Source organism: Episyrphus balteatus, chromosome 3 (assembly GCF_945859705.1).
Source record: "Episyrphus balteatus chromosome 3, idEpiBalt1.1, whole genome shotgun sequence".
Lineage (NCBI taxonomy): Eukaryota > Metazoa > Arthropoda > Insecta > Diptera > Syrphidae > Episyrphus > Episyrphus balteatus.
The window spans coordinates 64,352,388-64,424,476 of record NC_079136.1 but is presented as its reverse complement, the minus strand read 5'-3'; the positions used below and the strand labels follow the sequence as shown (position 1 = coordinate 64,424,476).

At 30.9% G+C, this 72,089-nt stretch overlaps 3 protein-coding genes across 5 annotated transcripts; 2 read left to right on the top strand and 1 right to left on the bottom strand.

The window, feature by feature from the left end:
• Positions 1–28,550: 28,550 nt before the first annotated feature.
• Positions 28,551–32,531, bottom strand: LOC129916086 (ATPase H(+)-transporting accessory protein 2). Its single transcript, XM_055995868.1, has 3 exons — positions 32,406–32,531; positions 31,510–32,228; positions 28,551–28,934 (listed from the first exon to the last, which is right to left on the bottom strand). Exons 1-3 carry the CDS (start codon positions 32,446–32,448, stop codon positions 28,746–28,748), a joined length of 951 nt encoding a protein of 316 aa, XP_055851843.1. The 5' UTR covers positions 32,449–32,531; the 3' UTR covers positions 28,551–28,745.
• Positions 32,532–37,040: 4,509 nt separating this feature from the next.
• On the top strand, positions 37,041–61,730 carry LOC129913642 (transcription initiation factor TFIID subunit 1). Of its 3 annotated transcripts, XM_055992410.1 has the most exons (18): positions 37,041–37,187; positions 37,253–37,434; positions 37,505–37,830; positions 41,587–41,798; positions 41,851–42,443; positions 44,527–44,904; positions 44,967–45,684; positions 47,484–47,756; positions 47,814–47,923; positions 47,979–48,090; positions 48,163–49,581; positions 49,641–50,079; positions 50,141–50,283; positions 50,342–50,654; positions 53,479–53,577; positions 53,948–54,103; positions 60,676–60,762; positions 61,186–61,730. In XM_055992410.1, exons 2-18 carry the CDS (start codon positions 37,274–37,276, stop codon positions 61,647–61,649), a joined length of 6,003 nt encoding a protein of 2,000 aa, XP_055848385.1. In that variant the 5' UTR covers positions 37,041–37,187; positions 37,253–37,273; the 3' UTR covers positions 61,650–61,730. The 3 variants fall into 3 exon arrangements, with proteins under 3 accessions (XP_055848385.1, XP_055848387.1, XP_055848386.1); XM_055992412.1 differs by lacking the exon at positions 53,479–53,577; XM_055992411.1 differs by lacking the exon at positions 60,676–60,762.
• A 5,201-nt stretch (positions 61,731–66,931) lies between these two features.
• On the top strand, positions 66,932–71,864 carry LOC129916379 (uncharacterized). The gene is made up of 6 exons (XM_055996272.1): positions 66,932–67,191; positions 67,300–67,359; positions 67,437–67,613; positions 71,144–71,293; positions 71,350–71,510; positions 71,576–71,864. Exons 1-6 carry the CDS (start codon positions 67,111–67,113, stop codon positions 71,679–71,681), a joined length of 735 nt encoding a protein of 244 aa, XP_055852247.1. The 5' UTR covers positions 66,932–67,110; the 3' UTR covers positions 71,682–71,864.
• Positions 71,865–72,089: the final 225 nt, after the last annotated feature.

Genomic DNA, 72,089 nt, shown 5'->3' with positions numbered 1-72,089 from the left:
TAAAAAAAAAAAGTTAAAGTTTTAAGTATACTTTTTATCAAAATTTTGAAAAAAAACATCCGAGTTCACCTTAAAATTCTCTACAACTCAGCTACACTTAAAGATATTTAAATTTATACGATCTTAAAAACAAAATTAAGTGTATATGGGATGTTAGTGCAATTATATATTCTGATTGGGAAGTAACTTTAGTAATTTCAAAAAATGAATGCAATTTACAAATGTACTGAACTAAATTATACTAGAACTAAATATTTGATAATGTTTTCAATGTTTTCTAATCAAGCTTAACTCAAATTATCCTTAAGTAAGTCCCAATCATGTCTTTAATTTAAAGTATTTTACTCTAAAACCATGTTCAAATATTTATGTTATCAATTTCCTAATTGATTCGAGAAGCACTAGGAAAAAAAAAGCAACCTTAACAAATCTAAACCTTTATTTTATTTATATAAAATTAAACTTAAGAGCCCTATAGGATACATGTATCATTAACCTGTTCAAAACCTGTCAAGTGTTCAAGGTTCATTGGCCAATTGTTAGCCAGATGATCCTTAATTTTAAAATAATTTACCTGAGTAAAGAAAAATATTTTATTTACAAGATTGATTGGTCCAAGCAAACAAAAAACAAGCTGGTTTAAAAGCTGGGCCGGACATTGTGTTGAAAGCTTCAAGAACCAAGGACGAATTTCCTTTTAAAAAGGACACTATACCCAGGACCATCGCAGCCACACTTAAAATAACTTTTATTGAATAGAAAGCAAGACATATACCATTAGAAGGCAATTTCCATTGTGTGCTCTGTAAATACACCAATGTTACATAGGTAGAGGTCGTATATACCTAAAGAAACTGTTTCTTCTGTAGACATATGCGTCCTTCCTCTACCGTCTATCTCAGCATCAGTATTTGAATTGGTCCTTTTGGTTGATTGATGGTTCATTTTGGCGGCGCTTTTTTTTTTGTCTGTGTGTGAGTATGCGTGTACATGTACATACACTTTGCTCACTTCCTCATGGATGTCAATTGCAAACGATTTTTTAAGTGGATATTTTAAGCTTGGAGTGGTTTAAAAAAAAAATACTTTTGTAAAGGAGATTTCCATTTGTACAATGGGATGTTAGGCATGCGGGAGCAGCCAAGCATCCCGGCCGATTAGAGCCATTTACTGATTTAAATGTTGTCTTGTGATCATGGGGCAGAACATTGCCAGGGAAGCGAGACGCTATAGCATATTTTCTTTGGCGGTATGATGGATTGAGGTATTGTGAATAATTTTTGAAAAAATATCAAAAAAATAAACACTACAGTTTTACACAGATTTATTTTGTCTGTTAATAAATTAAGTTTTTTTTGGCGGTGGTTCTGTTTTCTTTATTATTTAAAACGTTGAAATACTTTAACCCATTTAAAATATTTCAACGTTTTAAATTTTATATGAACCCACCTATATAATGTTAAAAGTTGAGACCAATCTGTTTGGTAAGACAATCTTGTTAATATTGGTTTTGGATATTTTTTTTAGCACAATGTCAAAACCCCAGATAAAAACTTTTTTTTTTTTTTTTGACATTTTTTGAGGATATCTCGGAAAACTGACGTGATGGGGAAACATTAACTTTGAATCTGGATTCAGCGGCCCAAAAACTTTATGATTAACATATTCACACATCCAGATCAGAGAAAAAAAATTTTTTTGTTCGTGACATTTTTTGATGTTGTCTCGAAAACCTGAAGTGATGGGGCAAAACGGACTTCGGATTCGGTCAGAACTATTTTTTTGGGAAACCGACGAAGTTACGAATACCAGAGTTACGGGCGACAGAGTTACGAGCGTCAAAGTTACGCGAAATCGAAGTTACGAAAAACTAGAGTTAAGAATTCTAAAGTTATGTTAAGCTATGACATGTGATTTTTGGGTTGGCAACAATTGCGAGGAACAATATGGAATTATGGAAATACAAACAAGAGATTAACATTTTTCTCATTGGTCAGAACTAAATCAGTAAAGCGAAAATGGGTGTTATTTAATCTTGTAAAATTTTGATTGGATAGGTATAGATTTATATATATGGTTTTGTTTTTGTGAGAAGATCGCAAATACGTTGAAATAGAAAAAAAAACATAGGTATACCTACTTATGTAAGTTTGGGGGACATAATTGAATTTAACTTCTTATTTGTCCAACTAATATTGCAAATACGTATTTTTTTTTCTATTAATTAATATAATTATTCATAGCGTATTTTGTAATACCCACTTTGTTATTATTTATATTAAAATAATAACCAAACCACCCCTTTTTTTACAGACCTTATTTTGGTGTGGTGGGGTGGGATTTTTGTTTGATTTTTAACTTATCCTGTGTCAAATAAATAAACAAGGAATGGGGTTGTTTTTTGCATAAAAAGATTAAACCAAACCCATTTTCGTTAAATAGTCCATTGAAATGTTACATTAACCTTGCATTTTGGGTAGGACAAGATTTTTTTGTTTTGATCTGTAGGGGAGGTTAATGTGAGTATACAATCCAGTTTTCGGGGTTGAAAGCCCCCCCATTTGGCCCCCATCTTGGAAAAAGGGGTGTTTACTGTTTTTTATCGATATCTTGCGAACCGTAAGTCCCGCAAAAAAATGTCTAAAGGAATTTTGTAGATAATTTATTTCTCTACAATTTTGATTAAGGTACTTTTTTCTGTAAAATTGAAAATAAGAAAGTTATACTTGAAAATAGATGTACATTTTCAAGAAAAAATTCTTTGAAAGGCCATAGCTTTTTTTCTACAACTTTTAGTGAAAAAATACTCATGACAGTTTTTAAAGATCATTTAATTTCCAACAATTTTATGTGCTCATTTTGCAGATTTCGTTTATATAAAGCTGCTGCAATGGTTTTACAAAAAAAAGGTAACAAATTATTTTCGTACTTTTATATGTTTATTTTATTTTTTTACTTCAATACAGACTGATTCAAAAAGATATGTAGGTTGGGTTGAAACAAGAAAAAAATCAAAGTACGGGGGGTCCATTCCGTACCGTTTAGTGAGGAGGGCAATTTAAAAAAAAATGTCTTACTTTTGAAAAAAATTTACTAAAAATTAACGGTTACACCCATTTTAACGTGTTATATTTTTTTGTAAAGCCGAAAACCTTTTCTTTTATATTATTTTAAATTAAACCTGTTTTATGGAATAGCTTTTCAAAAAAATAATTTTCAAAATAAAAACTTTGAAACAAAATACGAAAAAAATATTTTGAACTAATTTTTTTCAAAATTTTATATAACTAAGCACTAATTAAGTTTTCAAAATTCATTGCTGTAATGTGTTTTCAAACAAAAACAGAAAACCGGATGCAAAAAAGTCTTGTCGTTTTCGAGAAATTAAAAAGAAAACCTGTTTTATGGAATAGTATTTTGCGAAGGAAAAATAAAAATAAATACAAACTATACAAAATTTATTGAATAATTACATACTTTTTTAAAGTAAAAACAAACAATAATGGGGTTATTAGAAAAAAGTAGTTATGTTTTCTTTTTAATTTCTCGAAAACGACAAGACTTTTTTGCATCCGGTTTTCTGTTTTTGTTTGAAAACACATTACAGCAATGAATTTTGAAAACTTAATTAGTGCTTAATTATATAAAATTTTGAAAAAAATTAGTTCAAAATATTTTTTTCGTATTTTTTTTCAAAGTTTTTATTTTGAAAATTATTTTTTTGAAAAGCTATTCCATAAAACAGGTTTAATTTAAAATAATATAAAAGAAAAGGTTTTCGGCTTTACAAAAAAATATAACACGTTAAAATGGGTGTAACCGTTGATTTTTAGTAAATTTTTTTCAAAAGTAAGACATTTTTTTTTTAAATTGCCCTCCTCACTAATCGGTACGGAATGGACCCCCCGTACTTTGATTTTTTTCTTGTTTCAACCCAACCTACATATCTTTTTGAATCAGTCTGTATTGAAGTAAAAAAATAAAATAAACATATAAAAGTACGAAAATAATTTGTTACCTTTTTTTTGTAAAACCATTGCCGCAGCTTTATATAAACGAAATCTGCAAAATGAGCACATAAAATTGTTGGAAATTAAATGATCTTTAAAAACTGTCATGAGTATTTTTTCACTAAAAGTTGTAGAAAAAAAGCTATGGCCTTTCAAAGAATTTTTTCTTGAAAATGTACATCTATTTTCAAGTATAACTTTCTTATTTTCAATTTTACAGAAAAAAGTACCTTAATCAAAATTGTAGAGAAATAAATTATCTACAAAATTCCTTCAGACATTTTTTTGTGGGACTCACGGTTCGCAAGATATCGATAAAAAACAGTTAACACCCTTTTTTCCAAGATGGCGGCCAAATGGGGGGGGCTTTCAACCCCGAAAACTGGATTGTATACTCACATTGACCTCCCCTATAGATCAAAACAAAAAAATCTTGTCCTACCCAAAATGCAAGGTTCGGTCAAATTTTTGTAACATTTCAATGGACTAAAAATCTATTAAAATAACCAATGAGAATCGATATTCTCTTATTTATGTTTCCATAATTCCATATCGTTCCTCGCAATTGTTGCCAACCCAAAAATCACATGTCATAGCTTAACATAACTTTAGAATTCGTAACTCTAGTTTTTCGTTTTTTGCATGTGGTATTGGTTGATTTTGAAAAAGCATTCGATCGACAACCACGAGATCTGATATGGGTGGCCCTCAGACAACGAGGAGTTCCGGAAACCTATGTGCGGATAATTATGGACATGTATGATGGAGCAGTTACTAAAGTAAGATGTGCAGCTGGAGTCACCGAAGAATTCGAAATCACAGTAGGTGTACACCAGGGAAGCGTCTTGAGTCCTCTGCTCTTTATTACCGTTCTTGATTACCTGCTTGAAGGCAAAGTGACGGACCCAAAAGTGCATCAGTTATTCTTTGCTGACGATGGAGCCATCATAAGTGAAGACCCGATATCCCTGCAACGAGCACTTGGTGTATGGGTGGATGTTCTAGAAGGTAGTGGGTACCGCATAAGCGCGAAAAAGACAGAATACCTATGCTGCCCATTTTCTGATCCACACAGGCCTATTCCTGACATTTATTTGAATGGTGTAGTGCTTCCCAAGTGTGAAAAGTTTAAATATCTGGGGTCTATGATAAATAACGAAGGTACTTGTGATGACGATATCAATCATCGCGTAAGCGTAGGGTGGATGAAGTGGCGGGAAAATTCTGCTATCTTCTGTGATCGAAAAATGCCCCCTAAGCTGAAAGGAAGGCTCTACACCGCAGTTGTGCGTCCAGCACTCACATACGGTTCACAATGTTGGACAATGTACAAAAAGTATGAGAGTAAGTTAACGGCAGCTGAGATGAAGATGCTTCGCATGACAGCAGGAGTAACAAAGCTTGATAGAATTAGAAGTACGAAGATCCGAGGAAGCCTTCATGTTAAAAATACCATCTCCCAAAAAATTGAACACGACCGACTCAGTTGGTATTGCCATGTTCAAAGGAGAGATCCTGAGAACCCCGTCAAAAAAGCAATATCATATAACGTTCCAACACGAAATAAAAAGAAAGGTAGGCCTAAAAACTCCTGGTACAAGCAAATGCAAAAACACCAGCATTCAGTTGGCCTCAGAAACGGAACAATACAAAACCGGGAGGCTTGCCGCCGATTTCTGAGGTCAACCCGGCGAACCCCACAGGCGGATCACTAGTGTGAAGCAGTAACGTGGGAAGGTTATGATCCCCTCGACATCGAGATCATAACAGCGCCGAGAAAAAAGGAAGAAGAAGAAGAACTCTAGTTTTTCGTAACTTCGGTTTCGCGTAACTTTGACGGCCGTTTCTCTATCGCGCGTAACTCTGTTATTCGTATCTCCGTTACCATTTCTATTTTTTTATGTAGCAGTGGTGTAATCATTCTGAGACTGAGGAAGATAGCAGTGTTGAAGAAAGACAGCGATGATTTTGTTATAAATTAATGAAAAATCAATTTGTTAAGTGTTTTTAATTGTATTAAAATTTGTTTTACGTCGGTTGTTACTGAAAAAAAAAACTATGTTTACTAGTTTTTTTTTTTAAGAAGACATAAGATAGAAGGATATAATTGTTGGTATGACCAATTAGACAACCCCAAAATTTGATACAATGAAAAAAGTCGATATATTAATTTCTCAATTTTTTTGTAAAGTACAAAAAAGTGGGCGTTTTGGTGAGCGTGGTCAATGTTTGGATTAGATATATCAATTCAATACATTGATCGCATATAAACATTTCCAGAAATTTTCAGGTTCCTAGCTCTATGGACTGATTTATTGCCACCAATAGGGTTGTTCTGTCCCAGTGTGCATGGATTCGTTTGTGTTTCTATCTGTGAATTGAGGTAGATATTAAACGAATGGTCGAATTTTGTTGAAATTTGGAACAGATGTTTTTTTTAATATCCCAATAAAAATAATAATCATAAAAATAATAATGGTCATATTATTATCTCTTTTATTTTTTTTTCACAAACTATGTCAAGTAAAATCTTATTTCCGATCAAGTAATTCATAAATTTTCTTCGAAAAAACACAAAGCGTCTTGAAAATAGTGCAAATTCAAATTTTTTATCAGAAAAAGCTTACCGAATGCATTTTTCTGAACCCAAATTGTTTTATATAGGTACTTTTTCAGGTAGCGATAACCCTAAATCCAGACACAAAAAAATGTATTTTTTTTAAATGGCTTCCATTTTCGTTTAAGGCTTGACCACAATCAATACTTTTTACTAGAGATACCCAAAAGAGATGAGAAACTTCTGACGTCATACGGGTTTGCCTACAAGCTCCGGCAGACATTTTTGGGTAAGTATGCGTGAAAAATCGGATATTTTTGGCTAAGTATGCGTAAAAACACTGTGATTACACTGTGTGAGTTTTTCACATTTATTCACGAATACAAAAGAAATTACAACAACACGAAATAAACAAATGGGTTTTGGGGGGGTAAAACGTACGAAAGTTTCCCATCTCCTTTGTGTATCTCTGCTTTTTACATTTCATTTTTTGTACATATTTGAAACTAATACATTTTAATTTTTTGTACATATTTGAAATTAATAAAACAATTATTAAAAAAATAAAATCGCAATATTAAAAACTAATAATTTTTGTTTTGAAAAAGGCCTAATTTCTAAGGTTGTATTTAAAACTGCGACAGAATTTTTAACCGTGTCGTATAACTATAATTAATGGTTGAAGTTGTGAGTTTTTATCATCTGAATAAACTCGACAATTTTGTATGATACGTCTGTCAAATTCAAATAAATAAATTTTAAATAAACTCTCTAATGAAAATGTTTCGTTATAACTCGGTCCAGATTTAGGATAGCTCAATTTAATTTTAGGTACTCGAATTTAACTCAAATTTAAAAATAATAAATTAAATATCTTTTTAACTAAATTCTTTTATTTCACACCTGAATAAAGTTTCCGTAAAAAAATATTCATGTTTATATTCATATGGGCGTTATGTTGGATGTTTTCTTGGTAATTTATAGGTATTTACTGAACTTCATAATTAAATAAGTTTTTATGTATAATAGCACTATAGTCGCAACTTCTCGAAACGATCACGATAAACTTTATGCTGTTTTTTTTTTCTTCCTGTATGAATGAATAGTTAATAAAAGATATACTCGTACTTATCAGTGATTCAGAAAACAAAAAACAGCAAAAAGTGAACAATGTGTTTTTTTTTTTTGGAAGAAAATATGAACGACATTAACTTCAATTTAATCCACAGTAAGATATAAAACAAAAAACTGGAAGCAATGCAACATGTTCTGGATTCGTATAAACAAATACATATGTCCTCGTATATGATGGCAGTGGCAGGATATAGCAAAAATAATATACTCATATAGGTCCCAGATGCCAGATGAAAGCGTATCCTTACAATCCGCTTTTGAGCCCTTAAGCTCATCGAAAAATAAATCAAAACCAATGCCAATGGCTTTTAAAATGGTATCCTTAGCGAGCCAGAGTATAATCGATGTAAAAAAAAACCTTGTTGAAGGTCTTTCTCTCTGGTCTCTGCATATGAATTTACTACTCGAAGGCAAATTGGGAAATATGGACGAAATAACTCACTGCTTGCTCATATTTAATATGAATGTTAATGGATAATTGACAAGGAAGTGAATTATATTAAAATGTTCGGTGAAGAAAATTTAATTGAACATCGTAATTTTATTTCGCATTTTGTGGTGGTTTTAAAAGAGAACCCATCATAGAGAAGACCAATATTACATTCGGAACTTTCTCCATATCTATAGAAATGTATGCACATTATATTCTTTATTTTTATGGAAAGTAATAATTAAAAAAAAATATAATTTCAGATAAATTAAATGGTGAAATTTTATGGAAGACTGCGATTTTTCACAGCTTTGACTACTCACTTTTAATATCCTTTACGAATTCAGAAACAAAAATAAATCCAGAAGCTCTTTTTTTTAAATATTTTGCAATTGAGTAAAAATATAGTAGAAATAAAATTGAATTGGGCATTTAAGTTGAAAATAAAGGATCCTATCTGTGCTAGGCATATACATAATTCATATTGAAAGTCAATTTTAAGTTAATCATATTATCATTAAAAATAAGAATAATTACGTTGATCGTTAATAATAATTTAAAATAAATTTAAAAAAATTATTTTAAATTTAAATTTACACAAAAATCAATTTATACAAATTTCTTAAATTTAAAAAAATTCCAGTAATTTTCAAAAAAGTAATTTAAAAAAATATCAAATAACAATGTATGAGTTTTAGTTTAATTTGATTTTAATTTGATAAATATCTCTCCTTTATTTGGTGAAATCAAGGAGCACGGCATGTTCTTTTGCAAATTTTACACTCCACTCTTATTTACATGAATCAACTTAGACCATTTTCTCTTTAACTTAACTTTAGGTATAAGTTCGAAACGTCGCACAGTGTGGTAATTCGCCAATCTGACTGGACAAAATAGAAAAAAAAAAGTTTAGCCACATTATTTTAAATCATGAGTTGAGCTTCTCAATACAATGGGTAACTGTAATTCATGTTTGGTTTTTTTGGTTTTCATCTCGGATTAGCGTAAGCTAAGCTTGAAAGTTGGTTCTTGTCAACAGTTGGATGGAGATAATACAAAGTATTCTATTTTTCGCTCGAGTTTGGTTGACGATTAAAAACGCTGTGGTAGTTTTTTTGTTGTAATTGTTTTTTTTTAATTGTTAATCTACATTTGGAGGTAAAGTATTATAATTTTTATTTATTAATTACCATTGCAACTATTAAAAAAAAAAAAAAATTCTGTAAGAAGGCTAGGAAGTGCAAAAAAAAAAATATCTTTGTTTTTCAATTAGAGGTAAAGTTAATTTTTCCGCATTTTTCCGGTCTGAAATTAATTAATTAATGTATTGTGGAGTGTTGTCATTTAGATTAGCTATTTACATGTCTGGCATTTTCTCGACCGCCATACAACTTTTTTCACTTTTCAAAATGAAGTCAAGATTTTCAAAAAAACAAATTTTCGAAAAATGTGTCAAAACTGTCATATAAGATCGAAAAGACAGTTTTTTTGTACTTTTAATGAGCAGGTATCATCTTTCGAACATTTTTGACAATAAATAAAAATTAAAAACATATATAAAAGTTTTGTTCTTCAAGTTAAGCGAAAAAAAAACAAAAAAGGTGGAAGACACTTTGGACCGCTCTTTAAACTGAATTTCAATTTGCTTGACCAATATTATGTGGTAACTAAATAAACAAAAACAGTAGATAGTGAAACAAAGAAGAAAAGAATTTTTAAAAATTAAAAAAACGGGAAAAATATAACAAACGGAAGGTTAAAAGTGCACCTATCCATTAGAAATAGTTTAAATCAGTAGAATCGCTCGCCGCAAAATTGAAAAAGCATATTCTAATAAAACCGTAAAGGATTTAACGAAATTTTCTTTGAGTGAAGGATCAAAATGTATAAAAGATTAAGTTCTGATCCTCTGGAACCACTAAACCACTGGAATTTTCAACTAATGAGGCATTATCATTGATGAATGATGCTTTTCTGTCGGAACACCTAAAACAAGTTAAATGCAAAAAGCAAGCAAGTTTAAAAGGCCAGAAATAGGGTCACGAAGAAATTTAGAGAATTATTATATAAACACAGCTGTTTTTAATAGGCCCTTAAGTTACAAGTTTGCATCGCACGAAAAGGAGTTACTTTTTTAAATTATCTGCAGATATTTTTAAAGGTGATGCCATTTTTTATGATTGGGAAACATATTTAATTAAAATCATTGCTAAAATTTTAATTTAAAGCATGATATTGAGAAAATAAATCATATATGTCACCTGTAAAAACGTGTGTAAAAGTTCTATTTCTTAATAAAAACTAATTATTCTGCCTCTCTTTTTTCGTGAATAGCAATAGAGTTTTTATTTATTGAGATTTTTCAATTGTTTTTTTAAATAATTAAGTATATCCAATCATAGAATATGTTTACGGAAATTATATATTTAATTATATAATTTATAGAATTTTATCTATTCACATTCATTTGTTTAAAACTGTTTAGAAAAAAAGTCGATTTAACGCGAGTTATTAATTTTGTCCAGCTAGATTCGTGATTGGCCACACTGTGCGTCGCCCTCTTCGAAAAAATAATAATTTTCGAACTTAGACCTAGAACCAACGAAGAAGATAACTTATTTATTAAAGAAAAGGTCACGAAAACAGGAATAATTTAAAAAGCCGAAAATTCAAAACTCGAACTATTACACGGTGTTACAAAAATGAGGTTTTAAAATATACGCGGGCGGAGACCTATCAGGTTTTGTAGAGCTAGTTGCACTGAATACGAAATGGTATTTGAAAATCCCCTAACACCCCCAAAATCTGGAGTTACGGGCAAAAAACGGTTTTTTGGACCTTCACCCATTGAAAAAATTCTAGCTTCCACAATTTTTTACCCATTTTCGATTTTTTTACAGTTTCTGATAGAAGATAAATATACCTTTTTAACAATGTATAAAACATGTAACTCGGTTAAACCACTTAGAATTTATAAGATGTCAAAGTTCAAGAATTCAATTTTTTTTGTCATTTGCTCAACTTCGGCATCAATTTAAAGTATATGTTTTCAAAACAACATGCTATTTAAAAATTATATTCTAAAATTATATCTATTTCCCAATTGATCGATGTATTTTTTATGAAAATCACTTCAAAATTGGCTTAGAAAAAAAAATTTTTCGATTTCAACCCAGATACAGAAATTCGAACTTTTAGGTATAGAACAAAAATGTTGTTTCGGCACGTAGTAGGATAAGTTGGACGCCAGGATTTGATGAAGGGTTTTTGTAGAGGAGCTCAATATAAACATTTTTTTTCTTTGGGAGGGGGGTCTATCTCCCCCCGTTTAGGTGGGAGGGGCATTTTTCTAAAAAAAAATTATCAAAATAAAAAAAAAATATTAAAAAACAACGGCAACACTTACAGTAATAAATGATACCATTTACAAAAGGCAAAATTGTGCATTTGATTCTAATTTTTAAATCAATATAATATTACCAATAGTTTTTGAAATAATCGATTTCAAAATTAAAAATAGGGGAAACAAATTTTTTGAAAACTCATTTTATACTATTTTTGTCCAGACTGTGAATTTTAGTAAAGTAAAGTGGTTTAACCGAGTTACATGTTTTATACATTGTTAAAAAGGTATATTTATCTTCTATCAGAAACTGTAAAAAAATCGAAAATGGGTAAAAAATTGTCGAAGCTAGAATTTTTTCAATGGGTGAAGGTCCAAAAAACCGTTTTTTTCCCGTAACTCCAGATTTTGGGGGTGTTAGGGGATTTTCAAATACCGTTTCGTATTCAGTGCGACTAGCTCTACAAAACCTGATAGGTCTCTGCCCGCGTATATTTTGAGTGTTACACCGTGTTATTTATTGAACTATAGTCAAAAACAAGCAACACAGCGGTATTGCAACATCTTAGCGAAAATAGTTTCTAAGATATAGGGCTTCAAAAATCACAAAAGCTATAACTGATTGACTTGCCAGGCTCTAACAATTTCAATTATAATTTGGTTCATATTTATGCAATGGCTAATTTTTTTTTGAGGAGCACAAAGGATTATATTCCTACGTTTTTATTCCTTAAATTGACATCATTTAAAATAAAATGCACGACTGGGGTCGCACGTACTTGCTCTTGCAGCTCAAAGCACTTTTATGTTAGTCTACTTGTAGATTTTAAAAGCTGGATCTAAATTTAAAAAAAATTGATATTGGGGAAGAGCCGACATTTAGGGCAAAATTATGTTAAATGAAAAAAATTTGTTTTTGTTATTTGACTTTTTTGAGAAAAAAAAATGCAGTTTTATTGCCACTGCTTTAAATATTACGTATACAAAGTTTAATCAAAATCGTTAGAGCCGTTTTCGAGAAATTCGTAATATCGTATTTTTTTGTATGGGAGGTATACGTTCTAAATGAGATATAAAAAAACAAAAAAAAACCAACTTTCAGAATTCCATAAAAATCATCTGTACCAAATTTGAAGAAAATCCATCCACCCGTTTAGGCTGTGGAAATGTGTACAGATGGACGCACAACCGCACAGACGCACAGACGTACAGACGCACGGACGGAATTGCGAGACCCACTTTTTTGGAATTCTCCATCATCGTAATGTTGGTTTTGATTAAAACCTCAATTTTTTTTTTCGACACGAAACCAATACTTGCCCTATAGAGCAAGTAAAAATGTTATGTTAATATTTTGCCTAACCGTTAATTTATTTCTAACTAAAACAACGAATTATTTTTCTTACTCGGAACCCAAAATATTCCAACAACTCTGGGAAATATTTCAGTTAAAATAAAAGTTCTCCACTCTAACATAAATAGAATGTCTTGGGACATTTGAGTAACACTGAATGAAGAGAAGTTTATTTTTTGTTTTCGTTATAAAATGCTATGAATTTTTATGTTGTCATTACTATGTAATGGAAGCATAAGGAAAACTGGAATTGTTTCCCACTAGATTACAAGTAAATTATCATGGGAAGTCATTTTCAAACACTTTAAATGGTAGTTACATTTTTTTTTAAGGAGAGAAATAATATTATTTTTATTTTGAGAAAAAGTAAATGATTAAGGATTATAATTTGTGAAAGTTTTTGTCCTTTGAGCTTACTCTCTACCTACACTACTGGTGATTGAATTTTATTTCAGCTAACGATGGTTTGCATTTAAAAAACTTCTTACTAGAATCTTTGAAGAAATTTAAAAATTTACTTGTATTTGATTTGGTGTGCAACGAAATCTAAACAAAAAATATTACGTATACACCTCAGTGTAAATTTTTTGTCTAATTGGTTTTATTAAACCTTGAATCAGATGTAAAATTCATTGCAAGTCAAAATTATGCCAGACAAAATTAAATTCATGAAAGTAAAAAGGCACTAAATTTTGTAACTACGAAGAATACAACTGGATCAAAGTATTTCTACCAAAAAAAAAAAAAAAGTCAAAGTAAATTAAAATTACTCGATACATTTGCGATGCCAAAGAATCAAAAAACTATATCTACCATCCCAATTAATCTTAATTGATGTTAAAAATAGTCCCTTGATTATGCTCAAATTAGTTAAATTAGAAAGACACCAGAACACCCCATTTTCTGTTGTCATTTTCGGTTGCTAGTGATGATTTTAAATTGGATTCATTCAAGTGTATCAACGGTGTGTTGTCAAAGCAAATAATCGCCAATAAATTCAAATTTAGCTTTTCTCTACACAACATTTTCATTTTTGGCATCACAACACAACACGCACCGAATGTTGCGTCAATGAGTTTTGTACAATATACATATAAATAAGCAAGCTATGGTAAACCCTACAAAAGCCTACAACCAAAAATTGTTTTTGATGATGGTTGTAGGGGATTTAAATTAGTTTTGTGCCAAATCAAGTTCAGTCAAATCAATTATATCAAAAAAAGGGGAGAAAACCTCAAAAGCCAGCTATTCTTGATGAGTTTTGTTTTTGGCTTTGTTGTTGTTGAGGTTTTAAAGTCGCATCAACAGTCGTTATTTAGATAAAAAATCATACATTTGAATAAATGTATTGAAATTTAAATGCATTTCAAATACATAACATAAGTCAAAAACAGTTAAATTACAGATCATTTTTAATTTGATTTCAATTTGGGGTTATGTTTTGGGTTATAATTTTGATTCCTAGCCAGTAAAATCATGAAAAAAAAACTTAAAATAAATCAGTACTTAAAGTTTGTTACCAACAGAAAAGAATTTTAAATTCAAAATATTCAAGAGTATCAACAAAAATCTATGTATGTATCAACATTTTTTATTTAAATCGACTTTTTGTAAAATCCGAATCTCAAAGGAATATCTGCACGATTTTTTCACAAAAACCTGATCATAATGTTTTCTTAAAAGAGTGCTTACTTTTTTTTCGCTAAAATATAAAACTGGGGTTACTTTTTGGTAACTTTTAGCTATGTTAATTGAATGATGTTTCGACTTATTAACATGTTTTTACTTGCGATATAGGTACTATAGGGCGAGTTTAGGATTTGAAAAAAAAAAACGAACTTGAGATAACAATTTTACATGACATTACGTGTCATAGGTATAACGGAAATGGAAAAGTTAATTTTTTTTTTTCAAAAACGGCTCTAACGATTTTGATTATAATTTTTGTGTGTAGTATTACACACAACAGCCATCTTTGGAAATTAAAAAAAATATTTTTTTGTACCTTTAGGTATTAACGGTACCTGTCATAGATCGGTTTTTTTGATTTATGAATTTATATTTTTGTTTTTTTTTTTTGTTAAAATGTTAAAATAAACGCGGTTACATATTATTTAAAAACTTTAAAAATTTAAAAAAAAAAACATTTTTGGATTTTTAAAAAACATTTCATTTTTTTTTTTTTTGAAAAATCGATTTTTTGAAAACCGGTTGATGATTTTTATCGAAATTTCGTTTTTATGTGTATTTTTTATATTTTCTTAAAAATGGCATACCAATTTTTTTTTAATATGTTAGAAAAATTTTGTATACAGGGTGTCCCAAAAGTTAACGTCGAAACGAAAACGGTAGATAGGGTAGGTGGTTACAGTTATCAGAAAAATAATAAAAAAAATCGCAGCCATATATTTTGGGAGTTATGGGCATTTGAAAAAAAGTCGAAAAAATGGTCACCCTGTGACGGTTTTTCATGTGCCGTGACTACAAATCTTAATTTTTCTCATTTTTTTCTTTTGTTACGGAACCTTGAATAACCCTGCTATCAAATTCATTCAAAAATTTTAACTCAGCTGCATCAGTTTTAAAGAAAATATTACTTTTTTGCCCAAATTAGTACTAAAAAAATTTACATGACTCTAATTCAATGACCCGTAGTGTAAAAAAAAATGCACTACGATGTTTCGGCAAGTTGCCTTAAAAGTTGGTGTGTTCAATTCTCTTTTCAAAATGGTACAACATTGTTGGAAATATTTCATAAATAACCGAGATAAAATTTTTTTTCTTAAGAAATCCGACTTTTTTTTAGGTAATTTTTCCATATTATTTAAGTTTTTGTATTCTGAAAGGTTCTGAAAGGGTACAAAACTTGAATAATATGGAAAAATTACCTCATAAAAGAGTCGGATTTCTTAAGAAAAAAAAAATTATCTCGGTTATTTATGAAATATTCCCAACAATGTTATACCATTTTGAAAAGAGAATTGAACACACCAACTTTTGAGGCAACTTGCCGAAACATCGTAGTGCATTTTTTTTACACTACGGCTCATTGAATTAGAGTCATTTAAAATTTTTTAGTACTTAGTTGGGCAAAAAAGTAATATTTGCTTTAAAACTGATGCATCTGAGTTAAAATTTTTGAATGCATTTGGTAGCAGGGTTATTCAAGGTTCCGTAACAAAAGAAAAAAATGAGAAAAATTAAGATTTGTAGTCACGGCACATGAAAAACCGTCACAGGGTGACCATATTTTCGAATTTTTTTCAAATGCCCATAACTCCCAAAATATATGGCGGCGATTTTTTTTATTATTTTTCTGATAACTGTCACCACCTACCCTATCTACCGTTTTCGTTTCGACGTTAACTTTTGGGACACCCTGTATAAAAAACAATTTTTTTAAAAAACGGCTCCAATGATTTTCGAATTTTTTTCTAAAAATTTCTTTTTATGCTAGAAATCAAATTGCATAGGTACTTGGTTTTGTGTAAAAGTTCATTTAAGGGGTAATAACACCTTGTAAACCATGAAATCGAGCGTCATATTCATCAGCGTATAAAACAAAGAAGAAATATTATTTTCTTTTGGTGTTTGTTTAGTTTAATTAAGTATATTAATAGGTAACAGAAGAGGCTAATGTTAAAGTTTTTAATGATGTGAAATTTTTTAAATGGCGGTGTAGTTCAGGATGATAGTAAAATCCTGTGCTCCCATCGGGCGACCAACTAACTCCTACAGTTTTTAACCGATTGGGCTGAAATTATGTGTGGAGCTTAAAAATACTATTCTCTAGTGAAGTACGTAGGATTTTTTTGAAATATTAATTTTTAAAGAAATGGCATTAGTTTGAAAAAATTATTTCATTCCAAAAACAAAATTCAATGAAAAAAAGACCATAAAATCGTTAAATTTTAATATTTCAAAAAAATCCTACGTACTTCACTAGAGAATAGTATTTTTAAGCTCCACACAAAATTTCAGCCCAATCGGTTAAAAACTGTAGGAGTTAGTTGGTCGCCCGATGGGAGCACAGGATTTTTCTATCATCCTGAACTACACCGCCATTTAAAAAATTTCACATCATTAAAAAATTTAACATTAGCCTCTTCTGTTACCTATTAATATACTTAATTAAACTAAACAAACACCAAAAGAAAATAATATTTCTTCTTTGTTTTATACGGTGATGAAAATGACGCTCGATTTCGTGGTTTACAAGGTGTTATTACCCCTTAAATCGGTGTTTAATTCATTTATAAAAACAGATTATTTTTTTTTACACTACTTAGGTACATACATATGAAATTCTTTAAAAATAACAAAATTTAAATTTTCTCTAATATTTTCGGTAAGAGTTTACAAAAGAGTTACTTTCACCATAAGAGTAAGTACGTGCGACCCCAGTCGTGCATTTTATTTCATTAAGCTGAGGTGAGATCGTCGGATTTCAGGGATTTCCCGAAAAAGCACAATAAAACTCGAGTTTAAAAAAAAGAACTCTGTATTATTATCAATTTTCCAAAGGGTTTTTATTTACGAAATCTTTAAAATAATATATATAAAGTTATATACAAACTTCAAGGTCCTCAAAAAAGAAGGGAAAAATAGCACCAAGTCTTTTGAATGAACAGGTAATATAAGGGTCTCCAGAAAAGTCAAGTTAAACGTCTGCTGAAAAAGGTGATATGAATATCACCTTAAATAGGTGTTTTTTAGTTCAAGATGTTTCATTAAATAGTTTTTGGCAAGTTAAATTTTGAAGGTGAAATTTAGAAAAATAAATGTTTATCGTTTTTTAATCGATTTTGCAGTAGGTATTATGGACATTTTTTTCAAAAAAGTCCTGGTAGTTTTTAGTCAAATACTTAAGACCTCATTTTAATAAATATCATAGTTTTCAAGAAATTAAACAAAAACTGTAAGATACTTTTTCCCGGAAAACCCCTTATTGTTTTTTTTTATTTGCAATCTAATAACTCAAAAATATTGTGTCAACATTTAAAGTCGATTGGAACAAAATTGATGGAGTTATGAGGATTTTAAAACTTTACTTATGAACGTTTTAAAATAAAATTTAAAATCGTTCTCCCCACAACTCTCATGTGCCCCTCATTACTTAAAAACTAGTGCACCGCTTTAAAATATAGCTCCAGATAAATAAATAATATACTGCAACACATGTCTTGAATAAAATATGGCCTCAAGTGACACGGAAGTAACAACAGTGTTTCCCATTATTTTCTAAAAAGAGACAAAAAAATAGGCAGTTTTAATTTTCCAGAGTTTCCAATCCATTAGTGCAAATTTTCGATCGAAAAGCATTGTCTATCTGTTATAAGACAATTTTAAATGCAAATACTTAACAGCGAAATAACCTTAGAAACTTAATCTTGATAATGGTGTAACGCTAGATTAAGGCTCGACTTTTGTTTTCGTTCGTCAGTTTTTTTTTTCATCATTTTCTTTTTTTTTGTAATTTTCAAGAAGAAAGAACTTTAATTTACAAAATATCCACGTGCATTTTCTGCGGAATCAATCAAAGAACAAAGAAAAGGAACATTCTTCCTCGACTTAAACAAAAAAAAAAAAAAAAAAAAAAGAAAATAATGGATAATTTTTCATTGTCTTACAAAAATTCACAATGCAGAGAGATGTCTTTCTTCCTTCCTAACAAGGAGATTTCTCCATCTCCTGTCCCGGTTTTATAACAACTATACTGCTCTGGTGCTATATAACTTGGCTATAGGGTATATTACTTCTTTGGGGTTTTGGAATCTTTGCAACCCAAGAGGGAGCACTAACTAAAAAGGTAACAAGAAAAAAATACAAAATAAAGCAAACAACGTGTCCTGTTTTAGGTTTCCTTTTCTTCATCTTATCATTTGAGAGATTGTAGGTTTATAAGGGTTAAGTTTTTCTTTAAAAAAAAAAAAAAAACGGAAACTTCAAACAATTTTCCAATGCCTTGCGAAATCGCGTAACGCAAATGCGTTACGCAATTTCGCAAGGCATTGGTTTCCTTCCAAACTACTCATACGATTTTGGTTAAACTTCGGTCGCTAATAGGTTTTTGTTAATTGGTAAGACTGAACCGACTTGGCTGAAATTAAAAAAGATAAAAGCGAAAATAAAAGTAAGTTCACGTTCTTGCGACACAGAACACAGTCATCCATTTAATCTTAAGATTTTTTGTATTTCTTGCTATTATTTGAAGTTTTTTTTTGTATCATCATAAAAAGTTATAAATCCTTGTTTAATCGTCGCATTGTCATCAAGGAAAACAACGACTGGGAGGCGTTGGAAACAATGCAGACGAAAGGACAACACAAAAAAAATACGTTCAAACTAATATAATGGCGAAAAGACGATAAAACTCAAGCGGAAAAAATAACCAACTAAACAAATGAATGAAAGGGAAATAAAATGATAGCAAATAAGTAAATTAAAATGATTTGCATAGGACTCAAGGAAATGTAAGCCAGCAAACGGACAGCAAAAAAAAAAAAACCAAGGCTGTTGCAAGAGAATGGTTAGCAAGAAGCAGAGTAAGAATGTTCAAGTGTCTCTATTTTTTTTTTTTTTTTTTTCAAGTCAAATGCAGAATGGTTATGTTTTTCTCATAATTCATTTTACTTTTATTGGTTTTTGAAATCGTAGTTATATAAAACTTTTTTTAAATCAATGGATTTATTGTTCAAGTACATTTAGGTATTACATTCAAGTAATCTTAAATTGTAATTTAGATATATAACAAGTAGGTAAGTAAAGTAGCTACATAATATCTATTTCATCCAGAGGCGGCGCTAGACCAAAATGAGGCGTGTGCTAGAGTAAATTTTCGGGGCCCCTGAGAAAATGAATTTGGACTATTATTTTGAAAAAAAGTATCAAATCTTCCGTCCAAGTTCAAGTTCAAAATTCTAATAACAAACTTAAGGGGTTATCTAGTTGTAAATGCAAAAAAAAACTTTTTTTTGTGGATTTTTTGTGAAGAGGCATTTAATTATATAAACATAAAGAATACATATCCATATAGAAAATTTAATGTATTAAAAGAATTCAATGTGTATTTAAAAAAATATTGGGTTCCGTTACTTTTGTAGAAGATCTCCTAGACGACCTCCAAAAAAAAGGTGTCTGGCGGTGAGCAAACTTTCTCCTAAACGGCTGAAGTAATCGGCTTTAAATTTTTACACAATTTTCTTAGATACTTTTGTCAGGTAATGAAGGAAGGAATAATCATTTTTATCAAAAAAACAAAACCGACTTCCATGATTCAAAACGGGGTTTTATGGTTTTTCTAATAGTTCCTTTTATGGTTTTTCTAATAGTTCCTATGGCTTAAAATGAACGAAATTGAAATGGACCACATTGCAGCCACTAGCTTTCCAATACAAAAAGAATTATCAAAATTGATTCACTCTGTCCAAAGTTATGCGGTAACAAACATAAAAAAAAAAAAAAAATACAGACGAATTGAATACCTCCTCCTTTTTGGAAGTCGGTAAAAAGGTTTTTGACAATAATTCGATTTTTAAAGCCACTTTAAAATGTAAATTTTTGTAAAAAAAACGATTTTTTTCTTTGGGAAGCCGCCATTTTGTCAAAAATCAAAATTTTGACTATTTCTTCGTTCATTATCTGCATTCGTCTATCCTGAAAATGAATCTTTTGGTTTTTTTAATTTTAAGTGACTTGGATCAGAGATATCTTGCTCACCACCAGATACCTTTTTTTTGGAGGTCGTCTAGGAGATCTACTACAAAAACAACGGAACCCAATATTTTTTTAAATACATAACGAATCTTTTAATACATTTAATTTGCTATGTGGATATGTATTCTTTATGTTTATATAATTAAATGCCTCTTCCCCAAAAATCCACAAAAAAGAAGCATTTTTTGCACTTACAACTAGATATAACCCCTTAAGACAAAACGTTTCATTTCAATGTAAGCCCTGTTCCTTTGGGAGGTGGCAAAGTACTACTAGTAGTTTACTAGCGATTCCCAAGACAGTAGATGATAGTCCTAGATTAACCAAAACATCTACTATTAGAAGACTACCACTTCCAATGGAACAGGGCTGTAGATGAAAAACAAAATGCACGACTCGATCTCACGAACTTTTTCTTAAGTTTCAGATTGCTTTAATTTTTAAAACTTTCTATATAAATAAGATTTTTCGTTAAATGTTCTGAAACGTACATATCAAAAAAAATAATTCGTTCTTCAAATCAAACAAAATCGACATCTAGAATGAATTTCAGCAAAATGATTTCTTTTATTAGGGCGCGTTTTTAGAAAAAATCAAAATCGTTAGAAATCGCTATAAACATTTTTCGGAAAAAAACTATTTTAAGTAAAATTGATATGAAATTTTGCAGAAATTTTTAATCTACATTCCAAATTTCAGAAAAATTAAATGCAAAATTTTCTAAAATTTGACTATTCAAATAAAAATCAAACTTTCTTCATCAAAATAAAAACTAACACTTGATTGCTTTTTTGATTAAATTGTAATTTTCTAAAATTGGTATAGTATAATATAGCTATTTATTTTAATGTAGAAATTCTTGTTTTCGTCAGTTTCTCGGTTTCTTTTTTAGAATATAAAAATATCAATTGAATTACCAATTGGAAAAGGGGAATAAGTCCATCTCATCTTATTGTTGGCAAAACGCAAATAACTGCACAACTTCATTATTTGATGGTTCTAAGAATGTGGTTAGGCTAGTCTCACGTTATTCTTAAAATTTGAAAATTTACACTTTTCAAACAACCTGTAATATAGCTGAGTGCCATTGCTATATTAAAATAAAAAAGTTAAAATTTATCAGTAGGAAGAAGGAAATAAGGCCGGGATTTGTTTCTTTCTTTAAACTATTGTTTTTTTAAAAATCACTTGTATATGTATATGATTTCTATTAGAAAATCGTTTTTTTTTTTTCTTTCTTTTGTATAGAGACAAGATTAACATCAAAATGTAATTTTAGGAATATTGAGGACTTATTGCTTCTTTTAATTGGTGATTCAATTTTGCTTTTGAGTTGAAGAAGAAGAGACCGAAAAAAACCAAGGGGCTCCCCCTGCTAAATACAGGAAGATATATAAAAAATTGAAATTGTTTTTGTTGATGTTTTTCCTCTGTTAGATACTTATCAATCATTAAATTAATTTTTTACGAAATAACTGAGAAAAACATAAATTATTCGCATGTTTGTTTGAGCAAAATCTTTGGTAACAGGTTTTTAAAGTTTGGTGGATTGTAAATCCGTCCGTATTTTGAAACATCAATGAATCCGCAAAATGATTTCGAATACCTACGAAATTTCGAACAGCGAAAATTCGAAAATTCCACTGAATAAAATGGTCCTTTTTAATCATTAAATTGGCGGCGGAAAACAGAAATGTTCTTAAGTCCTACGTAACAAAATGTTTAAATTGCTAGAAAGTGTAAAAAATCAGTTTATATAAATTGCGAGCGTAAGCGAGCAAAGAATTTTATTTAAGGGAAATAAAGTTTACCCATTTTTAACCTTTACAAAAACTTATTTCATACAATTTTAAATACCTATACAAAATTGAAAAATAGAAAAAAGAAAAAAAAACTGTTTTTATCACTGAGATTTTGTATTTTTTAAATTTAATTGGGAATTTTAAAAGCAACATTTTAGATAATCCAAGCTGCTTGGCAAACTAATTATTTGATTCACTTGAGAAAAAAATAATCATTTTTAGCAAAAAAACAAAACCGACTTCCATGGATCAAAACTGCTTTTTATGGTTTTTAAAATAGTTCCTATGGCTAAAAGTAAACGAAATTGAAATGGGACCACACTGCAACCAGCAGCTTTCCAATACAAAAAGAATTATCAAAATTGGTTCACTCAGTCCAAAGTTATGAGGTAACAAACATAAAAAAAAAAAAAAATACAGACGAATTGAATACCTCCTCCTTTTTGGAAGTCGGTAAAAACAAACAATAATCTTAAATTGTTTGATTTATTTTTTATTTCCTACTTTTGCAAAAAGTGGCCAATGTATGCTTCGACTCATCTCGATGGAATTATGGAAATCGAGTGGAAACAAGCCAATTTCAATTATTTCATTGTTTTGAATAAAATGAAGAGACATGGTTTTTCGGATTTTATTATTTCTGAGACATTTTCATTTAGCGACCGCGGGGCCCCTCTAAGCGCGGGGCCGTGTGCGGGGGCACACTCCGCACACCCCTTCCGCCGCCTCTGATTTCATCACGTCTTTGAACCTAATCTTCAGAGTGGTAACAAACTTAGGAAAGCTTCAATCTGACTTTAAGGTGGTAAACAATATAAATTAGAATTGCATTTTGTAGATAATAATATAACCTCGTATGTTATTTTAAAAAATCGAGCACTGAGAATAGACATGGCACTACGAACTATTAAAACAGCTTATCTTCTTTGATCCTGGTCGTTTAGGAGATTGTACAGCTCCGATTTTGATAATCTTTTTTTTCAAACGTCGATTATTAAAAATACTTTAACCTCTATAGGTTAAAAACTTGTTTTTTTTTTAACTAAAATTAAGATTTTTGTGAACAAAACGATTCTTTAAATTTCATAAATTAAATGATAAAGATTATCTAGGTTAGGTTATTTAAGAAAAAAAAAAAAACATAGAAGTGAGGGACAGTTTCCCACCGTTTAATAAGTAGAAGCAATTTCATAACAAATTGATTTCAAACATACAACAAAATATTTTGGCATCTATAATAGCTATTTTTAAAAAGCCAGAATTTTATTCGTATCTATAAAATTTAAACCAAGTAGGTAAATTGAATGAAGTGTTTTTGAAAAAATGGTAATCAAACTCAGAATTAAAAAAAATTTCTTTAATGTAATTTTAACATTGACTTTTTAAAAACTTTTTAGTTATAAAATATGAATTAGTTGAATTTTCTTGATACAAACTGAATTTTTTATATTGAAAAACATATTTGATTTTCTCTAAAACTTTGCCAAACTAGAGCTTCAAATTTTTCTAATTTTTCTATGTGACCTTCAACAATAAATATGCTATTAGTACAGGTAAAATTGTACATAAAATCAAGAAATAAAAAAAAAAATTGTTCCACTCGTGAAACTTGGCAAAAAGTTTGCTTTTGGGATAAGAACCAAGTACAAAAAAAGTCTATAAAAAAAAGTTGGGTGGAAGGGTGTTTTTTCGCGTACAAGAGGGAGGGGGTGAAGTCAATACGATTGCTCTAAGAAAAGTTATTTCCGATTAAAAACCAAGGTGCTTGTTTTTTGACCTCAACAAGTAAAATATAACCGAAACCCATGTGAAAAACATGCTACACTGACAAAATTTGGGATGAAGGTTTAAGATAAAACAGGGACAAAGGATTCATAAAGTTTTTAAAAATATTTTGGGTGAAAGGGTGTTTTTTTGATAGGTTAAGTTGTGTGTGAGAAAGCTAACTTATATTTTATTAATTTTTAAAACTTGGTGAAATAGTTTTGGTTGGTATAAGAATTAAGAATCTATAAAAAGTAAAAAATTATTTTTAGTGAAAGGGTGTTTTTTTCAAGAAATGATGAAATTCGGAATTAGTACAAAAACTGGGAAAAAATTGTTACACCAATGAAAATTGGTAAGAATGTTTCATTTATAACAGAAAGAAAGAACTAAAAAAGTCTATACAAATATTTTAGGTTAAAGGGTGTTTTTTGGGAAATAGGGAAAAATCCGCGATAAGTCCGATAAAATCAATATATAAATGGTACCCTTACGAAATTCATTAAATATGTTCTCTTTCCCATGGGAACTACGAATAATGTAAGTCTATAAATTTTTTTTATGTGAAAGGGTGTTTTTTTTAGAAGTAAAGAAAATATGGGTTTATTTGAAAAAGTGTGAAATACTAGAGTAATATTAGTGGTACCCTATTGAAATTTAGCAATTATGTTACTTTTAAGATAAGAAACAAGAATCTTAAGTGTCTATAAAAATATCATTGTTATTAGGGTGTTTTTTTGCGTGAAAACAAAAATGATGGGTCACCCTAATGAGATTTGGTAAAAACATTGATTTTGGGATAGAAAGCAAGAATAAAAAATTTTCATAAAAAAAATTTTGGTGAAAGGGTGCTTTTTTTCGAAGAGACAGTAAAATCTGTAATTGGTCCCAAAAAGCCAATGATTCGCGTAAAACGTGTATAAGAACTTATTTATAAATTTTTAATTTGTCATCAAAACCATAAATAAAATGAATCATTGGCTTTTTGGGACCAATTACAGATTTTACTGTCTCTTCGAGACAGGTTATATTTTACCTGTTGGGGTCAAAAAACAAGCACCCTGGTTTTTTTCTTAGAGCAATCGTATTGACTTTATTTTTATGTCATTAGATTCAGCATCAAAAAATACCTTGAAAACATGTGTCATATGATGATATTCAACAAACAATTTTGTTCAGTATATTTTTGACCTTCACCCCCTCCCTCTTGTCCGCGAAAAAACACCCTTCCACCCAACTTTTTTTTATAGACTTTTTTTGTACTTGGTTCTTATCCCAAAAGCAAACTTTTTGCCAAGTTTCATGAGTGGAACAATTTTTTTTTTTTTATAAATGCCTATTTTATAGGTCGTTTCAAATCAAAAGTCCCATGGAAAATTGAGCAAAAATGAAAAAAAACTCATTCGCTTACTGGAAGGAAGCATTTATGAAGCAGCTGAACTTTTTCTAAAATTACGATAAAATAATGAAGAACAGTTCTTGATATCCCTTTTTTAATTAATTGATCCGTCTGTGAGATTCACTGGGTTAGCCTCAGAAAGCGGAGGCAAGTTTCCCGGGCTTGCATCACTCCATATCCGCGGGCAATACAAAAAAACATACAATTATTTGATTATTTATCATTTGAAGGCAGTTGGGATAACTTTGCCGAAGATATTATTATAGGACAAGGTGAAGATGGACCAGAAATGTCCAGTTTATATGATAGCAATTCATAACTTAAAATTCTATTCGCATCTTTTCATTTGTATAATTGGGCAGTAAATATCTTATTTTTATTTTTCAATTATTTTGGAGTCGTCACCATAGAAATCATTAATAAACAAATTCAGATTTTTCGTTTGTTTATTTTTTTCTATAGCATTTCTTTCATTCAAACAAGCATGATTTGTTGTTATTTTTGAGTTGATTTGTCACAATGAGCCAATAAAATTGAGTTTTTTGTTTATTTGTTCTCAATTTTATTGGAAGGGAGAAAATAAACTCAGAGTCAGGACTTTTGATTTGAAACGACCTATACTATATTGAATGATGAAAAAATAACTTTATTTTTTAAAATTGAAATTTGAAAAAAAAAAATTAGATAGTTTTTTTTAACATTTGACTTTTATTAAAAAAAATTGAAAAAGAGACAATTTAAAATTTGTTTCAATATATTTTTTTTAGTTCAGACTTTGAGGACCGTTTTTTGAAAAACAAGACGGAAACATAGGCAATATTTTACCCATTATTGACGACGTTTATAAAAAAGGTCATTACAATCGGAGCTGTTCGGTCGGGTTCCAAAATTTTGCCATTTTTTAGCTTTAGTTACTCGGGCTCCACTGTAAAAATGTATTTGTAAAAAACATTCACTATGGCGTATACGTACTTTTTTGTATTTTTATTTAAATTTAAATTATTAAATTCTCATGGCATGGCATCGACGTCAGTTAGTGTCTACGTTTAAAACATTTGAATTAAAAAAAAAACATAAGAAAAAGTCCCGTTACAGCTTGAACCTACATAAGTGGTAGGTTCTTAAAAGAAATAATATTTTTTTCTAAGAACTGATTAGATGGATTGGACAAAAGTAAATCAAAGTAAATTTTAAGAGATGTTGATTGATTTACTCCTAAGTTTCTTTTATAACTGCTCATTCTTAATATTGAAAGTGATGTTTAACAGAAAACCAGATTGATGAAGAAACATGGCCAAAAGAACATTGCTGCGAAAGCCTTTATTAATGGACACCACAACCATATGCTTCAATTACCAACACAAACGTAGGTACTAAACATCATTTCTATTCTTTCTTAAACTAAGAATGATGTGTGTTTTTTTTTTAATTTTCTGAACGTACCTACTCATTTTTTTATTTTATTCGCCAATCAAAAACATATTACATAACTTAAGTACTTAAGTGAGTAGGTAGCTACTGTACTGTACAAAAAAAAAGAGGGCTTCTATAGAAAAAATTTACTAACTTTGATAAAATAAATTCAGCCCTATCGTTAGTTTCACGTGAACAAAAATCCACCCGGAAAAATGGAATTTCACTATTACCGTATTACCCTATTGTGAGTTTCGATCGAACATTTGTTCACGTTCGGACATCTCACGGTATTTTCAAATTTTTTTTCCAGGTAAAATGTGAATAAGTCGATGGATCTTCTTTCACTCAAATTTCACATACCCAGCAAGAAACTTGTTTGGCGGTCAATGTAAATTCCCTATGGGTGAAACTCGCGATACCTTTTGAAATTCCGGGCGAACAAAAATATTCCGTGGCCTGATTATGGAATACGAAATCGACCCTTTTAGGAGGCGAATTTGGAGTTTTGTATATTATTTTCGCTTTTGACCGTATCGTTTTACCTTCCCATGGATTTACGACACCTTTTTCTTGACCTCCAAATTGAAATGTAAATTTTTTTTTTTTTTTCTTCGACACTGACGTTTGGCTCAAAAGCCCAATTATAGAAGAGCGTGTTTCCACAGACATTACAAAACAAATCTAATGAAACCAGCTGTCATTTGGCTGGAATACTGCAAATATTCACTTCGAATTCCCTTCCGATCAAAAATAATAATTGATCTTTTGTGGCAAATGGAAATATGCATAAATTTCCTGGGCCCTGGCCTACAAAAAATTTATTTTTATTAGAAACTGTATGTGAGCAATTTTTCCATATATAAAAAAAGACTAATTAATACAAATTTCCAACTTGCATACATTCACTTTCTGCAGTGCAAAAATTTTAGACATTTAAAGATCCAGCTACATGGGGCGACTGAAAAATAATGGAGAACCATTTGACTTTATAATCCTTTCCATTCAATAAGTTAATTTGTTTTTATTCGGTGCTGTTATCATAAGTCTCTCACGTATTTGCTTCACACTAGTGATCCGCCTGTGGGGTTCGCCAGGTTGACTTAAGATATCAGCGGCGGTGAGCCTACGGGTTTTGTAAAGTTCCATTTCTGAGGCCAATGAATACTGTGTTTTTACATTATGCTATAATCTTAAGGCATACCTGATACCTCTCTTTTTACTTCGTAATGGATCGTTATTCTTCATTTGTAATAAATCTCGAAAAACATACAAATGAAATACATGATAAGGCTAGTAAGATTTTTTTCTTGTAGCTCAAATAGGCTTCCGGAGTGCTATCTTCTGTCTTAATTGGACTTTTCAAAACTTTTAAATTCAAAGTTCTTTTAGTTACTGCAATACAAAATATACAATTATTTTACATTTACAAACAGATATTAATCAGTTTTTTTATTTATTTTTTTTATTAAGAAAAAAAAAAGACAAAAAAAATATTTACATCATTTCATAAATTTTTGTAATTAAAAACAAAACAAAAAATAATAAAAATAAAATGATAAATTGAGGAAAAAAATAACGAACGAATTTACAATAATATTTAATTTATACAACGGTTTTTTTGGGCGTTTTAACAATTCTATTTATTATTATTTTATTTTTTTTTTATAATAAGCCCAGCTATTTTTTAATACTTCTCTAACAGTTTATATGTTGTTTGATTAGAAATTGATTTATAATTATTTTTATGGAACAAAATGCTACTATTTAGTCAGCACTCTCGACATTAAAAAAGAAAAACAAAAAAAGAAGAAAATATTCTCTTAGTTGTCCTTCTTCATTCTAGTCGAAGTCATCCTATAGATGATTGAATCCCTTCCAGGATCCATTGAACCAATGGCATAACAGATTGCTAGCACAGAGAATGCCAACACCACCATAAACCAAAGGATAATATTAAAGATTACTGGATAATCTTCATTGTAGTAAGTTGCTAGATTAAGATCCTTAGCCTAAAAGTAGACAATGTTTATAATTCAATAATTCAAGTTTTAAAGAGCAGTACAGTACAATTATGATGTTCATATATTAGCGACCCAGCAGTTTGTACCAACCCCAGTTTTTTTTGCTCATTCGATAGAGATTTGGGTGAATATCAAAACCATAATTTTTCATGAAATTCACCTTTTGGCCGCCATCTTGGATTTTAGTTTTTATTAAATATCTCGACTTCTGTTCATCCTACGTAAAAGTTGGTTATACAAAAAACGTATACAATTAAATTTCGCATATTTTATGTTAAGAACTCTTTTTCGATGTTCTCAATTTAAAAAAGTTACAAGCCAAAAAAAGTAAAAAAAAAAAATGAAAAAAAAAAGAAATTTTTAAATTTTTGAGCACTTTTTATCAAAATTATGAAAAAACCTCCCGAAAAAAGATTTTTCATCTTAAAACTCTGCTATACAACTTTTTGTTTTGTATCGCTATACATACAAAATTTATTAATACTTTTTTGTTAAAAAAAGCCCGTTTTTGTTTGTTTACTTTTTTCTTATTTTTTTTTTTTTTCAAAACAAATCTTGAATTTTAAATGAGGAAGAGAAAATTCAAGACGTGCTATTTTTACTTGCGATATAGGTACTATAGGGCAAGTTTAGGATTCGTAAAAAAAATCGAACTCGAGATAACAATTTTACATGACATTATGATGGTAGACAATGCCAAAAAAGTGGGTCCGGCAATTCTGTCTGTCTGTCTGTCTGTCTGTCTGTCTGTCTGTCTGTGTGTCTGTCTCTATCTGGAGCTGCAGCCTAAACGAGTGAAGTGATTTTCTTCAAACTTGGTGGTTAGCAGTTTTTGGTGATTCCCTAGAGGGGAAATTGAAATTTTTTTTTTATGACCAAAACTAACGGTACCTGCCATATAACGGAAATAGAAAAGTTAATTTTTTTCAAAAACGGCTCTAACGATTTTGATTAAAATTTTTGTGTGTAGTACTACACATAATAGCCAACTTTTTAAATAAAAAAAATATTTTTTGTACCGTTATTAACGGTACCTGTCATAGAACGGTTTTTTTCGTTTCTGAATATCTCGTACAACATTAACCCGATTTAAATGAAAATTTTTATACAAAAGTGTGTAAGTAAAGATAATATTAAAATTTTAGAAAATTTTCAAAAAACGCATTTTTGGTTTTTTTAAAAATATTTCAAAATTTTTTTTTGAAAAATCAATTTTTTGAAAACGAATCAATGAAAAATTTTGAAATTTAGTTTTTATGTGTAAATTAATTATTTCTTCAAAATGGCATACCAACTTTTTTTTTTGAAAAATGTTTAAAAATTTTTATATATAAAAAATTATTTTTTTAAAAAACATCTCCTACAATTTTCGAAAATTTTTTTCTAAAAATACCTTCTTATACAAGAAATAAAATGGCATATTTTTTATTTTTTTTTAAGATAATTTAAAACGGAGTTTAATTAATTATAAAAACAGATTTAATTTTTTTATACTACTTATGAAATTTCTTAAAAATATCAAATTTTAAATTTCTTGAATGAAAAGCTTTAACATTATAGTTGCTTTAAGCATAAGAGCAAGTACGTGCGACCCCAGTCGTGCAATTTATTTTATTTTTAAGTAAAAAACTTTTTTTAACAAAATGTGTTGATAACTTTTGTATTTATAGCGATACAAAAAAAAAGTTGAATAGCAGAGTTGTAGAAAATTTTAAGGAGAACAATCTTTCTCAGAAGGTTTTCCATAATTTTGATAAAAGTGCTCATAACTTAAAAATTGTCTTTTTTTTGTTTTTGGCTTGTAACTTTTTTAATATTCAGTATATCGAAAAAGTGTTTTTAACATAAAAGACGCGAAATTTAATTAAATTAAACGTAGGATCTATAGAAGTTGAGATATTTTAATAAAAACTAATATCCAAAATGGCGACCGAAAGGTGAATTTCACCAGTGCGAAAAATCAGGGTTTTAATAGTCACCCAAATCTCTATAGAATAAGAAAAAAACAAAAAATTGGGGATGGTAGAAACTGCTGGGTCAAATTACACTGGTCAACAAGGTTTTTGTTACAGAAGCCAAGGTATACTTTTCTATAGGTTTTTGTGTGCTGAGCTCGAGTCCGAAGTCAGACAAATTCTATCACATCACGTGTCAAATTAAATTTGTAACCTTTTCTTTCTAAATTCGTTTAAATCTTGTTAATATCTCTTTTCTTCTTCGAAAATCTTAAGTTGAAATCAACGTGTTTGAAAGAAAAAAGATATAAACAAGATTTTAACGAATTTAGAAAGAAAAAACTTAGTTCTTTTTATAAAAGGTTACAAATTTAATTTGAACAAATAACCAAACGCTAAGAAATAACCTCGAAAACTGGGAAAAATCGGCATTTTCAATTTTCTGGAATATCTCAAAAACGTGATGTGATAGAATTTTTCTGACTTCGGATTCGAGCTCAACACTCAAAAAACCTATAGAAAAGTATATTTTGGTTTCTGTAACAAAAAAAAAAGTTTAATTTTGCTGACCAGTGTTTTTAATGCACTGGACTAGAGTGACAACTTACCGATGCACCATCGACAGTCTCTCGCTTGGCACGATTAGCTTCAGCCTTCTCGGCTACAACAGCTACCAAACTATCTTCGCCAGCCGAATTCGTGATCTCGGCAATTGTCTTGGCAACAATTTTCAAGGCATCAGCCATAGCCGCCGATTTCTCTCCATGCGCCTTGGCAAGGGAATTCAAGTCAATGAAAATATTAAACATTGACTGTGTTTTGTTCGAGGTCAAGAATTTGGTAGCCAATTCTTTGATATAAGCCAACTTAGTGAGCAAATCTTTATCTTCCGAATGCAATTCGGGTTTCAAATTATTGGTTCCTTTGAGTGGAGCAATTTGATTTGGAACATCATCCAACATCATCAGCGATTCGCTAAACTGATTAGTGTCCAATGCGTACGTTTGAGTGCCAGATGATTCCATATCGGAACTGGCTGCATTAATTGAATCTTGAGCAGAATTGCCAATCATTTTGAATGACTTAACTTTGATGTCATTAAAATTTAAATGATCTGTGCCTTCGACAACAATTGTTAGAGTTTTGTCGGCTAGATCGAAGGGATCAATGACAAATAGAGCATTCCATTTGGTCGGGGCGTCATCGACCCATTTGCCCATGCAGGCAGCTAAAACATCGCCCAAAGATTCACTCTCTAATTTTTCATTGCCTTTGAAGGCGATAGAGTTGGGATGTTTTAGAATGTTTAGCTCGCCAGAGGCGTTAACTGAGAATTAAGAGGATAGTTTTTGATTAGAAAAGAAAAAAAAATTCAAAGGTCGACATGATGAAGAAAAAAATCGATATGAACATGAAGTTGATATATTTTGGTTTATTTTGTATGTTTTAATGTTTTATTGATGGATGAATGCTATATATTTTAGTTTAATTGTTGTATACTTACTTGCAATAATGCAAAAAGCAAAGATTATTAAATTCTTTAACATTTTTTCAAGATTTTTTTATGAAATTTCTTTGATCATATGACAAGACGACGACACTTCCCAATGAGATACCAAGAAGATGAAAAAAATTCCCATAATGACAGTTTCAAGTTCATTTGATTCCATTGGAAGGAAAATGGCGTCACGTGAGAAGAAGAAGAGTGCTGCCTAGTTCTAGTTTCCTGTTCATTGACAAAACTAGAACAGTTTTTTCTGTTCTTGGTTTTGAGTAAGATCAGGTTAGAACAGACTCGTGAGAAATGTCAAAAGCAAAGCTGTCATTTTTTTCTTTTTGTTTTGATTTAATTGTGCGAATATTTCTCGGGTGCTCGTGGTTTTTCTAACTAAAAACAATTTTTGATTATGTTTTTCGTAGTAAAAACTCAAAAAATAAATAAAACTAAGGAGAACCGATAAGCAAAAAATTCATATAATTTACAATTTGTTTTTTTTTTTTTTATTTTGACAACTGACGTTTAAATGACTGTTCTAACTTGATCTGACGTTTCTCACGAAACTGTGCTGTCCTGTCCTGTTCTGATCTAGAAAAATCCTCGCTGAACAGACTTTATGTCGATCTCAAAGTCAAAGTACAAAGTCTACTTTGTAGATGTATGTGTTTCCTTATTTACCAAAATCTCTCCCCTCAAAAGATAGTAGTTTTGTTTCTCCTTCTTCGGAAAAAATAAACTCTTCTTTGGTAAAGCCTAAACTTTAGCCAAAATAAAATTTCCATACAAGTTATCGATAATTTGTATGGGACTCATTTTAGCTCGGTTAAAATTTTTCGATAATTTGTATGGGAGCTAAAATTTAGCGCAAGCAGCGTACCAGGCTTAAATGTGAGGAAAAGAGCGTGATGTATGCAATGCACAAAGTCTCGTCTCTTTTTTAATAACGGCTCGCATTTGATTTGACTTTTGGTGCATTTTATATTTTCTATAGTAAAACCTTGATAGCCGCAGCAACATAACTTTGTTAAGCAATTATCTTTGAATTGTGATTTGTGAGCTCGACTTTTTCTCTGTAGAGACAAATAAACAAAAAAGAAAGATACAAAAACCACCACCAAAAGTGCAGAGTAGTTTTTTTCTTTTTCACTATTCTCATCTCAACTGGCCCAGTCCACTGACGCACGCCCAGAGATCTTTTTTTTCTATAGGGGTATTCACGATCCGGTGCAAGAAAAAAGTGTAAAATTGCTAGATTTTATTTTCCCATATTACAACTCTAAGTCAGCTATTACATGAAGCCTCAAGAGGCTTGACTCTTTTTTCGAATTTTCTTTTGATAATCATTCTGTGAGCCGCGTACTATTACACGATGCCTCTTGAGTCAAAGACTCAAATTTGACATTTCTTTTTTGATTTCAGTATTGTTGTTGTTGTATTCCACCAAGAAGCAAAAAGAAATGAAAGGGAATGTTGAAAAAAGAAAGAGTGGAAAAAGAAACGTCAAAAAAGAGTCTCGGAATTTTGGCCCACGACTCTCCGGTCGGATAATTTTTTGTTTTATCTTCTTTCTCTTTTGCACTCATTGGTTTTGAAAAGAGGCGCGCCTCTTGAGGCTTCATGTAATAGCTGACATACAGACAAATTTTGCACCATTGTATTTTATTTTTGCAATAGGGTTAGGGTATAGCAAAAGTTTAAAAGGGTAAAAAGATTGTAGTCTGTATATTTGGTTGTTTTATTTTAAGAAAATGTTACACTTTTGCACTTTTACAACGATACAAGACCATTTGCATCGCATCGTGAATACCCCTTATTTATTTGGTTTTCAAAAAAACAAAAACTATTTTGTGTGTTTCCAATAAATATTTTCTAATAGTTGGTTAAAAGAATTGTTTATTTTGAAGATTTTTTTATTTTCAAGTGAAATAAAATAAAAAAAAAAAAAAAACGAAAAATAAAACAATTTTTTAACAATTTTGCTTCTATACAGCTTTATAGAAGCAAAAGAAGCATGTATAAGGCTTTACAGAATCAAATTTGTTAAGGTATGCAGGTTTGCAAAAAGTCAAAAAGTGAAAATTTTCAAACGCATTTTGTGATAGTTTTTCCGATAACAAAATTAAAAATATTTACTATTATTTTTTGGTTTAAAAAACAATTTTTGCAGTTTTTTTTTCCAAACAAATAGCGCTAGGGAAATAAAAAAATTTTACTTTTGTAAATTTCCCACTTTTTCACTTTTTAGGTCATTGTAGTTATTCACCTACATTGCGTCGACTAGAAAAAAAACGCAAATGATTTTCGTATTCCTCCATAAAAAATTCGAAGAGGAAAGTTTTGTACTTTGTGAATTGTTGGACAAATTAATTTATATATAACAATGAATGCCCGGAACGTTTCTACAGATATTTTTTCTTTTTCATTTGAAAAAAAAAGAAAACTAATAAAAAGTATTTGCGTGTGAAAATGTTTTGTTTATTATTATTTTTTAGAATTTGTTTATTTCTGTTTCTTTCTTCTTATTGTTTATTATACATATATGATCTATGTCCTTTTTAGTTAATTATTTAATTAACATTACACGGAGAATTCCTTATTTTTTTAATTCTTTTGCTTGAAGAATTGTTCCGTGTGTTGTTATACCAGCTCAAAAAAAATTAATGAACTCTTTTTCGAGAGAAGATGTCGCTACGGTATGTGTGTAAAAGCTTTTCACTTTTTATAAAGCTTTCACTTTTTAAAATTTTTTCAAAAAGTGGTCAATGTAGTTAAGCCTTAAATCCAAACTAAATCTAGAGTGAATAATATGGCCGTTATTAATGAAATCAAAAACTATAGGGGTATTCACGATCCGATGCAACTGGTCTAGTATCATTGCAAAAGTGTAAAATCTTACAACACTACAACAACAAAATATATGGATTGAAATTTTACAATGGTCTTGCACTTTTGCTATACCCTAACCCTATTGCAAAATAAAAATACAATGGAGTAAAATAATTTTTGACAGATGGCAGCTCACCGTCGCGTCGCCCATGATAAACATTTTGTCTTTTTTATTCTGTTTATAATGGTTATCGCTACTCATGTCCCGTAATTTAGTCTCTTTTGATGTAAAATAATTAGTGAAAATTAATTAACCCGAATAAAACAAAGAATTTAGTTATAAAAAATGGAAAAAAGAAGAAGCAACGGTGGAGGAAAAAAAAACATCATTCATGCTTCAATATTTACTATGAATAAGAAGCCAAGTAACAATTTAGCTTTCATAAGGGTCAATGCAAGCTATTTTTTGACTTGTTTAAGAAGAAGGACAAGTCTTATGCAGGCCTTATGCAGGCCTTTTTACAAAACAATGAAACATTTTAGGGAAATTATAGCTTCGCTAAGGAAACTATCATTTGCATTGGATGTTATAATAAGGCCTTATGGAGGTTGTTATAAGATGTTGAATTTATGAATAAAAAAAAAAAGATTTTATTGATTTTTTTTTTTTTCTTTTAATTTTTTTTCTATTTTGTTTTTTCTTCTTTTTTGGCCATGTCAATGCTTTTCCTGTCGTTCTGAAATGGGAATAATTTTATTTTAATTGAAAAAGAACACATTTTTTTTATTTCACAAATGGCCCCGCCAGGAATCGAACCCACGTACCTCTGCTTACCAAGCCAGCACCTTACCAGTAGACCATACTCGAATATTAAAGATGAGTGGCAAAAAGGGAGCTAATTGAAACCTCACATAAAAATGCAATGTTTTTTTCTAAAGTGTTACAAACATTGCATATCTGCAGGATAAAAGCTTAGCATACTTATTGGTGAAAAACATTGTATACTTGAGAGATGAAAACATTGCATACTTACAAGAACCTCTTGGAACAGGTCTTATGAAAGCCTTCTGTCACTTGAAAATAGAAGGCTTCTTTAAAACGGTTCAAACAGGTCTTATGAAGGTCTTCTTTAACTTATATTTACAAGGCTTCTTCTAAACACTTCCAGATGGCCTTAAGGAGACCTCCTTTGTTTCCAAAATGGATGATTTGCGTAAGTAAGCCTTAAACTAAACTTATACAAACTATAGCTTGCCGAATCGAAGAAAATGGACCTTATGCAAGTAAAATTGTTACTTGGGAAGAGGGGCGTTCACGATCTATTGTAAAAAAATAAAATTTTACATTTTTACTAGGCCTGTTGCACCAGATCTTGAATACCCCTTATATCAGTTCAAATAGCAGAAAAATGTCAAAACAAAAAAAAATTCCCAGCTAGATTCAAACCCAAAAATCAAATACCAAATTTCTGTAAATTTTATGAGTTCATTAACAGAAATTTATCCTAAAAAACAAGCTTTCTTCGGTTAAGTTTCTTTAACAGTATTTAAACAATTTATTAGAAGTTATTTCACAAGTTCTAACTTTTATTAGCAATTAAATTTTGAAGCAAGCTGTATACAAGCTCTATAAAAAGTAACGCACTTTTTTTATATAAAAAACGTCGTTTATGGTTTTTTTAATTTTTTCACGATTTACAATCAAACAACTGAAGCGATGCAATCTTACCTTAATAAAAGTGTTTTTAGTGCTGCCAGAAACACTTTATTTTTCTTTAAATTACTGCAACTTGTAAACACAGCACCATTTGACATTTCACAATTCGTAGACAGCGGAAAAAATTAATTCGCGTTATCAACAAAAATATTTATTCTTTTCAGTTTATTTTACTTTTTTCTTTAAAAATACATCCAATTATTAAATAAAAATATATTAAACACAACAATTAATAGTTTCTGAAGGTAATTCATAAAAATTTCTTCCATAAAACTTTATAAATAACACAAAATTTCAATTTCCATTTTAGCGTCTACCAGAGAGCACAATAATGGATTCGGATAGTGACGATGATGGCTCCGGCTCGGGCCAAGGCGGCTTCGATATGACCGGAATTCTATTTGGTAATATCGATTCTGATGGTAAATTAGTTGATGATGTTGGTAATGCATTTGATCCAGAAACTAAAAAACATCTTGCATCGTTATCCAAGTAAGTTAACAAAAAAATAAACAAAATTCTATTGGACTAGGAGGTGACATTTCATTAATACATTTTTTAGGTTTGGTTTAAATTCCTTGTTACATGAAGTTATTGAAAATGGAGACAGAAACGAAGATACACAATCTGACGAAGAAGATATGCAAAAAGATGAAAACGCTGTTGATTACTCGGACATCACAGAAATGTCCGAAGATTGTCCTCATTCGCCACCAAAATCTGTTGACTTGGATGATGCTATACCTGCGAGTAAAGTCACAGCTGATGGTATGAAAGTTGATGACAAGGAACTGATGCCACCGCCAAGTGCTCCGGTGAGGAGCACATCAATTTCGGAGGGAACTAAGCCAGGAGAGACAACAGAGGCTGAAAAGAATAATGAAAAGCGTAAGAATTAAATTAAATAGATAGATGAATATTTATTAGCACATAATTTACAAATTTATAATTTGAATATGTTTATAATACTTAATTAATATTTCAGTCTCACAAATTCCACAATGCTTCTCTAAATTCTTTTAATGTTTGTTTCACAATTGACATGACTCAGTTATTTATTAAAAATCTTAAAACCTTTGCATATAACGGAATTTGGAGTTCTGGGGGCCAATTCTGGTTCTGTGAATTAGTAAAACGAAAAGCTTTTCACTTTTTCACTCATAAATTTGATTCTCGTTCTGTGAAAAAAAACGAAAACAAACATCAAAAATATTCATATGAAAATGTTTCTTTCACTAAATTATTCGATTGTGTATGTTTTAAGTCGAAACTTTGAAACATATTTAATGGATAATTTTTTGAAAAAAAAAAAAAAAATTAAAGATAAGAGCGTCACGCAAGTCGTTTCGGACACGGCAACATCAAGGCCTTCAGCAACTGTGGTAACAAAAAAGCAAAAGCGAGAATCCTTTCCTTTATCAAATGATAAGATAAATAGAAGTAAAATATTTAGAGATGAGAAAAAAAATGGTTGAAGCTAGAAGAAAGGAAGGTTATATAGCCTTAGAAAACCTCCAAAACACTGGCCAATTTGTTGAATAATAATAATAAAATGTAAGAACTTCTACTTAAAAAAAAGATTAAATAATTGATAGGCCAGACGAATTTCTTTTACGAGCGCTTTATTTAAACTTAAAACTATACCATCATTTCGACTAAGGAAAAGTACATCATTTCTTGCAAATATAAAAAAGACAACGTCAATAGAATAATACGATCAAAGCATACATATTTTAACGTTAGATTTTTATATAAAACATCAAATGCACAATATTTATGTATTGGTGCGTATTAGTGTGGTCCACGTTATAAGGCAAAAAAATAAACCATATAATTCATTAGTTCCCCACGCATTATTTTGCTACAGACATCAATACCAACACATGCCGAAAGTTTTAGCCCTCAAAAGTAAAAGGAAGAGGGCGCTCATCAGCTTTGGAATATTAGACTTTGTTACCCTTACCTTACCCTTAATATCTGATTATATTGTATTAGGACTTGGCTTGAGGTTGGAATTTGGCTTAAACATGATAAGCACGCATGTTCCCGACAACCATGTAAATGATTTTCATGTTTCTTTGGTTTTGAGTCACTAGCTCGTATTTCATTGATTAATTCTGTTTTGTTAACTTTAAGCAAAAAATACTTACAGACGAATTTAAATGAACAAAAATTAATATCTGTGAAAATATCACTTAACTATTGGTTTTTTATGAAAAACTTTACCACATCATAACTTAATCCACTTGATAAATCAAAACAAGAGTTAATTACTAGGCATAAGGACCCAGCTATAACAGCATGTGAGCAAAAACTTTGAGCCTGTTGAGCGCCCACTTACACTTCACCTAAAAAGCTGAAATTTCACGTGTGTAATACAAAACACATATGCAACCAATTTTTGAGTGGGGAACAACGGAAATGTAAAAACCAAAAAATTGGACCACCCTAGTGCGTATACAGTTTGTTTTAAAGTACAACATAATCGTTTAAAATAATAGCACATTTTAGTTAAATTAATTATGTGATATCCTATAAAAAGAATCCTACAAAAAGAATTTTTTTTTTTTTAACTTTTACCTAGAGAAATTATTTCCTACAATTTGCTGTCGAATATTTCGTCTTTCGACTAAAAAATTGCACTAATTATTAAAATTTCCCCTTATAGACATTTCCGTTTCATTACAATTCAATGCAATTTCAACCTATGTAATGCATCGAAAAACTAATGTTTGGGATAATGAAGATAAGTAATCCTGATCGTTGGAAAGATCCTTGCGCAAAAAAATGCAATGCACAAATCACTTTAGTGTGCGCTGGAAGTGCATGGATTCTTGATGATGATTCAAGATATGGGATTTTTTCATCTATTAGAATGCTGCATTAATGGTTTGGAAAGCGGTATAGATGTATGAAATTTTCCTCCGTTATCATTTCGAAAGGATTTTCGTTGTCTCTTAAATTTCTTCTGATTAATCTCATGTTATTTCTTGAAGAGAATAAAAAATCTATACAGCATATATTTAAATCGTTATGTACCAAACCTTTGCGTATTCCTCCGATTTCTTGTAATTAGAATTCGAATATAAATTGAAGGCATTTTAATTAATTCTACGAAATAATAACTAAATTGAAATAAGTGTTTAAAAATATTATTTTTCGTTTTGACACTTGAAATATTTTATAATCACAATCCCAAAAGAAAAAATATTCACTAATGTGAAATTTTTTGAATTCAACACTTTGTTTCCATTTGCAGGACGAGAATCGTTTTTTCAAATGAATCGGAAAAGTGAAAAGAATGTGTGAAAGCGAAAATGAAATTTTTTTTTCGGAATCGAAAAAGTGAAAAGAATGTGTGAAAGCGAAAATGAAATTTTTTTTTCGATTCACGTGTTCACAGAACCAGAAATGGCCCCTGGTAGTTATAAAATTAGGCAATTCTATATGATTCATATTATTTCTAAGTGCATACGGTTGAACTTCACGAACATACTGAACACAATCTTGACAAATATATTGGCATTAAATTATTTTTAATTTTAAAGACAAACATTAACTTATTCATAACAGTTCTCTGTTTAACGGTAAGACATTTTAAAGCTTCTAACATACAATTAACTGACACAATATTTATTAGTTATTACATTTCAAAATGCTTCTCATTACTTTATTTTGCAATTTTTGTAGTCTGGCAATTGGTAGTTGACAAAATAGTTGTTAAATTGCTTTTAACATAGTAATATCTATTTTGATTCTTTTTAAAAAAACAATCTTTTGTATTCAATATGTCTTTCAAATGTTAGTTTGGTATCTATCATAATGCAAAAGTATTTTATTTTATCAACTTTTTCTATTATTTGGTTTGCGATTATTAGATTGCCATTGAAATTGTCTTCTTGCACTTTCTTGTGACATTCTCCAGCAAAATAGATCAAAGTATCATCAGCAAACAGGGCAATTTCACAGTATTTTAAAACACTAACAATGTCATTAAAGTAGATTATAAACATTAGAGTTCCCAATACAGATCCTTGAGGGACTCCCAGGGTAACATAATTTGGTTTTGAAAAATGTCCATTTACTTTAACTTTCTGAATTATATTTTCGAGATAAGCCTAAAACCAATTGAATTCAATGATTTCAATTCCATATTTATTCAATTTACTTAACAGAATTGATCGATCAATTATTTCGAACGCATGTTTCGAGTCTATGAAAACACTATGAACAAATTTTGGTTCAGAAACACTTTTATTCCAGTTTGTGACAATAAAGTTACAGGCACTTTCACAAGAATGCGCTTTTCGAATGCGTTTTCAACTTGTCGAAAAACAATTTTTTTTTAATATAAAGGCAAACTGTTCACTGGTTGCATTTTTTTGTATTTGATATTTTTTCAATGGGACACACTATAGATTCTTTCCATTAGTCCGAAAAGACACCGTTTTCAAAAGATTCAAAACTGGTCCCAATAGATCAAAGTTTTCCAAATATATTTTAGGACACAAGAAAGTATAATCTCTTTTATTTTTTAACTGCAAAAGCACAAAGCGGATATCCGTTAAATTAAATGAATTGAACTTGAAAGAACATTCAAGACAACCTCAGAATTAATTTTTTAACTTTTTGTCTCTTGTGTAGAAATTGAGAAAAAGTTGGATACTCCACTGGCAGCTATGTTGCCATCGAAATACGCCAACATCGATGTCAGAGAACTATTTCCCGATTTTCGTCCGGATAAGGTTTTACGGTTTTCTAGACTTTTCGGTCCAGGAAAGCCTTCAAGTTTGCCTCAGATATGGCGAAGTGTGAAGAAGAGGAGAAGAAAACGCAAACAGTCCAGAGATCAAAAGGTAAGAAGCCACACAAACTATTGACGATTTTACTTTATTGAGCTATTTTCAGAATCCCAATGCTGGATCTGATTCAACAAGTGACTCAGAGGAACCAAAACGAAAAGGTTTTGGCTTTCATTACGCCCCTCCACCGAAAAAAGAAATGTGCATGTCCGATGATGAGGATAAATTATTGCGAATCTCAAATAGCGAAGATATCCGCAATGAAGGCACCGATAGTGGCGATAACAATGAAAATAAACCCAAGGTGGCCGATTGGCGCTATGGTCCAGCACAAATTTGGTATGATATGCTGGAAGTCCCAGACTCTGGTGATGGGTTCAACTATGGTTTCAAAGTTCGCGACAAAAATGCCAAAATTGAACCTAAAGAAGAGGAAGAAATTAAGGGTGAGGCGATTGCCGAGGATGCTTTTTTGATGGTTTCCCAATTACATTGGGAAGATGATGTTGTCTGGGATGGCAATGATATTAAAGCAAAGGTTTTGCAAAAGTTAAATTCCAAAACCAATGCAGCTGGATGGTTACCCTCGAGTGGTTCAAGGATTTTTCAACCTGGCAAGACGTTACCTGTTGCTGGAGCAACACCAGGCAAAATGCCACTTGCAAATGCACCAATTCAAGGAAAACAAAAGAATTCGATGTAAGTATTTGTATTTTATGCTAATATGAAAATGTTGAAAGTTAATACAGGTTAGGAAAAACTTTGTGTTCTCGCTAACTGGCTAAATACAATTGTGTACCTATAGCTGTAGCTTGTAGCGCAATTTGAAGAATTTTCAACTTTTACCTCAACTGCAGCTTACTTTTGTAAGGTTTTCCCTCCATAAAACTTTGACAGTACTACAAGCTACAGCTACCGAGATATCTTAAGTAAAATGTAATAAGCCAAAGACTAACTTAACTTAATCTAAAGTTTAAGTGACTGGTCAACAAGATTTTTAAACTGAGAACCAAAACATACTTTTCTTTGTTTTAAGAGTGCTAAAAACGAATCCTTAGCCAAAAATATTCTACTAGGCTCCGTTTTTGATATACTACCTTTATAAAAAAAAAAACTTTTTTTTGCATTTTCTAGCGGCAATTCAAAAATGAAAACTAATAAAATTTGTCTGACTTTGGATTTGATTTCAGCACCCTTAAAACTCTGAGAAGTATATCTTGGTTCTTGTGGCAAAAATAGTGTTGAAAAGTACTTAAACTTAAGTAAAGTTAGGTTAATCTTTGCCTTATCACCTTTAACTTAAAAAAACTCGAGCAATTAAAGAGATATCACAAAGATTTTAACAGTTTTTGAAATAAAAAAACCTGTTTTTATAGACGTCATTACAAATTATCTTGAAATAAATCACCACATATGAAAAGATTGCCTCAAAAACGATCATTTGGTAAAAATTTTATTATATTGGAAAGATTAGATAGAAAATAATTCATTAAGTTAAAAAAGGTTTTATTAAATTGATTTTAGACTAAAATTATAATGGGCGTGTTTTTTCTACAACTCAGTAGCTACTCATTTTTGTATTTTATTCGAAAAACAATAAAAACAAATACTTACTTGTGTAAGTATTATTGTTGTGTATTATTGTTTTGCGAATAAAATCAAAAATGAGTAGCTACTGTTTACGGTACAAGAACCGGATAACTCCAGTACAAAATTACGTTATTGTACCTTAGAGTCGCAATAGGACGATTTTATAAACACAAAACGAAGGGGTATTTTTTCTTGTAATTTCTACATCGAAAAATATTTTTCGTCAAAAAGTGGAGTTATCTGGTTGTTGCACTGGGTGCTTCATTTTCTGTCGTTCTCTTGAACTTAAGGTTGGGATTAATAGTTGTCGATCAAGTCTAAATTTTCCTCAAGTCAAGGGAATTTTTGTGAGATATGCTAAAACATTTACTTTCAATTAGACAAATTCTTTGATTTTTTTTTCACTTTACGAGTAGAAAAATCTCGCGATAAATGACGACTATGAACTACGACAAAAAAAAAATATGTTTTACTTTTTAATAATTCTTAAATTCTAGGATGCTAGGATTTAGAGATCTAGCCACACTGGCGAATCAAAAAATGCCCTTTTTTTTAATTAATAAATTCGAAACTATGGGCTGAAATATTTTTAACTATCAAAAAGGGTATCAAGAATAAAATGGTAAAATTTTATTTGAAAAAAGTTGTAGTCAGCGAAAGGTCGATGGTGAATTCTCTCAATTCAAATAAATACTATCAGATTTTCCTAAGTCCGTTTCTGCAGGCTCATGATTTCTTATCTATATGCTCGTCTCATCGTAAAACCAAAACTTGATAACTACTACTTTGCTTCTTGCGAACTTTTTCTTTCTTTCACTTTAGTCGAAAACACAGTGATAGCAAAAATATTTTTGACGTTCTGGCTTGTCACTTCTTTTTGTTAACACAAGCACATTCCTGCTCTCAATATTTTTTTAAACAACCTTTGCCAAATTCTTCCTTTTTTCATCAAAAAGTGCTATTTACATATATCAGGTTACATGACCATCTTTTTTCTACACAAAACGATTACAAACTTGATTCAAAAATCAACAAAAATATCATATTAAAAAAATATTAAAAAAATATCCTGGAATATTATTAACAAAATAGATTTGACTTTCAGATGTGCCTCAGACTGTTGATACAGTTTAGTAGGCCTCTTTTCTTAACCAACCCCGTTAATTTGTATACTTTTCTTCTTTTTTTCTAGCTCAATTCAAAAACAAGAAGCCATTGATGACACATGGTACAGTATTTTCCCTGTTGAAAATGAAGAACTCATCTATAGCAAATGGGAAGATGAAATAATTTGGGATGCTGAAGAAATGGGAAAAGTCCCCAAACCTAAAGTTCTAACTCTCGATCCAAATGATGAGAATATAATTCTTGGAATACCCGATGATATTGATCCATCGAAAATCAACAAAAACACTGGACCACCACCGAAAATCAAAATTCCTCATCCTCACGTTAAGAAATCAAAGATTTTACTTGGTAAAGCAGGAGTTATTAATGTTCTAGCTGAAGATACACCACCACCTCCTCCAAAAAGTCCAGATCGTGATCCATTTAATATATCAAATGATTCGTAAGTAGAAATATAATATCAAATGTTTTTATTTTTTAATGAGTATATTTATTCACTTTCAGTTACTACATGCCCAAGACTGAACCCACTTTGCGACTTAAAGTTGGCGGTGGCAATCTTATACAACATTCAACGCCAGTTGTTGAATTACGTGCTCCATTTGTACCAACTCATATGGGACCAATGAAATTGCGTGCATTCCATAGGTTGCCTTTGAAAAAGTTTTCTCATGGCTCTTTGGCATCTTCCGCAATGCACTCAGTGGCACCTTTACTCAAGCATATCGCCAAAAAAGCTAAACAAAGAGAACTCGAACGTATTGCCTCTGGTGGTGGTGATGTGTTCTTTATGCGTAATCCCGAAGATTTGAGTGGTAAAGATGGGGATATTATATTGGCAGAATTTTGTGAAGAACATCCACCACTTATGAATCAAGTTGGTATGTGCTCTAAAATTAAAAACTACTACAAACGTAAGGCTGCAAAGGATTCTGGGCCGCAAGAGTTTAAATATGGTGAAGTGGCATATGCGCATACAAGTCCGTTTCTGGGAATTCTTCATCCTGGACATTGTATACAGGCATTGGAAAATAATATGTACAGAGCACCAATCTATCCGCATAATATTAGCATTACTGATTTCCTTGTTATTCGAACGCGCAACAACTATTGGATTCGAGAAATAAATGCATTGTTTACTGTCGGACAGGAATGTCCATTATATGAAGTGCCCGGACCAAATTCGAAAAGAGCGAATAACTTTACAAGGGACTTTTTGCAGGTAAGTTAAATTTTATTCTATTTCCAAAAGTTCATTAATTTCAGAATGTACCGAAAAAATAAGAATAAATAATTAATTATTTTATAAGGCCAACAGATCTGCGTTTATTTCCACGACTAAGTTTGATATTCCCACAAAATTCTCGTAAGAGGCCTCTTTAGTTTACTATCTCTTTTTAAAGATAAAAATATTCTTGTTAGCGATCACTCGTAATAGTTACAAATAAAGGCTTTAGAAAAGTTCAATCGAAAAAACATTGCAAGCTTTTTTTCTGAAAAAAATTCACATTTGCAAGTCTTGGAAAATTTCCTGGGATGTGAGGAAATCAATTGCGAAACGCTTAGAACTCTAGGTAAAATTTGTTGTTATTGAAGACTATATGCTGTGTTACTAATATGGGTGGAATTCATAGTCGTCACACAAGTAAAATTTTTTCTCAAATACTAGTCCGAAAAGAATTTTCTGAAGAGTAAATGTTAACTTGAGAAAAATCTTGACATGGGAAACGACTATGATCTCCGCTCCAAATCCCGAGGCGTAAAAATACCAAAAAATCAAAAAAGTTTTGCAACACATTCAAATATCATATAAAAATGTTTCGTGGAACGGCGTGAAATTAGATGAAATTTTAAATAATTAAAAATTAAAAAGAGTCACCTTAATTTGCTATGACTATGTTATTTAAAGAATATAAAAAACATAATTCAATTAAAACTGTTAAAAATCGTTAACAAATCTTGCATACGAAAGTTTTTCTATATCAAAAAGAGTATTAACCTCCTAAATCTAAACAACTGCAATATCTAGTCTTTTCTGTTTGCAAAAATATAGAAATACACTTGTTTTAAGTTCATTGTCATTCGTTCTGTTTAATTTTTCTCTACGATGCTTAACATGTACTTCATCAACAGTCACAACCACAATTCAGTAGTGCGATGTTGATGATGAAACAAAACTGTTTCAAGGATATCTTGCCATCGTTTATTTACGAGTATGTAAGATCCCTGCTTCAGACAAGGGCTAGGGCACGATCACTAGGGTGTTGCATGCAGTCGCCGAGACCAAGTGCTTTTACATTCGCTATCGCTTGGTTTTTGTAGCTAATACTCGGTGCTTCTTGTAGTTACGAGCGTGAGAGTTTGGACTCGAAGAACATTTGGGTATAGCATTTTTTTTTTTTTTCATTTCCACAAAAAAGCCGAACCAATTTAGTCTGCCTGTTTTATCTTTTTGTCGCAACATCCAAATTTGGGTATATTCATAAAGTTCGTGTTCATCAAACGCCCTTCTCGCATAAAAAAACCGAATGTTCTTGTCTTTTCTGCTTTTTGGAATAGAGCAGGTGTAAGGAGTTTTCATATCAGTTTTTGCCCCACACCAAAATATCAGCGATTTCTCAAATATTTTTTGTCGAACCACCACAAAAGTATAAAGTCCTTGAAAGCTTTGAAAATTTCATAAAAAAAGTGTTCGTACTCCTACTTTAGAAAGCATACAAAATCTCTATCCCTATGTGTAGGAATTTGATACGCTGTTATCCTTGCAATTTGGGAAAGTGATTAGACATCAAGCTAAGTAGAAAACAAATTCCAATTTTTTTAAAAATTGCAATTGAAATTAAATCAATAGAACAGCCCAACTTAAGAGCTACAACCATTAAACCGTTGAATTGTTTTCTCAGAATAGACTATAATTTGTATCTACAACAGCCCAACTTAAGAGCTACAACCATTAAACCGTTGAATTGTTATCTCAGAATAGACTATAATTTGTATCTACTTACTTTCTCTTGCTAACAGGTTTTTATATACCGACTGTTTTGGAAAAGCAACGACCAGCCTAGAAGAATTCGAATGGATGACATCAAAAAAGCATTTCCTGCTCATTCCGAAAGCAGTATTCGTAAACGTTTAAAACAATGTGCTGACTTTAAACGTACCGGTATGGATTCTAACTGGTGGGTTATAAAACCCGAATTCCGTCTTCCATCTGAAGAAGAAATTCGTGCTATGGTTTCGCCAGAACAATGTTGTGCTTATTTTAGTATGATTGCAGCAGAACAAAGATTAAAGGTGAGAAATCGTGAAATTTTGCTAATCAAGACGTACTCTAAATTGATTTCCCTGTAGGACGCCGGTTATGGTGAGAAATTTATATTTGCTCCACAAGAAGATGACGATGAAGAAACTCAACTTAAAATGGATGATGAAGTTAAAGTTGCTCCATGGAATACTACAAGGTAAATACTTTTACTAGCAAAAAAAATATGAAAATGAATATATGTTTTTTTTTAGAGCCTATATTCAAGCAATGCGTGGAAAATGTCTGCTTCAGCTTACTGGTCCAGCTGATCCCACAGGTTGTGGTGAAGGCTTTTCCTATGTTCGTGTTCCTAACAAACCAACTGTAAGTTTTAGAATCTTTCTTAAAAAACCTTTTCGGATTTATGTTGTTAATGTCTGATTTATATTTTTATAGCAAACAAAAGAAGAACAAGAATCCCAACCGAAACGTACCGTCACCGGTACCGATGCTGATTTGCGTCGTCTGCCTTTGAATAAGGCCAAAGAACTTTTGCGAAAATTCAAAGTACCCGAGGAGGAAATCAAAAAGCTCTCCCGTTGGGAGGTCATTGATGTCGTTCGTACTTTGTCTACTGAAAAAGCCAAAGCTGGTGAACAAGGAATGGATAAATTCTCACGTGGTAATCGTTTCTCAATCGCTGAACATCAAGAACGTTACAAAGAGGAGTGTCAACGTATTTTTGATTTACAAAATCGAGTTCTAGCCAGTTCTGAAGTACTTTCCACTGATGAAGATGAATCTTCTGCATCGGAAGAATCTGATTTGGAAGAATTGGGTAAGAATCTCGAGAATATGTTGTCCAACAAAAAAACTTCCACACAATTGTCGATGGAGCGTGAAGAACAAGAACGTCAGGAATTGCTTAAGAAAATTATGGAAGAACGTGAGGGTTCCAATACGAAAAATTCGAAAGATGATAAAGATAAAAATCAGTCTCAGGGTCTTGGTAATTCCAATCAAGGTCGGATTCTTAAAATAACTCGAACATTTAAAAATGCCGAAGGTAGAGAATTTACACGAGTTGAAATAGTTCGGCGCCAACCGGTAATTGATGCGTATGTCAAAATCCGAACTACCAAGGATGAGGCATTTATTAAACAATTTGCAACTCTGGACGAACAACAGAAGGAGGAAATGAAACGAGAAAAACGTAGAATCCAAGAACAATTGCGTCGTATTAAACGTAATCAAGAACGTGAACGACTGGCTCAGTTGGCCCAGAATCAAAAGTTACAACCAGGTGGCATGCCAACTAGTCTGGGTGATCCGAAGAGTTCTGGAGGTTCAGGACCATCTGGTCACTCGAGTAGTAAAGACATAAGTCCTTCACGTAAGAAATTCAAGCTAAAACCAGATTTGAAGTTGAAATGTGGTGCTTGCGGACAAGTTGGTCATATGCGAACGAATAAAGCATGTCCATTGTATACTGGAACACCAGGTCCAACGCCTTCAATGAATGTTGCTATTACTGAGGAGCAAGAAGAAGAAATCGAAAAGGAACTTAATTGTGACGATGAGGATTTGGTTAACGTTGATGGTACAAAGGTTACTTTGAGTAGTAAATTACTGAAACGACATGAAGACGTTAAACGGCGAACGTTGCTGCTTAAGGTTCCAAAGGAAGCTGTTGGCAAGAAACGTCGAAGAATGGGTAGCGAATTGCATTGTGACTACCTGCAAAGACATAATAAGGGAGCTAATAGAAGAAGAACTGATCCACTGGTTGTTCTGTCATCGATTTTGGAAGAAATTTTAAACGAACTTCGAGATTTGCCCGATGTTCAGCCTTTCATGTTTCCTGTCAATGCTAAGGTAAGTTGTTGCCAAATATTTTGTTTATCCTTTAATTTAATGTATTTAATTAATTCAAGCTTGTACCGGATTACTACCGGATTGTCACGAAACCAATGGATCTACAAACTATGCGTGAATATATACGTCAAAGACGCTATCACAGTAGAGAGGAATTCCTCGCCGATGTGAATCAAATTGTTGAAAATTCAACCCTCTACAATGGCTCTAGAAGTTCATTTACTGCCGCAGCTCAAAGAATGCTGAAAACATGTTTCGAACAACTCGCTGAAAAGGAAGACAAATTGATGCGTTTGGAAAAAGCTATCAATCCATTATTGGATGATGATGATCAAGTTGCTCTGTCATTTATATTCGAGAAGCTGCTAAATGGCAAATTGAAACTTATGCCAGAAAGCTGGCCTTTCCTGAAGCCTGTTAATAAGAAACAGGTTAAAGATTATTATACAGTTATTAAGAAGCCAATGGATTTGGAGACGATTTCTAAAAATGTTGAAGGTAAAGTTGAGCTTATATCATCATCCTCAGAGTTAAATTAAAAATTGAAATACATTTTTAGCCCACCGATATCATTCGAGAGCAGAATTTATAGCCGATGTGGAGTTAATAGCTACAAATTGTGAACAATACAATGGTGCTGAGTCTACATTTACAAAGAATGCCAAAATCATTTTGGACTATACAAAGAATGCTCTTGCAGAGGTAGAAATTCTTTAGTTTAATTTTCATAATATTTATTGATACGATTTTTTTTATATAGTTTTCTGAGCATTGTGCTCAATTAGAACAAAATATTAGTAAAGTTCAAGAACAAGCTCGTGCTGATGCTGATTTAGATGGTACTTGGGATCAAGATGATCAAGATTTTGACTTTTCACGCATTAGTCATTCGAGTACACCAGAAAATGAGAATGAATTTGTCGATGTCGAAGGTAATGATCGTCCACAATCGGCCGCTTCGATGAGATCACAACGTGAAATTGAATTACCACCACCTTCAACAGCTGGACTGAGTGAAGTTAAACGTGGACGTGGTCGTCCACGAAAACATCGTGACACTACCATTGAAGAAGGTGAGTTTTTGTTTTACCCAAAAAAAAAGTCATTTTCAACCTTACAAAATTGCTTTGTACATTTGAAAAGCACTGGGATTAGAAAAAAAGAACTAACATTTTTTTGGTATATTTCTCTTACTTCAACAATGTACTTCATTTTCATGTTAAGTTTTTCTCTTCTGAAGCTTCTTAATTTTGCTCTGGAATTTCTAAAAAATTAAAAGCTTTTTGTCATTAACGCTAGATAATTTTTAATAAGAGGATCAGCTTTGATTTGTTTTATGTGGTTGGGTATTTGGGAATATGTAATTGGGTTTCTAGTAAATAGCTCTTAATTAAAACAAAAGAGAACAGATACAGTACAAAATATAGAATTTAATATTGTGTTTTGTCCTTATTTTATGTGATCTGATTTATTTTTAGTGGATTAGTATAATAATGTTTCGTTTAACGTGATCCCATTGTAAATATTTCGTTCCCTATGTCTATTGAGAAGTTTTATACTTTATTTATATAAAAAATACTTGAAAACAAAGTGATTTCCTCTTCTTTTTGTTGATAATTTTTATTTAAGATAATCTTAAGCATATTCATCAAGATAACATTTTAAGTGCTTAAAGAAAATAATTTATAAGTGTGGTTTAACTATAAAAACATTTATATAACAAATAAAATTATTCAAGCTTAGAAAATTTAAAAGAGTGCAACACTTTTATGTGTGTAGTTACGCTTCCCTATGTTAAATTGCTTATGATATTATTGCGAAAAATTGCTTCTTAACTATTGTTGTAGCTATAGTTGTAGGGGAAGGGGATAGGGCCCCCCTTCACTGAACTTAGATATTTCAATAGTTTTATTCAGAGATACCCAAAAGGAGGTCGGAAATTTTCGTACGTTTTACCCCCCAAAACCTATTTGTTTATTTCGTGTTGTTATAATTTATTTTGTATCCGTGAATAAATGTGAAATACACACCTAGCGTCCGACTTTTTATTCATACTTAGCCAAAAGCCTCACTCTTTTCACGCGTACTTAGCCAAAAGTATCAATCGAACTTGTAGGCAAACCAGTATGACGTTAGAAGTTTCCCATCTCCTTCTGGGTATCTCTGGTTTTATGTTCAACTCTCAAAAATTATACAAACGTGTCCCAATTTTTATCATAAAAGGAAGTACGTGTGAGCCAGTCGTGATTTTTTATTTTAAATAGATAAAAGTATTTTTTTTAAAGCTTTATGTAAATAAAATGAATATGAATTTAAAACTTTAGGTACATTTTAGAAAAAATGTTCACTGTGACGTATACGTACTTTTTTGTTTTTTTATTTCAAATATGTGTGAAGTAGAATCCAGTATATAAAAGCAGATATAATTACCAATTCAAATTTGAAACTTGAAATTATATATTTTCCAGCTCATTTGGATAAAATGAGCTAGTTAATGAAGTGACCTATCAACTATAAAGTATTGGGTGCATTCGTAGATAAGTACTTCATATCCTAGGTTGGAAATTATCTCATTTTAAATTTGAAAATTCTAAAATTACATAATTTGTCTTAGTGGCAAAAGAAACTCAGCAGAGGAACAATTTGTTTAATTTTGTTTGAAATGACAGGCAGCTGGCATAAAAATTTAGTTTGCACCAGGAAAACAAATTAATACAATTTTAGCAAAAAATTATGGTTCCATTTAAATTCTTCTAAAATTTCTTTGAGTCATTTTTTATCGATTTATATAGTATTTGTGTTTAAATCGAAAAAAAGCATCACAATGTTTTGCTTTTCTACTAGGGAATTTGTTTTTAAGTTTAATTATTTAAATATTATGTCGTTTTCGGTTGGTTTCACTCAAGGATCCACCCATTCTGAAATCCAATAAAACAGTTTGAATCACTTCCATAAATTCTGAAATTTATGAACATTCAAATAAATTTTTTTAATTTTGCATAAGTAAATTTTGTTTGACATTAAGTCTATTTGATTATGATTTTGGGTCTATTCTGATTTGAAATCGAGAAGAGAATTTTTCTCGTGAAAAGCCTCTGGTTCTGAATGATTCCGGACGCTGCCGGACAACAAATCGAAAACGACACTATTGATTTAGAGTGAATTCTGTTTTGAAATCAAGAAGAGAATTTCTCTTCTGAGAAGCGTTCTTATGCATATAGACATAAGAGTGCTTTAAGTAGAAACTTACAAGTAATAATTGAAAAAAAAAACAACTTTATTTGTTATTTAGAACTGCTTCTACTCAAATTAACTTTCTTTATATCATCTTTTGCTGTGTTTCCGTGGGACTTCAAAGTTAAGTCAGTAAAAATTTAACACACAGTCAATTAACCTTACAATGAAATTCGTAGTGCTGAAAAAAAGTTAAGTTTAAATTCTGTGGACAAATATTCCCAAACATGTGCCTTTGACAAACATTTTCACTTTAGGAACAAATATGAATTGCGCTAGAGAAACAAACAATTTTGTAATCAAAAATCTAAATAAATCCAAAAATTCCGGTATTATACAACAAAAATTAAGTATTTTACAAAAAAAAAAGATCCGAATTAATCCAACCGAAATTAGGCCCAAACAAAACCATTTAAACAAAATTTATACTATAAAATCTACAAATCGAAGCTTATCCTATAAAGTCATTTAAAATTTCATTCTAATTTCTATTAAAAAGGCCCTGAAGTATGCTTTAAATTTTATGAGACCAAACTCTTGAATTTACTTTCAATCTATACTTCTGAGCACTGCGTTGTTAGATTGTTAAATTAAATAATTTTTTTTTTCTAACGAATTTGTATATTTATTGAGAGCATGGGTAAATTTAAATTTATTTTCTAGTCAAAGTAACCAATGCTGTAAAACGTGGGCGTGGTCGTCCTCGGAAGGACAGCCTTACTTCGAATCTAAGTAATACTCAAAATTCTTTTCTGGAAGAAGGTAAGAATTTGATGATGGATTCTTCGATTGCGTTTTTTATTTTTTTTTTTTCAAATTTATTGATTCATTATTTTTTTTTTAATTATAACCACTTAACAATTTAATTTCAAAAAAAATGTTATTTTTATTTATCACACATACACATGCACATAATAATGTAACAAAAGGGCAACCCAATTAATACATCACATTATCACCATGCTTGTTTTGTTTATATTTAATTTAATTTTTGTTAAATAATTTGTTTTGTTTATTGAGTTTAAGTTACGTCTTTTTTTTGTTACATAATTTTTGTTTTTAATTTCTTATGCAAAGCTAAACAAAAGTTTAGTAGTCAATAGAGTCATTAATATATTTTTCATTATTATAGATCTTCAATGTTCTACGGATGATGAAGAATTCGAGGAAGTTATGACAGAAGATGAAGCTGGTGCAGCTATGCTCTTAGATCAAGGTGAAGCTGGCCAACCAGAAAGTGTTATCAAAGTTGAAGAAACCGAAATTGGTATTGGTCAACCAGAAGAAGGTACGTGGTTACTCTTATTTATACGTATAGATACCCTTATCATCTTGAATTGTCCATAAGCATTATGCAGTGAGCGATGGATATAAAATTGTAAATTGAAAGAAGAAAAAAAAAAATAAGTAAAACGGTTTGCCGTTTTGGTAGAGCTCGGATTTGGTAGGTTTTTGGTCAGGAAACAAAGGAGATGGCACATTTTTGGGCCCAGTGTGTTCACTTACGAAATGGGTATCAAATGAAAGGTGACGGTAAGCACATTACGTGGGTAAAATATTTTCAAATTCGTTAGTGGGGTTTTGGAGATATTTGAGTTTGAAGTTTCGGATTTCAAAATCAAGATTTCAGCTATTTTTGCGATCAATTAATCGTAGAATGCGTAGAAAGGACTTTTTAGATTGGAAATTAGTTAATCTTTCTTTTTCTAGTACATCATTTTTCTCTAGGAGTTATACTTTCAGAGTAACAGAACCGCAAAGTATCTCATTCTCAGTAATTCCGCACTTAACTCTAAGGGTTGTTTAAAATATTTAAAATATCAAAAAACACACAATTTTCGGTAGTGTAACTCTGAAATTATAACTCCTAGAGAAAAATGATGTACTAGAAAAAGAAAGATTAACTAATTTCCAATCTAAAAAGTCCTCTCTAGTTTTCTGTCCGACCAGTCGTTCTCGAGATATTGAGACAAATGCGTTTTTCAAAATGGCGGTCGCCCCACAAGACCAAACAATACGCAATCTGAGATTTGTACTTGGGATAAACCCCTCTTCAATACTGCATTCAAACTTAGCTCAAGTCATAGCTTTTTCCAGATTTTTCCCCATTGACTGAACTATAGTTTCTATTCTTATTATTTAATAGGCATATTTCAGCGCGTTTTTGTGTATTTTGCTTATTATAAGGTTTTTGTATGTTTTATAGAACTATTTTATATATAGAATTAAAGGTAACACATTAAGCTATCGAAAAATTACAAAAAAAAAGTGCATGTCACCACTGAATATTTTGATATTTCGATGTGCCAAATGCCTCGCTTAAAAAAATCACCTTTTGAGAAGTAAATACCTAATATGTATTATTTTTTTTAACAAAGAAAAAAACTTTTGATACAGATTTATAGACAAGAGAAATACCTTTTATTTGATACTAATATTATTTCTGTACACCCATTATTACGCATTCTACGATTAATTGTTCGAAAAATTAGCTGAAATCTTGATTGTGAAATCCGAAACTTCAAACTCAAATATCTCCAAAACCCCACTAACGAATTTGAAAATATTTTACCCACGTAATGTGCTTACCGTCACCTTTCATTTGATACCAATTTCGTTAGTGAACACACTGGGCCCAAGCTCCATAGAAAAATGTGCCATCTCCTTTCTTTATTAAATAGTTTTTACAAAATCTGTTTTAAAAAAATTTATTTCAATGCATTGCAACTGTAACTTCAGAACGTAAATGCTCAAGAAACACTTAAAAAAGTCTTTCTAATATGAACAAATCGGAATTTAACTTTTTAACCAATTCAGCCTAAATTCCAGGTGGCATATTTTTTTTCTTTGTTTTTCTTCATTTTTATTCTGTGAGCTTAATAATATAAACTACAAAAACTGTAGGTGAAAACAAAAACGGAAAGCGAAAATGAAAATTGCTTAATTTTGCAGGGGTTAGCGGAAGGTAGTACAAAAATTGTTTTTGAAACCAAAACCTATTTTGTGGGTTAAAAAAGTTTGAAAATTTTAACTTTTCAAATTTTTGAAAAAAAAAAAAAATAGATTATTTTTTGTAAATTTTGTTATACAGCCTTCGAATTCCAAAACTCAATAGATAACACAAAAACTAGTTACGATTAAAAAAATTATTTTTTTATAAAATAGTCTATTTAATAGACCCGAGCTCCAGAGCAAAAATAGAACAAATTCGTTCAAGACTTTTTATTGGCGATTATGATTCCTTGGCATACAAGAATACTCCAGCCAAAAGTGCTACTAAATCCATTGGTGCATTTCTGAGAAAACGGCAACACTGGTCGGTTTTCAGTTTTTTTGATTTAACTCGAAAACCAAGCCTGACTTTGAAATGGTTCAAAGACACTTTTCATAGCAAATTAAATTTTCTGTCAAGTTAAGATGGTTAAAAAATTTTAAAAATTATTTTTGTCTAAAATTCTAACCTAAAATCAAAGAAAAAAAAGTTAAAAAATTGACAATTTTATTTTTTTTTACTAAATCAAGGGGCATTTTGTGTATGTAGCCGGGACGTCCAAACTTTGTACTAATGAAATAAAGAAGAGGTAAAATCCTTTGATAATATGCAATTTTTAATTTTTTTTGTCAAGAAACAACTTAAATGTACCTATTCAAAAATTAGCACTTTTTCTAAATTTTTGACTTTTTTAGTTAAAAGCAAGTTTTTAAAACTCGATAAAATCGTATTAATTGGTAACTTTTAGACTTTTAAAGTAAACATACTTCGAGGGATTGATTTAATATAAACTAAATATGACAAACAAAAAAATTTATTTGCATCCTTATGGCCTTTTGTGCAATTTTGTGTATGTGCATTTTTATAAATTCGGGTCGAATGGATGGACAGAGAGCCATTAGCTTTGGTCTATTGCATAGAAGAACATTTAATACCAACTCTTTTACTGTTTTCAATGGCCTGAAAAACAATTCTTGTAAAATCCGCGACCAACGAAAAGTTTCTCTTGAAAAACGAATAAAATACTCTAATGAGTTTGAAACAAAATAGCTCAGGGAAATTAGTAAATCAAATTGCACTTTTCGCGGGACAAATTTTTTTCATGGAACGTATTTAGGTGAATGTCCTTACCGTAAAAGTGAATTTTTTGGGATGATAAGATATCGGGAACAGCCGCCATCTTGGAAAAGAGGTCGGTGCCGTTTTTATTTTATAACTCCATTTTTACTCATTTAAACCAAAAATGTCCCAGGGTAGACTTATTATCAATTAAATTATCTAAAAAATGATATACAAATGAATTCCGTGAGTTAGTTAAATTCAATTTTATAGTCGGTCAAAGTCCGGGTTCTTCTCGCAAGGTTAAGACAATATGACATTTTTTCAAATATCTGAAGAACTTTTGATTTGTTTGGGATTTTCTTAAAGAATGAATTATAGCACTTTTAATTATCTATGAAATGAACCCTTTATTGTTTTTGTAACCATCACATTGTAGAGGCAACCAAACGTCGAAGTCATGATATACGATTTTTTAACTGAACATATTTGGGATTTCAATAGTTCAAATAAACAATCAAAAATTAAACACAATAGTCTCGAAAACATAACGGCTTACACACCTCATATCTTGAGTTATACTTATCGTAATGCTGAGATTGAGGTGTTCATGTTTAGGAAAAATGACAGGGTATCAGTTCTTATATTTAGAATTTTAAATAGTGTCACTTGAGCTTATTCACATTAATTGGAAAATTCACTTCATTTAAAACCTCGGAAACCATATAAAGGTTAACATTAAAGATTTCAAACTTTGAATTCAATATTTAGACGAATATAGTTAAAAAACTGTTTACTTATATTTTGGTTATACCTCCACTTCAAAAATTTGCTCGGTCTAATAGAAGAAAACTTGTTATTTTCTCACTTTTGGATAGTAGAATGTGAACTTCGACGTTAGATGGCTTATACATTATGTTGGTTACAGTTTAGATAAAGGGCTCATTTTATAGATAATCAAAAGTGCTATAATTCATTCTTGAAGAAAATCCCAAACAAATCAAAAGTTCTTCAGATATTTGAAAAAATATCATATTGTCTTAACCTTGCGAGAAGAATTTGGACTTTGACCGACTATAAAATTGAATTTAACTAACTCACGGAATTCATTTGTATATCATTTTTTAGATAATTTAATTGTGAATAAGTCTATCCTCGGACATTTTTGGTTTAAATGAGTAAAAATGGAGTTATAAAATAAAAACGGCACCAACCTCTTTTCCAAGATGGCGGCTGTTCCCGATATCTTATCATCCCAAAAAATTCACTTTTACGGTAAGGACATTCACCTAAATACGTTCCATGAAAAAAATTTGTCCCGCGAAAAGTGCAATTTGATTTACTAATTTCCCTGAGCTATTTTGTTTCAAACTCATTAGAGTATTTTATTCGTTTTTCAAGAGAAACTTTTCGTTGGTCGCGGATTTTACAAGAATTGTTTTTCAGGCCATTGAAAACAGTAAAAGAGTTGGTATTAAATGTTCTTCTATGCAATAGACCAAAGCTAATGGCTCTCTGTCCATCCATTCGACCCGAATTTATAAAAATGCACATACACAAAATTGCACAAAAGGCCATAAGGATGCAAATAAATTTTTTTGTTTGTCATATTTAGTTTATATTAAATCAATCCCTCGAAGTATGTTTACTTTAAAAGTCTAAAAGTTACCAATTAATACGATTTTATCGAGTTTTAAAAACTTGCTTTTAACTAAAAAAGTCAAAAATTTAGAAAAAGTGCTAATTTTTGAATAGGTACATTTAAGTTGTTTCTTGACAAAAAAAATTAAAAATTGCATATTATCAAAGGATTTTACCTCTTCTTTATTTCATTAGTACAAAGTTTGGACGTCCCGGCTACATACACAAAATGCCCCTTGATTTAGTAAAAAAAAATAAAATTGTCAATTTTTTAACTTTTTTTTCTTTGATTTTAGGTTAGAATTTTAGACAAAAATAATTTTTAAAATTTTTTAACCATCTTAACTTGACAGAAAATTTAATTTGCTATGAAAAGTGTCTTTGAACCATTTCAAAGTCAGGCTTGGTTTTCGAGTTAAATCAAAAAAACTGAAAACCGACCAGTGTTGCCGTTTTCTCAGAAATGCACCAATGGATTTAGTAGCACTTTTGGCTGGAGTATTCTTGTATGCCAAGGAATCATAATCGCCAATAAAAAATCTTGAACGAATTTGTTCCATCCAAAAGGGTCTATTCAATAGACTAAAAATTAATAAAATTTATAAATAAAAAAAAAAAAATAAAAATTATCATCTAAAAATTCAGTGTGTTTTGGTAGGTTTTTGTTTAGTTTGCTAGGATCTTTGTGGAAGCTTGGTGGGAATTTTATTTTACGAGTGGTAAACGTGTTTGTAACCCAAAGTCGAATTCTATTTAGAGGACTCTACAAAGATCTGCAAAATTTTGACCATCGTACGTTTTTTAAGTTTAGTTTTACAGCCCTTTTCTGCTTTTCGATTCACGTGAATGTCTTAAATAACATGTCTGTGGATTACTAAAACAGACAGAATCAACGCCTTGCTATCGAAAGACATAAGTTTATCGAAGATAATTCGACGTGGTTAATGAATTAAATCTTTCGATTCACGTGAATCGAATAGCAGGTTAGGGCTGTTAATCATCTTTCAGTTAATTTTACCAATGAAACCGGTCAACGCGTTGACTTTTTGACGTCACAAAAAATCCATGTAACGTGTTGAAGGGTACACTTACGCTTTCCATAAGACTGCATTTTCAATCTTAAACTTTAGATCAAGTGATGACTCCTGAAATACGTACATATATTAAAAGCCGATCACTTTTTTACCTACTTGATTTGATTTCGAAGAAATATTGAAAAATGAGCTTCGAAATGCGATATTTTCAATTTCAAATGAGATGATTTTGAATTTGCACACCCTTCACTTCATTGTTAAAAGGTCATAAGTTCTTCAAAATTTAAAGAGTGAAGATGAAATCCTTTTTGAGGAAGAATAATTCTACGAAAATACCCAAACGCTTTTGAAGATAAAAAATGGCTATTTTGTCAATATGAACAAAACACATGCGATAGTTTAATTTTCAGTTTGAAAAATCTTATATATAAAATCATGCAAATATAATAAAATACACAGTTTTATTAAAACTGAAGAATATTTTTCAACAATTTGTACTTTGTTTTAATTTGGTTTTGGGCAGAACTCATATTTTTGTCCGAAGAAATTTTGTTGAACTGAAATTCGCAAGTAGGGAAAGTTATTTGTTGTCTCGTGAGGGGGCTCTTTTTGTGAAAAACTACAGTTTCAGAGAACACAAACAGGAATTCGTGGTTTAAAATGTTGAAGAAAGGAGAAGAAGAAGAAATAGAATTTACCCAAAAATTCAAGTTATTTCATTATGTTTGATAGCTCATTTGGTGTTTTCTCTGTGTGGCTCTTTGTATCCATGTTGTTATTTTTTCATTCTCCCCGCAACACAGTTTTGGGTGTGTGGCTTAATTTTCTGCTTGGTTATAAATTAAGTTTATAGCCTGTTTTCACTACAGTCTACATCAGATAATTTACGATTTGACATTCGAAATGAGATACTTTGCGAAATTATCTCATTTGAGCTCTAGTGAGAACAGGCTATTAAATACAAATATTTTCATAGTAATAAGTTTTCAATGAGATTTATCATTTTTGTATTTAATAAAATAAAAAGAAAATTGAAAACATCGCTCACAGCATATTGACTTATCATTAACATTAATTCTTAAAAATCACCTATGTTGTATTTTACATTACCCATTGTATGTGTAACTAACGAAGGACAACACGGAGAGGACGATAGTCAGCAGGCAGCTGAAGCAATGGTGCAGTTGAGTGGAGTTGGCTTTTACACTCAACAGCCTCAAGGTTCCATTTGCAATTTACTTTTGTCTTTACAAAATCCCTGTGATCCATCCAAATGTTTTGTTTTTTTTCTCAAATTTTTTTTTGTTAAATGTATGTAATGTACATTAATTAATTTACTCGTACATCTTTTATTTTTGATTTTACTGAAACAGCAAAATTTTTATATCTTCCTTCCCGTCCAGCAAAATTCAGACCCCTTGACCTTTTCATATAAAAGATTGGAACCAATCGTTATAGTTTTTTTGTCTTTGTCATTTGAATTTAAAATAAGTCTACAAATTCTTTTCATGATTGGATCCAATCCTAAAATGTATCTTCTTTTTTTATTAGTTGTTTTATTTACTTTATTTTTTTTATTATTAATTGATTGTGTTGTGTGTCATAAATAAGTAATTCTTTTTGTATATTATCTCTTTTCTTCAGATGACTCCATCGATTTGGATCCAAACTATGATCCATCCGACTTTCTTAGCATGGGTAATCGTTTGCCAACTTCGCAGACGCAAACAGAACAGCCATTGTCGCAGTTCTTACCAAATAACGAGCAACAGTTCCCCGTTGAACAAGAAAGCGATCAAATGCAACAGATGCAGCAACTGCGACCACCATCATTACAACAGGTGCCAATGCTTATGCCATCTGATATGCCAGATAATGAAAATGTAGGCATCGATGAGGATCTTGCAATTTCGGACAGTGATGAAGATGAAGATAGTAAATTTCTTATGGCTGAAATGGCTAATAATGAACCTTCGACATCACTTCCGCTCGGATCGATGCCTCTACAACCACCTCAAGATGAAGGTGGAGAAAATAATATCCTGCCAATGGAAGTTAGACCTACAGAACCTCAAGAAGAAAACGAAGATGATGGTCTTTGGTTTTAGGAAACTTTAGTTATCGTTAAAATATGTTGTAAACGTGTTTTTTTTTTTAATGTCAATGTGCAAAATGTAAATATAGTTTAATATTGGTAATTCAAACAATTTATTTACTGTCAATAGAAAAAAGACTTCTTTGTTTTTTTTTTTGAAAATTGAAATTTGCAGAACTTGCAGATCAAACAAAGAAGAAAACGACATTCAGCGGGACCAATCCTGCAAGTGATCCATTTTCATTTCTTTCTCCCAGAAACTTCTTTGTACAACTGGAAAACTACAAATCAACAGTAAAGTGTATCAATGCTTTTAAATTTTTTTCTCTGAGGACCTGCGTCACAGGGGTGATACACTCACATCTTTATGTCCCAAGAGAGCTGTTTGAAAATTTGTGGCTTATATCTGTAATTTATTCGAGAATCATAACACTTACAATTTCAGTTGTAACTATATCCTAAACAAAGTATCTAGGCATCAACTTAAACCAACCGCTACAATTCCAATCGCGTGTATGTCTTGATAAAATTAATAACCGGACTGAGCCACCCTAATTAACTCTTAATCTTAAGGTTCAATTGAGCAGTGAATAAACAAAAAGCCGCATTTCCATCTGAACAAATTATTAAAAAATTGAATGTGATAAATATGTCAAGTTTTTTATGAAATTCAGTTGAAGGGTCATTTTACATAAGAAATAAGGCGTTTTAGCAGTTTCCATTAAAGGCAACATGTGTAATTTTGCCTTAAAAAGCCGATTTAATTTTAAAAAAATTGAAAGCATGAAAAATGGGAATACGGCCTTTTATTTATTCACTCAACTATTAAAGAAGAGTTTGCATGATCTTATGAAGGTCAGTTGTACAAATATTTGATCCGTGGTTCAGTAACTTTTATCTTCTGAAATCGGTGAAAAGCTGAGATTTAAAACTGGCTCAAAGTCCGTATATGGCAAATCCATGCTTGAACCAAAGTTAAACAGGAAGTAAAATTCCTAAACCAAGCGGAGCCATGTTTCTACAACCTGGCCCTAAGTGAAAATTGAACGAAAGTTGAACAAACTTCGCATATGCGCATTATAGCCAGTCCCATACGTTTCCTAGCACTTGCCATTTTTTTGTATGAACTTGCATGAAAGGCATTCGATATACAACCACGAGATCTGATATGGGTTTCTCTGAGACAGCGGTAAAAACCAGGGTAAGATACCCCGCAGGAGTGACCGAATAGTTCCAGGAAAGCGTCCTTTGCTCTTTGTTACAGTTCTTAAATTTCTGGTTTCAGCTTGAAGGAAAAAAGGAAGTCGACTTATGCCCATTGAATAAGAAGTACAGGAAGGGGTGTTTATCCAAATAAGTGAAGCCGCTTTTTATTAGTGTGAGTTGTACAGATGCACATGTATTGGTAAAGGGTCGGAGTGCAGATATATTGTTCACTCAAGGGGCGCCAACAGAAAAGTAACTGGTCTCGTGAGAGACTTCCGTATAAGTGCTATTTTTTATCATAATTATATACGAATTTTAAACTGTTTTTTTCTCAACTAAAAACAGACTGAAAATTGTTTTAAAATCATCAAGATTAGCTGAAACATTGGCGGTCAATGATTGCATCGCCTTGTCATCACCAATAAGAGTAAGTTCGCCCATGGAAAACGAGCTCGAAATTTGACAGATTATATAAAATTTTTGACAGTTTATATAAAATTTATTTTTTTTTTTTATTTTTTTGTGGCTTCACTCGCCAACTCTATAGGTGTGATATTGACAACTGGAAAAGTCAAAATGCGACACTAGTGGCAAAAATAAGCAACTACATATACACATCAAAAATCAGGAGCCATAAGAATACATGTATTTACATTCAGGTAAAATAATTAATTAAAAAATATAAATGAAATTAATTTCAGAAAAATTACATGTAAATAACTTAATTGCCATTTTTTATTTCTGTAGCATTCAAGTTTTTCCCCAAAAACTTAATCACAATCAGAGGAAAGGAGACATAATAAAGATCCATTTGATGTATAATATGAATTAATGAAATAAATACCTTCTTGCAAGGGATGCAATTCTATGCAAAAGTTGTTATGTTATTTCATCATGTTTTGGTGCAACCATGGATTTTGGATGATTCTTTGAAGAAAAAGAACCCATTTTTTAAATATATATATCATCGAACATATTCTTGGGAGATGAAACATATAAATTTTCGGTCTTCTAAATTAGCTGCACTGGACTCAGTGTCCGTGATAAGCACCCACCCTTGTCTAAATAATAACAAATAATAACAAATTCAAGTGCCATTAGCTTTATAATATTGACCACCTAACAACTTTTCGTTCATATGAGAAATTTCAAGAACAAAATGCAAAGAAAATTACCAGATAATACTTAAACTACACTAATTGCAACAAGGGCTTCAATTTTAATAAGAATTTTGCTTTAAATCTATAGTTTGACCTTTTCTTTTTATGAAAAACAGTTTTTTCTTTTATTTAAACTGTTGTTTTTACTTTTTATAAATAATTTCATTACAGCACTACTCAATTTCCATATTATTTTCCACGATTTCTGATACTCGATGTGTATAAGTAGTTTCAACTTCTTTCCGCCAGGGTACATGGTCCAGTCGTCAATACACCCCTTCCTGTACTTCTTATTCAATGGGCACGTTCAAAGAGCTAACATAAAGCTATCGGATAGCTTTTTGTTGTTGTAAACAATGTTAAAAATTAGCAAGGAAACGAACCATTTTCTGTCAAAAAATAATCTGAAGGTATCCCAGAATTTCTGGTATACCTCAGGTATCCGAGTGATCAGCTGATATACATTTGGCTTTTTTTATTTTGATTGCTTTTCCGGCTATTATTCAGCTTCAAAAAAAAAAAATTGCAAGAAATAAAGTCAAAGCGATTGTGCAAGTACTTTTCAACAATAAAAAAAATGTAATTTGCTCAAAAGAAAAAATTTCCTCTTCTCAATATTTACATATTTTTTTAGTAGCTGCTTGGGCAAGCTATCTGGATACCTCTTTGTTCAAAAAGATATTCCAGATACGGGTATCCCAGATAGCCTATCCGATAGGTGTTTGAACGTGCCCAATGCTTATGCCGACTTTTCACGAGTCGATTTCAGCCGCACGATATGTCGGTCGACTAGGATTTTTCTATGGGGCATGTCACTGTAGTCGCCTGCGACTTATGTTCACACGAGTCGAAAAGCTTCGCCGCACGGCAAAAATCGACTCGTGAAAAGTCCCCATTACGCTGAAAAACTTCGCCGCACTGCAAAAATCGGCTTGTGAAAAGTCGGCATTATTGCGAGTGTCGTTTGTCTTTTGATAGACGACTTTTGTCTATAGTCAATCATTGAAAATGACTTTAGGTTTTGTGAATCTCTATCGATAGACGACTTTTGTCGAAAATCGATTAATTCTGTTCTGAACGAAAATTCTCTTTTTATCGTTCGATCTTTTTCGTTTACAATTTTGCTATCGACTCAAATCAAGTTCATAGTTCACAATAGCAAATGTTTTTGTCGAAAGAGATACATAATACCAAAACATTTATATATCGATTCGATCGACTTTATTTATCGCATCGAAAGTTAAACGTTACTCGAAATAATGGCCATCGTGAATCTCTAGAGACATTTTGTTTCACTCGGAATCTATTTTGTGATCGAGATTCTTCCTCGCAATCTTTTTCCAGGGAAGAAAAAATCATATGAAATGACAGTTAAATAAATTCCCCTGCAAATGTATAGTTTATTTAAATATATTTCAAGAGAGATTTTAATGATCATTTTCGTTCCCATGTTTGAAACAAGGTTAATAATATTTCCTAATAAATTTGTATTCACGATAGACCACCAAATATTCCGATTCACAACGAGACCACCCTGTTACAAAAAGCAATCGTTCACATAATATAACGTCCCCTTCAAGCAAGAAAACGGAGTCCAGAAAAGACAGTCCGACCTCCGACCGAGAAAAGCGGGGTTGCACTCACACACTTGCAACTTTTTGTGTATGAACACAAAGTCGAACGAGAATCGTGGTGGAAAGTGAGAAATGGAAAAAAAAGTGAAACAGACATAGCCAACAAGAGCAAAAGCGTCATTTTGTTATGTTTCGTTGAAGTGTATAGTCGCGTCGCGTCGTGTCTCGTTGTTATTATAATATTAGTATAATTATAAACAATAGGTGTGTTTTTTATTACCACCGGTCTTAACTGGACAAAAAAAACGCCTCGGGGCTTAATCTGAAATTTTGGCAGCACTGTATATTGAATGTTCCGAAAACAGCAGACACAACAAAAATTTAGAGTTGTCATATTTTTCGCTTTCGTCATTTTCTTGTATTTTGCATGTATGTTTTACAAAGAGATACAAAAATGTATGCTAGCAAAACTATTTTAATACATTTTGTCCTTCCAAACGTGAGTTTTCACGTTTGTAAACAAATTCTAAACAATTTATGAAAAAATTAGTTTGGTAGCACAGATTTAAAACTCTTCAAAAAGTTAAGCCCAGAGAAATCTCCGGGCTAAACAACTAAGCCCAAGGGGCTAAGGTGTTGTTGTATTGAGCATGTAAATTGCTTAGCCCAGACTGCGTTTTTTTTGTCAAGTTAAGACCGGTTGTAATAAAAAACACACCTAATATCAAATTATAAACAATATGGAAACAAAAAAAGGTATGTTGTATATATCGCTCAAAGTGTTTGGGTTAAAATGTTGTTTCTTCTTGTTATGTAGATGTAATCTCTAATGATGAAGAAAAAGGCAGAAGGTGAAACATGCGATTGGGCATCTAAAAAAACACCAACAACAGCAGCAACAACAAATAAAATAAAATGAAAAAAATGTATTGTATTTTATATTGTGAAAATTTCGTTTGCCAAAATTAAATAAAAAATAAAACAGTTTCAGTGAAAAAAAAAATAAATCTTGTTCTTTTTTTTGGTCGCGAATGCGATACTTCATCCCTTTTTTATTCCTCTTTCTGGTAGGTTTTCGCTGCTCCGACTCAGGTCCGCCTTCGGCTCCATTTTCTCGGAATGGAGATATTCACCACATCAATACATATGCAATCGACTTCGCGGTGATTATAATTTCCATACTAATTTGAGCCGCCTTCGGACCAGTTTCTGATCCGAAGTCGGACTCAGCTCCGCCTCAGGCGGAGCGGATTCGGACCGAGGTCGGACCTGTTTGCTTGAAGGGTCACGTTACGTTTACATCAACATACTTGACATTTCAAACGTTTGACATTTGACTCCACCTCTCAAAAAAAATTTACATATCTTTCAAAAATCCAACACAGATGATTTTGTTGACCTACGATATTTTATTTTTGTTCAACAATTATGCAGTAATAATTTAAAAATACCGACAAAACGACACAAAATCGAATCATATAATATAAGTCCATCGATCGACATCATAATCAACAAAGACAAACGCTTTTTAAAAATGTCTGCATTACAAACAAAATTATCAAACTCCTATGAAAGTTTCTGCAATTACATGCAAAAAGATACAAAAGGCGCTGAAGTAAGTTCAATTTTTTTTTGAAATGAAGGCTATTTGAAAATCTATAAAAATAAATTATTCCTTCCGTATTTTGCTCATTTGTTATTATATAATTTCTATTTCGATTAGATCGCAATTTACACAGCGTCAGGCCTACTCTTTGCATATGCCTATTACAACATCCGTCCAGTAAGTCGTTTTTTTTTCAGAATATTAGAAAAAGATTTGAGAAATGATATTTAATATTTATACATACCTCCATCTAGATTACAAAGTTCGGAAAAGGTACAGATATTCCGAAAATCTTTATTCGAGATAAAATCACTCAATATGGAAAGATTGATTCGATCGATCCGAGTTCAAAGAGTGGACCATTGCTTTTGGTGAATCACAAACCACCGCTGGGATTTTTAGTTCCTTTCGCAAAACAACTTCCAGTTAAGGTAAGTTAAAACAGGTTGATTAGATTTGCCTTAAAGATGAATGCTATTTGTAGTTCATTGGAACTCTTGTCTCCTAAGCCCTATTTCATAAAACTATTAGTCTAATATAGAGTTGCTATATGCTCGGGTTTTCCCGGATATGTATTGTCTTTTTTTCTGTGTGGGGGAAGTCCGCGATAGTTTCTATTAATTGTCCGGTATTGTACTCTTTTCAACCCTTTAAGTATCGCACTACTTGTATGCTACTCCTAATTCATTGCTTACTTTAAAAACGAATCGAGTTAATTTATTTTATTTCAATTTGTTTGTATTTTGTAATCCAATAATAGTACAGGAAAGATAGACTTTTTCGTGGAACGAAATATAGGACGGCTGAATTTTTCAAATCTGAAAAGAGTATTAGAAAAGCTACTAAACTATTGGCTTGACCGAATAAGTTACTTAACCAAAGTTGTTGGTAATATGAATATCTTTTCTTGTGCATTCACTGTTTTTCATCGAGAAAAACGCTTTTTAGTTTATGTTGTTCTATTTGTTTTTCGTTTTTTTTTTTTTTTATTTTTCTCAGTCTATGAATTTTAAGCATCATTAAAGTTGTACAGCATCAAATTTCCATTAATTTGGAATACTTTTAAGGATTATTTATGGCTTTTCAACCCAAAGATACGGAACCTTAAGAGCAATCCCTCTCAATATTTTCAAACAATCTACTAATATGGTTTTCCATAAGGTATGAAAAAAAGGCTAAAACGTAGACGTTATGTAAAAACAAGAAAAATATAATATGAGAGTCAGTGTGTTATTAAGGTGGGTCGGGCAATTTCCTCTAAATATTAATTTAAAATTAAAAAAACAAAAAATATTGGCAAAACTTACAATATTGTGATACCTATACATATTTTGTTTTAAGTCAAACATCCAACTTTTATGATGATAAAATATTATGTTACTATCATAGAGACTGAGAAAATTAAAAAAAAAAAACCGACAAAATAATAAATAAAACGACATAACCTTAAAAGTGTTGTCCTCGCTGAAAAACAGTGAATGCACAAGAAAAGATATTTATATTACCTATAACTTTGCTCGAGTAACTTATTTGGTCAAGCCAATAGTTTAGTAGATACACACCAATTCACGTTTTTCAAAATAGCGGATTTCGCCAGTGGGTTGGCGTCCCGAAAATCAGGACTTAAGCTTTTCTAATACCCTTTCTTTCAAATTTGAAAAAAATCAGCCTCCCTATATTTCGTTTCACAAAATGCCTGTTTATTTACTAACTTTCCTGAACTTAGACTATAGTTTTCAGATCAATAACTTTCGACTCATACATCGCATGACTTTCAAAAATATACCAAATTATTGAAAATTCGATGGTCTATAACATTTACTGTTTTAAAAATTATGTTACTATTACCGGGAATGATAAAATCTTAAAAAACCGAAAAAAAAAACAAATTAAAACATACCCTCAAAACTATTGCCCGCTTAGAAAAATAATGTATTACAAAGAAAAACATAATTAAATTTCCAAGAACTTTGGTCTGATAACCACTTCTTTAGGATCCATAGTTTTGGAGATATAGAGCGATTCGCGTTTTCCCCTCTTTCAGATTTGAAAAATTCAGCCGTCCTATATTTCGTTTCACAAAATGCCTGTTTATTTACTAACTTTCCTGTACTATAATCAAAACTAAAAACTTAGCGTATGAGCTATTGCTCGGTTAATTCTCTGATCAACAAAAATGTTGAATCTTTATAAAAATTAATATTTAGTTTAAAATTACAGTATTTCTGAGGGTCCTCGGAATTTTTCATATCACTAAGTTAAGAGCTACAAAATTAAAACGATCGTAATGTTTCTGCAATCTATAGAATTATGTTAACATTTTTTTCGTGGGATGATTTAATTTTCCAATTTTATTAATATTATTTATAAATAAATCCTTCTGGAAAAACACATTGGCGCAAAATTTCAAACGATTAAGTAAAATGCTAAATCCATTTTTGCAAGTTGCTAAGTAAAAAAAGACTGTTTAACTTAGTAACTTACTAAAATGGCTTCAGCATTTTACAAAATCGTTTAAAATTTTGAGTCGTTGGTATTAAATGGCATTTGTGCAAAACATTGTGGCAAGGTTTTTCATGTTTTCTTTTTTTTTTTATGAACAATTAATAAGAACAAAAATGTTGGATTAAAAATGTGATTTTTGATTAAATTTTAATAAGATTTTGTGTTTTTTTTTATATAAAATTATGAATTCATTTTAAACCAGTTTTGTACTCTTTTTTTAGTTCTTATTTTTCCGGGATTTTGCATCTCGATTACTAGTTTCGTCAAAATATATCTGGCAACCCTTCTAAAACTAATAATTTCCAAATTATTAGTTCTAATAAAGTATGGACTAATAAAATTAAGTTTCATAAAAATAAGTTCCGGGACTAATAATATATCCTTTGATTTCACAGCAGAGTTATTAGTAAAAAATTTTAATTTAAAACTCATGTCCTACTTTAAAATAAATAAATAAATAAAAAAAATTAATTTATTTGAAACGAAAAAGAAAAGAAACCAAAATCATTGAAAAAATGAACCATTGAAAACAAAGAATCATTGAACTGAGTTGTTAGTTAATTTAAATTCAAACCTCTTGCCTGCAATTGCAAAGCTTTATAAGACTCATTTCCTACTTTGAATTAAATAAAAAAAAATGAATTTATTTGAAACTAAAAAGAAAAACAAAAATGATTGAAAAAATGAACGATTGAATCTTTTAAAACGAACGATTGACACAGCTCTATCCTATTGATTTCACAAAAAGTTTTATTATTTTTAAAATTGTTTGTCTCACAATTATTATTTGTTATACAAGAATTTAAAAGACTTACTTATTTCCTTTGAGGGTCAAAACTATTTAAGGAGATGCTTTTGTAACTTTAAATGTAATTTTGTATTATTTTTGTATGATAGATTTTGTATAGTTTTAAATTTCTTAAATAAATTCTTTAATATTTTAAAACGCCCGACCCAGTCGTGAATTTTATTTAATATAGAAATCGTTGTGAAAAATGTAATGCTCTCTTCTCGTCATTTTGTAATATTGTGAATCAGACACACATTTTTTTTTTTTTAATCCTGACCAAAAATTGCTTTCAAATATAAACATTTATTCCATGAAACAAAAATGCATTTAGGTACCTATTATTTTTTATATCAAATATACATTTGAATAAGCAATTTTGTTCAGATATTTTTTTTTTATATTTTGTAAAATTTTAAAGCCGTTTTAGACATTCCATCTCTTTCGACTGCTAAAAATTTACTATAGTAAAAGAACTCCTACCTACGATTCTTGAATAAAAGAAATAATTTATTAGTGCGTAAATAGTTTTATATAACACTATTTTGCTAAAGTAGTAATTATTAGTAAATTCGCTAATAATTATTAGAATAATAGTTTTATGAAATAGGGACCTGGCGATGTCAATTCTATTGCTTTGTACTTTAATTCACAAGTCCAATATTGTAGCTACCCGGTGTGGCTGTAAATGCCAATGGTTACTCTTGGCTGCAAACTGTAGCTGTCGGCAAACGTGTTGAATTCATTCCCATATCGAGAGATGGTGATGACAACAGCGCAGTTTGTCGTGTTCTATTGGTTTGTCCAGAGAACAAGCAGGTAAGTTGTATAAATTCTCATATCAACGTGATCGATGTACATTTATGATTTTTCAGGGACTTATTGATGCATCAGAAGCACTCCTTAGTCTTGGATTTGGAAAGACAATAGACTTACCGCAGACAATAAATGACGCCGAATGGCAAAAATACTACAAACATTTAATGAAAGTTGAGAAAAACGCTAAAGACCAGAGACTCGGTCTATGGTCGACAAGGTAAATTATAACTTTATTTATATTTTATCTTGTAATTTAACTTGATTTGATTTTTCTTCTTTCAGTCTTCCACCAACACCATGGCCATTGAAATTTTCAAAGAAAAAATTAAATGCGTTTATTTTGTCGCTGTTGCCAGCTGATAGACGATTGCCTGAACTTGTTCGATAAATTGTTAAGTTTAAAAAATTGCACTTCCTTAAAAAAAACAAAAGTAAAACTGGGGGATTTTTCATTTATAATTATAGAGCGACTATTCAATGCTTATTTGGTACTTAGGAGTTTAATTATAATAAATCTGCAATAATTGTTGATATGTTTTGAAATGAAATATATATTTTATACAGATTTTAATTATTTTTTATTTCTTTTACTAAGTATATTTGTGAAGGTCTTTTGATTAAAAAGACCTTCAGGTTACGCCTGTTGGATTTTTAAAACGAAAGAAAAAATGTAGGACAAATAAATGAAAGAAATAATTTAAAAAATTATTTAATTTGTTTTAGTAATATAATGGCGTTTTCGATTGGCAGTCCGGAAGCGTCCGGAATCATTCTGAAAGCGTTTTATTCGTACAAA

Excerpts from the sequence above, each read along its gene's own strand:
- LOC129916086 (XM_055995868.1), bottom strand. The coding sequence starts at position 32,448 with ATGTTAAAGAATTTAATAATCTTTGCTTTTTGCATTATTGCAA. Across the intron at positions 32,229-32,405 it reads TGCTTTTTGCATTATTGCAA|TTAACGCCTCTGGCGAGCTA; the intron begins GTAAGTATACAA and ends CTTAATTCTCAG. Across the intron at positions 28,935-31,509 it reads AGACTGTCGATGGTGCATCG|GCTAAGGATCTTAATCTAGC; the intron begins GTAAGTTGTCAC and ends GTCTACTTTTAG.
- LOC129913642 (XM_055992410.1), top strand. The coding sequence starts at position 37,274 with ATGGATTCGGATAGTGACGATGATGGCTCCGGCTCGGGCCAAGGCGGC. Across the intron at positions 48,091-48,162 it reads GTGTTCCTAACAAACCAACT|CAAACAAAAGAAGAACAAGA; the intron begins GTAAGTTTTAGA and ends ATATTTTTATAG. Across the intron at positions 50,655-53,478 it reads TGACACTACCATTGAAGAAG|TCAAAGTAACCAATGCTGTA; the intron begins GTGAGTTTTTGT and ends TTTATTTTCTAG.
- LOC129916379 (XM_055996272.1), top strand. The coding sequence starts at position 67,111 with ATGTCTGCATTACAAACAAAATTATCAAACTCCTATGAAAGTTTCTGC. Across the intron at positions 71,294-71,349 it reads TTTGTCCAGAGAACAAGCAG|GGACTTATTGATGCATCAGA; the intron begins GTAAGTTGTATA and ends ATGATTTTTCAG. Across the intron at positions 71,511-71,575 it reads CTCGGTCTATGGTCGACAAG|TCTTCCACCAACACCATGGC; the intron begins GTAAATTATAAC and ends TTCTTCTTTCAG.